The sequence below is a fragment of the Lygodium microphyllum genome, chromosome 29, assembly GCF_053477565.2.
Source record: "Lygodium microphyllum isolate KBCC chromosome 29, Lygodium_microphyllum_v1.1.10, whole genome shotgun sequence".
Classification (NCBI taxonomy): domain Eukaryota; kingdom Viridiplantae; phylum Streptophyta; class Polypodiopsida; order Schizaeales; family Lygodiaceae; genus Lygodium; species Lygodium microphyllum.
In genome coordinates this window covers 1,884,515-1,956,603 of record NC_141163.1, presented here as the reverse complement: position 1 = coordinate 1,956,603, position 72,089 = coordinate 1,884,515, and the positions used below count along the sequence as shown (strand labels likewise).

At 42.4% G+C, this 72,089-nt stretch overlaps 1 protein-coding gene and 2 pseudogenes across 2 annotated transcripts; 2 read left to right on the top strand and 1 right to left on the bottom strand.

Annotated features, from left to right (window-relative positions):
• The first annotated feature begins 33,170 nt into the window (after nt 1–33,170).
• On the top strand, nt 33,171–33,785 carry LOC148010310 (large ribosomal subunit protein eL13z pseudogene; annotated as a pseudogene).
• On the bottom strand, nt 33,467–37,385 carry LOC148010309 (uncharacterized). Its single transcript, XM_087671835.1, has 7 exons — nt 37,085–37,385; nt 36,381–36,665; nt 35,498–36,057; nt 35,028–35,214; nt 34,802–34,866; nt 34,376–34,586; nt 33,467–34,232 (listed from the first exon to the last, which is right to left on the bottom strand). The coding sequence occupies exons 2-7, from the start codon at nt 36,504–36,506 to the stop codon at nt 33,921–33,923; spliced, it is 1,461 nt and encodes a 486-aa protein (XP_087527961.1). The 5' UTR covers nt 36,507–36,665; nt 37,085–37,385; the 3' UTR covers nt 33,467–33,920.
• A 16,177-nt stretch (nt 37,386–53,562) lies between these two features.
• Nucleotides 53,563–65,825, top strand: LOC148010308 (uncharacterized; annotated as a pseudogene). Its single transcript, XR_015689427.1, has 6 exons — nt 53,563–53,642; nt 57,809–58,224; nt 58,508–58,694; nt 58,856–58,920; nt 64,719–64,929; nt 65,073–65,825. The product of XR_015689427.1 is annotated as an uncharacterized LOC148010308 (transcript).
• Nucleotides 65,826–72,089: the final 6,264 nt, after the last annotated feature.

Genomic DNA, 72,089 nt, shown 5'->3' with positions numbered 1-72,089 from the left:
TAACATGTCTAGGAATGGCAGAAGCATTCATACCTACACTATAGAGATTAAGAACATAGAGAATCAGCTTGTCACCCATCGGACCTTCAATGTTTGAGGATGATATGATTGCAGTGACATTGAATGGACTTGGCAAAGAGTATAAAGCATTTGATAAGTCTATTTCTGTGAGAGCTAAATCCCTTGATTGGGATGAGCTAATTGCTTTGTTGCTGCATGAGGAAGTTAAGCTTGAGCTGAATACAGGTTCTAGTACGTCTCAAAGTAGAGACACTGTTCTTTACTCTAGTTAGCATGGCAGAGGCGGTAGAGGCCGTGGCTCTTTTTGAGGTCGAGGAGACACTCGAAATGTTTATAGGACAGCATTAGCAAAATACTTGGCATTGCACAAATACACAGGGACAGCATGGATCTAGCAACTTTAGAGGCAGGGGGAGATCACCTCATGGTAGAGGTGGTGGATCTGGTTCATGGCAGTCAAATGATCAGTCAAACATAGATAAGGATTGTCATTACTACGGCATATATGACATTACAAAGGATTGTTACAAGAAGCAGGTAGATATGAAGGCCAAGGGCAAACAACATGGGCACTATGCATCTTCTAGCGGTGCTCATGATGAGCAGGTTGACATGTTGTTTGCCATGCAACATGTGTCTAAGAATGCATCTAGGCAGAACAGAGATGAGAGGTGGTACATTGATTTAGGGGCTTCAAATCATATGACACCCCATGGAGAATGGTTTGATGAGATGGTTGCAGGTTCGCATGGACATGTTTGTACTGGGGATGACACCCAGCATACTATTCAACATAAATGAGTTGTACATTCGTTGATGAGACTGATGGCATGAAAAAGAGCTTGCATGATGTACTACATGTACCTACAATAACCAAGAATATTTTGTCAGTTGGACAAATAGCAGAACAGAATTTGCAGGTGAGATTTAATAGAGATGGATGCTTTGTTGAAGAATATGGTAATGGCTGCAAATTGATTGCTAGAGGCCAAAGAGATGGCATAATGTTTACTCTTGATGCGTCAATTCCAGAATTGAAAGTAGCCATGTTTGCACATGATGATGGTGCTATACGGGATGTTGAGATATGGCATAAGCGGATTGGCCATGTGAGTGTACAAAAGCTGAAGGAGATTGTGCTTGGACTACTTAAGTTCAAGTTTAATGACTTTGGACATGTATGTGATGTATGTCAATTTGGAAAGCAAACACGGTTTCCATTTATGAGACATGTATGGAATAGCTCATGACCCTTGCAGTGGGTACATTGAGATGTATAGGGTCCGTCTTGTTAGAAATGCGGGATCTAGAGCATGGCAAAGACGGAAGCTATGGAGGATGGAAGATAAAGATACTACTCATGTTGACATTGACAAAGAAGACAACTGTTACACAAGTGAATTAGGTTTCAAGATTGAGACTTGAACTCATAAACACAATCTTGTGTAGGACTGACAATGACACAGTGACTTGACAGAAAGAGACAAGTACTATTGCATTATCTTCATATGAAAGTGATAGTCAAGTACATCATTATATAGGATTGCTTGGTAGCACATTTCATCCACTGTGCATATGGGATTCTGTCTCTCTTCCTAGAATAAACTGCATCTTCCTAACCTAACTGTTCCATACAAAGGGGCATACACAAGGTGTGATTGACAGATTCTCAACACCCCTCCTCAATCACAACCTAAAAGTACAAAGTGTGTAGAGGCTTTAGTGAGAGCAGTACGTGCAAAGTGTGGGCATACCACAAACATGGCAAAACACCAGAGGCTGTCGCAGAAAAGGCTAAGTGTGGGTACCATAAACATGGTGAATATCCAGAGGCTGTAACAGGGGCCTCACAAAGTGTACAGAGGCTGTAGTACAAGGCTACATGAGGAGTTTACAAAGCTTATGAAAGGAACATTAAGGCAGGTACAATGGTTTTAAAACAGAAAATGAGAGACAAGGACCGATAAGCCCTTGTGGTCTTTTTCAGCATATGCTATTTCTTTGTCAGCATCATGGAAAATCTTCTTATCTTTCTTCTCTTCTTCATGATCTTCTTGGTCTGCTCCTTTATTGACTTTGCTTGTAGCATTTTTGAGTTTGCTCTTCCAGTTGTCCCCCTCAAGCAAAGTGGTAGACATGTCTTCAGAATCTTCAAATGGATTCATTGATTTCTCTTTGGTGTAGGTAGCTCCATTTCCTTCTGCAAGTAGAGTAAGAACATCTTCTATGTCATGTAAATAAGCAACACAAGTCATGTTACTCTTCATGAAGTGTATCCACATAGAAATTTTCCTGATTTCCATTGATATGACCAGGAATCAGCTTCAAATCTGATATAAATTAGTAAGAGTGTTGTATTCAAGTGTATCAAAGGATACAAGAAGAATAGTGTTAAATAACACTTGATAAGTATCAATAGATACTGTTCTTGATGAGCCTGATGTTGATGCTGGATCTTCTTGAACCTTCTTCTTGTTGATTTTGATGTTTTGATTTCTTGCTGAAGACTGAGTTTTGGAGTAGGCAAAGCCTTCAGTTGAGTGAAAAGTATGAGTTGGAAGAGAAGCTTGATGTGGCTGTTGCTTGAGCTGCTTGATTTCTTCAACTCTTTCAAATCTTCCAAGCACAAATCTCCCCTCCTTGATGTGATTTGATGAGTAATCCTTGTTAGAATCTTCAGTGTTTAGTCAGATCTGAGTGGCAAGAGCTTTGTTTGAGTCTTGAGGAGAGAGTAACTGATGAATTTCTGAGCTTGAAGCTCAAAGCTATGGCTGCCTGAGTTTAGGGTTCATAGATCCGACTGTTCTTTTCACTGTAGCAGCACGTAGGAGTAAAATTTTTAAGAACCCTCTTAGCTGGAGTTGGCCCACTATATGGCCTACTAAAGCCCCATAAAATCCCCTTCAATGGCTGCCCCTATGCTGAGCTACAGCAGGTCGTTTAGGCAGCTGCAAAAAACTGCGCCAGATTGGGGAGATCAGCAATGGCACGCCGTACTGCGCACAATGTTGACGTTTTTCATGCTGGGAAGTTGCACCTAGAACTGTAGAAGATATTCTCAGAAGAAAGCGTGAGGAGATAAGGTCTGTAGAGGGAGATCTCAGCCCTCTATCAGAGGTATGTTCAGGCTGGCTATGGCGGCCACAGGACAGAACCACAGAAGAATGACAATGCTAAAGCTATAGGAGCCCAATGTCAGTGATTGATGTGTCAAGAAGAAGCTCTGGAAGTAGGGGAACACTTTCCCAGAAGGAAGCAAGTGAAGATATGCCCTGTAAGTGGAGATCCAGCTCCTCCAACAGAGGTAGGTTGCAGGTTGGCTATGGCTGCCAAGGGATAGAGAGTGAAAATGGAGTTGGAGATGAAGTCAAACACTTGAGCTGAGGTGGATAGAGATTATGAGAAACTGAGGGAGCAGAGAGAGGACCTGAAACATGCTCAGCTGCGCTCTGATACCATGTTAGAAATGCGGGATCTAGAGCATGGCAAAGACGGAAGCTATGGAGGATGGAAGATAAAGATACTACTCATGTTGACATTGACAAAGAAGACAACTGTTACACAAGTGAATTAGGTTTCAAGATTGAGACTTGAACTCATAAACACAATCTTGTGTAGGACTGACAATGACACAGTGACTTGACAGAAAGAGACAAGTACTATTGCATTATCTTCATATGAAAGTGATAGTCAAGTACATCATTATATAGGATTGCTTGGTAGCACATTTCATCCACTGTGCATATGGGATTCTGTCTCTCTTCCTAGAATAAACTGCATCTTCCTAACCTAGCTGTTCCATACAAAGGGGCATACACAAGGTGTGATTGACAGATTCTCAACACGTCTCATAATGCTTCGTTTGGTAGTGCTCGTTACTATGTATCCTTCATTGATGATTTTAGTAGGTACACCTCGCTTTACATACTGAAACATAAGGATGATGTGTTTGATGCATTCAAGGATTTCAAGAAGCATGCTGAAAATGAGTTGAGCGGTAAAATTTCATGTCTTAGATCAGATGGAGGTGGAGAATATGTCTCTAATTACTTTGACAGGTACCTTGCTAAATATGGGATCAGAAGACAGTTAACTTGAAGCTATACACCGCAGCAAAATGGTGTAACAGAAAGGAAAAATAGAGTACTGATGGAATCGGCAAGAGCTATACTAAATGAGAAGAGTTTGCCAAATGGTTATTGGGCTGAAGCAGTAGTGACTGCTATTTATGTGCTGAATAGAACCCCTACAACAGGGATTCATGATGTAACTCCATATGAGAGGTTGTATGGTCATAAGCCTAACATTTCACACTTGAAGGTATTTGGCAGCATTGCATATGTGCATGTTCCTAATGAAAAGATAGAGAAATTGAATCCTAAAGTTGTCAAGAGTGTGTTCCTTGGTTATGCACAAGATCGGAAAGCTTACAAGTGTTATGTATCATCTACACATGAGACATTGATTAGTAGAGATGTTTTTGATGAGCTGGCATCGTAGTATGGTAATTTTGGTTGCAGTGGCTACTGATGGATTGGTTAGCACTAGTAATGCTAAAAATACACCTACAATGAGCACATCTATGAGTGGTTCTACATGTGATGGGTCACCTACAGTAAGTCCTTGGTCAAGACGCTTGTGGAGTCGTACTCCTACGTCCATTGACACGGATATGTCTATGAGGCGGAGATTGGATAAGGGAAAAGAATAGATGCTTGAGGACGTGACATGTCTACTTACAATAGGTTATGAGTCATCTAACACCGACAGCTTGGATAGTGAGTTGGGAATTCAGTCTATTATGATTCTTGGAGCAAGGCAGAGTCGTTATGTACCGCCTCATGAGAGGCAAGCTCAAAGTGAGGCACAATTTATGGAAATCTGAGAGAGTTAGAAAACCAGTTGATAGGTTTACATACTGAGGGCTGAAATGATGAACGGGTTGCCTCTTACCCATCCAACCTCCAATCCTCACTAAGAGAACTAAAGAGGGGCACCACCTAGCCAAAGGGAGGATGGGCTAGGACATCCCTTTTCTCAAAGAGAATCAAGAGAACCAAGACACAAATTTACAAGAGAGAATATATGTACTAGACACCATATTGGAATAGAAGAGAGAGAGATGAGAGGAGAGGGAGACAAGAGGAGAAGAGGTAAAGAAAGCTTGCCATTATGCTATATGGAATGAGAAGATGAGAAGAGAGGGAGATAATAGGAGAAAAGGTAGAGGAAGCTTGCCATTATAAGCTCAAAGTGAGGCACAATTTATGGAGATCTGAGAGAGTTAGAAAACCAGTTGATAGGTTTACATACTGAGGGCTAAAATGATGAACGGGTTGCCTCTTACCCATCCAACCTCCAATCCTCACTAAGAGAACTAAAGAGGGGCACCACCTAGCCAAAGGGAGGATGGGCTAGGACATCCCTTTTCTCAAAGAGAATCAAGAGAACCAAGACACAAATTTACAAGAGAGAATATATGTACTAGACACCATAATGGAATAGAAGAGAGAGAGATGAGAGGAGAGGGAGACAAGAGGAGAAGAGGTAAAGGAAGCTTGCCATTATGCTACATGGAATGAGAAGATGAGAAGAGAGGGAGATAATAGGAGAAAAGGTAGAGGAAGCTTGCCATTATACTACATAATAAAAGAACTTACTCATAGCTTACCTCAAAGAGATGAGGATATTCTAGAGTGCTCTCATGGACTTGTCATTGTCCTTCCTCCCCCCTTCATTCTCCATGGGCTCTTTATATAGCCTCCATGAGAGATTAGATTAACCTAATATTCTTGACTAACATAATCCTAGATTATGTATGGCATCTTTGAAAATATGGAGAGTAGTGGATGGGACAAGTCCCCACCTTGGTCATCATGTAAGAAGCCAAGGGTGGTGGTAGACAAAATAGAGAAATGGAGCTAGATTACAAGAGGTGGGTGCCCAAAGCACATTATTATAGTATACTTACAAGAAGGATAGAGTGGAAAGTTGGTATGGTGAAAGAGAGAAGCAAATTGCATGTAGCCAGCAGTTTGCGCCTTCGTAACTTCAAATCCGTGAGGAATTTGAAAAAAGTTTTTCTGCAACTTTGTAGACCAGGTCGAAACCGATCGGCCATCGCGAGAATTTTCTTGAAATTCACTTTTTCTTGGGAGTTATTGAGATTATAAAAAATGGCTTCCAAAAGCTGCTTTGACTTTAGTCCCCCATATATATATAAATACATATAAGCATGTGACAAAAGGGGTCCATGCTTGTAAGCTTTTGTGCAAGATCCAAGTGACACCATGATGTGGATATTGACTTGTGTGCTAGGGTGAGGTGTCCTCTAATGATGGTGATAGATTCCAAATCTTAGTAAGCTAAAATGAAAAATATCACTAAAGCCACATAAGAACTTGAGGTGCTGAGGGAGGAAAGAGCACACATGTATGAAAGAGAGGTGGAAAAATTGACACAAGAGGCAACCTCGGCACAGGAAGAGCAACAAAAAATAATATGAGAAATGGAAGATCAAGAACAGAGGCTAACAGTGCTAGCTCAGAGGCAGGGGGAAAGCCTTGAGAACATGAAGAGGAGACTAGAAGAATGGGCCAATCAGAACGAAAGAAGAGTTAAAACCTTGGTGCATCGCCTAGCTCAGGTGGAGAAAGACAAAATATTGGCTGAAACCAGAGCAACGACTATCCACATGAGTTTTGAGGCCCAACAACACGCCTTCCTCAATATGCTACTTGATTTCACTCAAATAGAGGAAAGGGAGGCCATTGGGCCCATGTGTAGTTGGAGGCTAGTCCTTTGAAAAATCTATGCATTCACTCAACTCCTAGGTGTAATCCATTTTCATCTTCACTAAGATAACCATCCCTTTTACCCTTTACATTGACATGCCTCCTAAGAACTTGTTCCCCCCATTTGCTAGAGTTATCATAATTGAGAAGCAATGTAGCATACCTAGTGCTTGAAGAGTAAACCCAAAGTGATATGGTAAGCTCTTAATAGGGGCTTTGGCCAAATTTTGTGGTAGTAATCCGGGTTGTAAAAAACTCGGATCAATACATTGGTTATTCAGCCCACCATTATGCATATATGGCTAGTGTGATAGGTTACAAAGAACCTACAAAGTTTGATGATGCAGTTATAGATGATAACTGGTGTGCTGCCATGGATGAGGAGTATGTAGCCCTGACTAAAAATGAGACATTGGAATTGGTTGAGTTGCCTAAAGGCAAAGTCCCCATTGGCTGAAAATGGGTATATAAGGTTAAGTGCAAGTCAGATGGTTCATTAGAACACTATAAGGCCAGGCTAGTTGCAAAAGGGTATGTGCAGTATAGCCTTGACTATGAGAAGACTTTCAGTTCGGTGGCGAAAATGGAAACAATTAGAATTGTCATTGCTTTGGTGCAACGGTTGGAAATTATGAAAAATGGACGTCAATAATGCTTTCTTGAATGGTGATTTGGTTGAGGAAGTATATATGGAGCAGCTTGAAGGCTATGATCATCCGGACTTTCCTACACATGTATATAAGCTGAAAAAGGCTTTATATGGGCTAAAATAGGCACCTAGAGCATGAAATACTCAGATCAACAGTTATTTACAGCAACATGGATTTAGATTGGGTGATGCAGATTACATGCTATTCATGAAGAAGAAGACAGATCATGGATATGTGTTTCTAGTGGTTTATGTAGATGATCTTATCAACACTGGAGATGATGAAGACGGCATTGCTAAAATTAAATCATGTTTACAAGCTGAATTCGAAGTCAAAGAACTTGGTGAACTAAAGTATTTTCTTGAGATTGAGATAGTCTCTACGCCTCAAGGTATATGGCTGCTACAGAAGCAGTATGATCATGACATGTTACAGAAGTATGGTATGACTGAATGCAAGCCTATGGTGACACCTCTTGATCAGAATGTCAAGCTGCAGATTGATGTTGGGAATGACATAGAGAATGTGACCATGTATCGACATATAGTGGGCAGCTTGATATACTTGACTATTACCCGGTCCTGACTTATGTTATGCAGTGGGGCTGATTAGTTAGTTCATTCAGAAGCCACGCAAACCACATTTAGATGTAGTCATGGGGATCATGAGATATGTAAAGGGTACTATAGATTATGGGTTGTTTTATGCATATGGAAAATCTATTGACTTGACAGGGTTTACTGATGCTGATTTGGCTGGCTGTGCCTATGACAAGAGGTCAACTAGTGGTTATGCATTTGGATTGGGCAGCAGTATGATCAGTTGGCAGAGTAAGAAATATCCTACTGTTGCATTGTATAGTACAGAAGCTTATTGCTTCAAGCGTTTCAACCCAAGAGTTATGGCTACCTCATATATAGTCATGTTCACTTTTCCACACACTAATGTAGTGATCTTATCTTCAAATCCGATCGAGTACCTCCTCCCACGAATTCACTGATGGCTCTGCGATTCAAGATGCACATTCAAGAAAGCTCCATCTCCAAGGTCCACGAGCTTGACCTCCATAGCTGTGCATGTTGAAAATGGGAAAGAGAAGAAGAAAAATATGAAGAGAGGAGAAGAGGAGCTTCTCCACAGTCCCTCACTCACACACACTCTCTCTCTCCCTCTCTCATACACCAGAAGGAAGTAAGTGCAAGAATCAGAAGAGAGCAAGTTTGGCCACATACAAGAATGAGCTTCTTTATTCATTTCTTGACTTTTATACATGCCCTTATCCCCTCCTTGGGTGGCCCTCCCCTATTTGATCCTACCTCTTTGTCCATTCCTCTATTCTCATTTTTTTCTCATTCCTATTGGCATAGGCCTCAATCTATGCCTCTCATTCTTTACAATTTGCACAGGAGAGAGCTTAACACTTTTATACAAAATGAATTGCAATGTGCCCAGTGCTTCTCTTGCTAGGATATCACAACACACTTATTATTATGTACTTCCTTTTACATTCGAGACTTTTTTCTACACTTCATGTCTTTAGATTTTTTTATGAGTGTGCATTTCTCCTCTATTTTCCTCTTGCCTTGGGAGTGTCTTCAATTTCCAATTTTTCGGCTTTTCCATCTTGGTCTTCTGAGGGTGTAACACAATCTTTACAGAAGCTCTAGGAAAAGAGCTATTTTTCAAACATAGAGCAAGACTGGCATGATGGAGCTTTCATTAAGGGAAGGAGCTTGAGGAGTAAGGGAAGGCTCATCATGGAAGGCTTCAAAGTTTTTCAACCAATAACACTTTATATTTCTTTTTATAGCATATTTAGAGATGCCATCGAAATTGAGGGAGGGTGTTAAAGTATGCAAGTTCACACCATCTCTTCACTAAGGTATTAACAATGCTTTTGGAAAATGTTAAGCATAATGTAAAATATGGTAATATGATGTGGGGATATGTATCTAAGGTTATTCATTTGACCTATGAATTCACTTTTGATATTACACAACATGTGAGTTTAGATGGTGGAAAGGTTTGCTTCAATCAAGGACCAAATTTCTAGTTGCCACCTTTGTTGTAACTAGTTTTGCAAAGTTGATATCTCTCAATCCAAATGTTAAATATTTTCGAGTAAAAAAATGAAATGCTTATCTTTTTGTATACTAAAACTTGACTATTGGGATCTTCTAGATCATTCTATACGGCCACGAAATTGGCTGGTTACCTACAAACATGAATTTGGATTGCACGCACCTACCTACCTACCTACCTACCTACCTACCTGCCTGCCTGCCTGCCTGCCTTCCTATCTACCTACATGCCTACCTACCTGCCTGCTTGCGTGCGTGCGTGCGTGCCTAGGAAACTGGATATCTAGAGCTACATATGTTATCTCAAGTTGAAGTGTGAAGAGGAGTTGTTACTTATATCATGGATCATTCACCTTCCAAAGGGATCCTTAGCATACATAGATATATCAATTGTTCTATAGTAGTACTACAATAGTTATGGGCTGTGGGTGTAACAATAGATAGTGAGATACCAATAATTGACAATGGGACACCATAGAGGTGTATAATTTAGAGTATAGAGTGGTGCTTATATAGCCCACACTCTCAACATTGTATATATTAACATGTCAAAGTTATTTGAGCTCCATACTATTAGAGTAAGAATTGGGGATTAGCCCATCACTTGTATAGGTAGCCATTATTTCCCTTTTTTTTTAAATAAACAATTTAGTATTATTATTTTCTCTATACGGTACTATTAGTACTATTACACTGTCAAGAGTATTTGTCAATAGTACCATTAGTACTATTCTTATTGTATAACTGATTATAATTGTTTCTCCTTTTCTCTTCCTCACCCAATTTTCTCATGTTATAATGGATCACATCTTTCTATCTTAATTGGGATCAAGGGTTTTCCTATTTTTAAATATTTTTACCAATGATTATATAATACGCTTTAGTATTGTTTGTTGCAAATAGTTTTGTGAGTGGAGTGTCATATGTTTTATCTTTATGATTGGAAGGTTGATGGGCATCCCATGTGACATGTTTGAGTTGTTATTTAATATTGTCTATTTATTATAACGCTTAAAAGCTCCAACACATCATGCTATAATACTCAAAGCTCCAACACAAGTAAGTAGCTTAAGAAATGCCATGTGTCCTTAAAATCAATTATAACCTTTGATTATGTATTCATTTATGATAATCTAGAAGTTTAAAGGTTTATGTGCATATGAATTCCATATGGAAATTTATTATGAGAGGTGCATGTGTGCTTCTACACTATGTATTTGTGTGGATATATGTTGTGAAAGTGAGGATGTCAGCACTTTCATAGCAAAAGAAGTATGTGATTTTGGTATTATATATGTCATTGGAAGGGTGAATTTTCTTAAACATGCATAAACCTATGTCTATATCTAGATCTTATTGCCCTTACACAAACAAATGCATGTACACACTTATGCATTGCCCTTAAGATATGCCCACATCTTCATTTGGGTCATATGAAAATTTCAAGGTCATTGTTAATCTTAGATCTCTCACAAGCATGATGTATGACTCAAAGCTAATGTGGGTATTATCGAGGTTGAGGGTTTGCGATAAGGTGATGACATTTGAGATGCACTTACACAGTATGTTGGTGCTCTTTGACCCATATTAAGGATGGCTTTGAAACCATAAAACTATAGTTTAGCATCAAGGATTGACAACTTCCCTTGGTTGTACCACTACTTACTAATAATGTGAGAGTTACACACACACACACACACACACACACACACACTGAAGGGGAGCTACAATCTCTACCCCGAGACCTACGGACCACTTATTGCTCAAGTGTTTCGAACCGAGCGGCCATGGCTACCTCTCACATAGCCGACGCACAATGCCTACCTTACGGGTGTAGTGAGCTTACCTTGATGCTCGATCGAGTACCCTCCCCTTTCTTACACACTGGTAGCTCCACGATCCTTGAGGCAAGCTCAAGCAATCTCAATCCCTCTCCCATGAGCTTCATCCTCCATAGCCACACGCGAGACAAGAGAAGAGAAGAGAGGAGGGGAAGATGAAGAGAGAAGATGGAGAGCTTCTTCTCCAAGATCCCTCACTCTCACACAATCACTCCCTCACACTCTCTCAATCCCTCTCTCAAGCACAAGCAAGAAGGCAAGAAACAAGAGAAAAAGAAGAAGAAGCTTTGGCCACACACAAGAATGAGCTTCTCATTCACTTTTCAACTTTATATACAAAACCCTAAATCCCTTTTGGGCGGTCATCCCCTTTTCCCCTTTTTTACATGGCCGGCCATAGCCTAGGCCCTTTTTCCCATTGTCCTTCTATCTTCCTAGCTTCCTTTCCACCACCCGTCTACATTTACAAATTGCACGGGTGAGAGCCCGGGCACTCTTTTACAAGATTTTAGGGTGTGCCTTTTTATTTTAAAATGTGTCTTTCCCCTTTTGCATTTGCCTTGGACTTTTAAGGTTGCCCTTGCACTTTTGGCCTTTTCTCCTATTCTTTCTTCAGTCGGGCTACCTTTTTTCCGCCTTTGTCCTGCGTCTTTTTTATTTCCTTTTGCTGTCTTCGTGTTGGGGTTAACATTACCCCCCTCCTAGACAAGTGCAAGTCCCATGGCACTCACCGTCGTAGGTAGCAGGCTGTAGCATGCACCGAAGACGTGGGTGACAAGGACGTAGTGGCTAGTTAGGTCGGCTGCTAGGTGGAATAGGTAGGTGGGTGACACTGCTTCCAATGTGGTTGGGTGAATGATAGGTGATGGGGTTTAAGGACGATGGCCAGGAAAGATTCCGGCGTGCTTTAGGCTTCATGAAGATACTCGGCATCTTTCACATTGTTGTGGTGCCCCTTATGTAGCCGGTTGTCTTTTGAGTATCAGAAACACTTGAACCAATAAGAAATCCCTTAGGAGGGTGGTATTGGAGGGATTTATTCTGGAGAAACCACCCGAACGTTGTTTGCCTTGAAAATCCGTTGCTTTGATTGAAGATCCTTGTCTTTGAGTTGAAAGTCTTCAGTTTTGAGTTGAAGGTCTTCAGGCTTGTAGAATCAATAAGCGATCCGTAGATCTTGAGGCATTGGGCATGGATCATTGGAGGATGAGGTTCCAAGATCTATGCCAATGGTAGTTCTACCTTGACTTGGTTCAATCATGGTAGCCATTAACAAGGCAGATGGCTAGCAACATGAAATCTGTTGAGCCATTTAAACCTTAGCAGCGAAGCTCCTGAACTTGCAGTAATGGAGTCATGTCCGACTCATGGAAAAATTCCTTGTCATTGGAGGATGTAGTGGATGATCTTCTTCAGCCAAGCAGCCAGTTCTTGAAACACGAACATAATCTACAAGAAAAGTTGTGCACTTCCTAGGGGGTATGTCTGTCTCACTGTGTAGTGCATGGTGCCCGTGCCAGTGGAACTGGGAGATGGGTCTAACCTTGGGCAAGCCCTTGGTAATGTCCCACACTTGAGGACCCAGTTCGTGCGTCGTTGGAGGTGCGATGCAAAACTTAGGGTGACAGGTCTGAAAGTCCTACCCTTGATGTGCCCTAAGTGTGAAGTGGGGAAGGGGCTAGGTAGAACCCTAGATGCAGTGAGTATGGTGCACAATAACAATGAAGGGAGACTGCAAGCACATGTGAAGTGGTCTCCTTGTTAACTTGCTTAGTAGTAGATTCATCTTTTAGCTTTGTTATTTTTTTCTCTTGTATTCTCTCCAGTCATCTTGTCTTTGTTTCCTTGTGGCTTTTTCTCTCTTTGCTTTCTTTTCTTTCCTTTTTTTTTTTTGAGAATGAGAAAGGGAGTACAATTGTCAAGGCATATCACACCCATTTAATCACGGGGCGGTTGCAGGCATTGAGATAAGAATGCACGACTTTGTAGGTATTCTTTAATATCGGCCTTAGCTCTCAGAGGAGTGGTTGACAAGAAAGGGTGATTACACCTTGTGAAGCGGGTGTCACTCATATTTTCTAAGAGCTCTAGACAGAAGGAAGGAAGGAGAGTAGCCCGCATCATTAACCTAGTCATAGCTCTACTATCTATTCCTAGGTTGATATCAAAGAAGAGTGGGGGAAGATGGGCTTCCTCTACTGTGGGTTTTTGGAGTAGCAGGAATTTGATAAGTCGGAGGTAATTACAAGTGGTCAAAAACACTGGATCTGGGCAGGAAGAGAAGTCTGCAAAAAGGAAACGATTTATAGAAGGAAGTATATCTTCTAACCTAAACACTAAGCATTCCTCAGGGCTCCTAGCATTTACATTATATATTTTTGGGAAGTCGTAATCCCCACACAAGTCTCTATCATAGTCCACTCCATGCCTACGGGGGTAGGGCATATAGATAGTATCATTGCATTCTTCAGGGAGTGAACTGCAAAAGGTGGTCCATGCATCAAAATTGGTGTCCCAAATCCTCCTCCGCCATTTCGGCTATGCCTCGTAGCCTTGGACGGTTTTGGGAACCATATTGACCTTATCTTCCCAGTAATCATGTGGTTCTTGTCGCCACTTAGACATTATCAGGCTCCTCTCTTCAATCCACCTATTTGCAAGTTCATTAGCCAGATCCTTGATCTTGGCTAAGACTCCTAGAGGCAGGGCCCGATCCAGAGAGCATGGGAAAGCAAATGAGAGCTCAAACAACCTTTTCTGGAACTCTCGCTGATGCCAGATGACTAACTCTTGGGGCCAGTTTACAGGATGTGCATCACCTCTCAGTGGCATGGGATCTTCAGGAAGTTGTCTTGGAATTGTGCATGCTCGGCGTTGGGCCTCCTCAGCTAATTCTTGTCTTCTTCTCCTTGCTGCAACTATATGCTCAGGCAGATGGGCATCTGCAGGTTCTTTCTGTGGGAGATCGGGTTGAGGCGGACTCGGCATTCTTTGTTGCTCTTCTTCATCACCTTGCTCGAAATCCGGACCCTCTTCGACATGTCGCTCAACCACAGATGGGATGACTGGCGGTGGTGGTGGTGGCTGTTCATGCTCCTCAAAACCTAGCTCCTTGAGCTCAGCAGTGGAAAGGCTCGTACAGCATAATTAGTGGAATTGTTGCTCCTTAGTGATCCCTATACTCGTTGGGAGCTCCCGCTCTTGAAGACCATATCTTAGAGCTCGGGTGGTCAGCTCCAACTTTCTTTTCACCTTTTCCATTGGATCATCGCCCTCAGCTTGTGTGACATGGAGTACCGTGTTGAGGAAGGCATGCCGCTGTGTTTTAGTAGTTATTTCGGCAGCTTCAACCTTGGCTTCTGCAAGCACCCTTTTGCATTCTACCAGTGCCAAGCATTCAGTCAAGTCTCTCACCCTGTCAAAATTATTCCTTTCCCAATCCATAGCTCTTTCTTCCATCCTTTTTCTCTCTTCCTCCAGTTGGCTTGCCAGGGTGGTCACTAGCTGTTGCTGCTCATTTGTTAAAAGCCACAACTGGTTCCTTTCTCCTAACTTCTGAGCCAGTTGCTCTTCAGCAATCCCTTTGGCTTGATCTACAATGCTGAGCCTTTGGTGCACCTCGGCCAGTATTTCTGATTTTTCCTGCACCAGCTGCTCTTGGCTTTGGATCTCAACAAGGAATAGCCTTTTTTGATTGAAAGCCATGGCCATGAGGGCCTCTACATCTTCCTGGGAGGTCTCCAACGCATCTTGTAATCTTTGCACTTCATCTTGTAGCCATTTTGCTTCTGCTGCTGAGACTCCTGGCCCTTCACTCTTCAAAAACTCGATTTCACTTATTAATCTGTTTTGTTCTTCTAGCTCCTACCACAACCGGAGCTCCATGGTGTGTTCTTGTGGTATACTAGCTTCGCCTTCCTGAACCTCTTGTTTTAGCATTTTCACTTGAGTGACCTTTTGCTGTAGATCATTGTATTGCTGCACTAGTAGCTTTAGACTCCTTTGCTCTGCCACCAGGTTTTGCTCTTCGTCTTTTAGCCTTTGTCTAAGGCGGCTTTCGTTGTCCTGGGCTTCCTTTGTTTTTGCTACTAGCTGGTCCTACAAGGCCTTCATTTCTCTTCGTCGGTCGGCTCCCTGCCTTGAGACTTCTACCTAAGAGCCGCTGACATTTTTTTTTCTTTTTCTAGCTCCATCAAGGCCACTTTCTTCTCTTCCTTTGCCTTGTCTAGTTGTGCCAGTAGCTCAGCCACATATGCGTCATAGTTAGTGTCGGCAGGCATGGGAGTATGGGGTGTGGTGGTTGATGCCTCCAGCCTTTGTCTTTTAGGGTCTTGCCGTGACTCTGCATCTATGACAGCGAGCCTTTTCAATTTGGTTTCTGGCACGATCTCTGCCACTTTGCTCACTAGCATTTGCACCATGTTCATTAGCTGTGCCATGTCGAGGGGAGGTGTGGGTTGTGTGGTGGTTGCAGTCATTGCAGGCACAAAAGAGGAAGGAAGTGGATGTAGTAGGGACTTGCCCTTGCCTACAGCCACACTGGAGCTACTTCCACACTTGAACTAGCTTCGGCTTTATGATGGGGGTTCATAGGTTTGAGCTCTCCACCCCCGTGGGTCTCTTCCATAGATCTTCGCGTAGCCTTTGCAACTCGGCCAACTCCTTCAGTCTCTGCCCTTCAGCTTCTTCTTCCACCCTTCTTTTCCTGTCCTCTTCTGCCTTCATCGATTCTTCTCTTATCTTTGCAATCTCTTCCTCATCTTTCCTCCTTCTTTCTTCCTCAGCCCTCCTAGACTCTCTTTGAGCCCTCTTGATTTCCGCTCGTTCTTCTTTGCTTAATTTCTCTTTCTTTTCTTTCTATCTCTTGTCCCCTTTCTTTTGTCCTTCTGGTTTGCTTGCTTGTGTAGGCGGCACCTCCTGTTCTCCCTTGTCACTTATCGTTCTTTCACTTGATTCTTCTCCTTCGTGGTGAGGTGGGCTTTGATGCGGTGGGCTTTGATGTGCAGCTTGCTCTTCCATGACTCCAGCATCCTTCGTTGCTTCATCTATGATGGCAGTCAAAACACCACCATATCTAATTGTGGCCCCCTTTGAGGCAGGTTTCTTCCTTGTGGAGCGTGCTGTTGAGGCAGGGGATTTTCCTCCTGCTGGTGCTTCCACTGGAGTGAGAAGGGCAGCTGAGCTTTGAATGGTTTTCTGCACGAACCCATTCCAGTCTACCTCCTCAGGGACTCCTGCTGTGATGCTTTCTAACAACGGGACCCTGATCCTGTTCATCAATGCGTTGTACCTATGGCCTGAGAAGAGTGTGTGGATCATCTTCACTTGCACCTTCACTACTGGATCCGGGATATCAGCCAAGCTGATCCCATCCACTGTGTGCACCTCTTCTTTCTTTACCCCTAGCATGGTGTAAACATCCCTTCTCGGCCGCCTCTCTTTCTTGGGTACGAGCCCCAAGGCCTTCTCTACGATTGCTGCATTGAGGGGCATTTCAACTCTTCTTTCCTGCTCCCCTGTCCTCATTGTGACAGTGCCACAATTCCTACCCCAAGGCCTTCTCTACGATTGCCGTATTGAGGGGCACTTCAACTCTTCTTTCCTGCTCCCCTGTCCTCACTGTGACAGTGCCACAGTTCTTACCCCAAGGCCTTCTCTACGATTGCCGCATTGAGGGGCACTTCAACTCTTCTTTCCTGCTCCCTTGTCCTCACTGTGACAGTGCCACAGCTCCTGCCCTTGTCAAAGTTCCTCAGAAATTTAGCACACATGCCGTAATCCACGGCCTGCCCCATCTTTTCCACATACTTGTGGAGGTGGCATCTGTCCACCAATTCTTTGACTGCAGGTTCCTCTAAGATGGCCTCATCCAGGTTCAGCGTGTGCTTGAAGGTGAATTGACTGAATCCTCGTGTCTCGATGCTGATGCTGAACTTGGTCATCTCTTCTTTTGAAAATGGGAGCTTTCCCCCTTTGTCTTGTCCTGCCCATGGTGGTTACCTGTCAACACACCATGCCAACATTAATGCTTAAAAATTGGCTTATTTCTAACGAAACTAAATTCCGAGAGAAAAATGTATGTGTCAAAAATTGGTATACTTGCTTAGAGGCTTGAATTTTAGAGACAGGCTCACAGCAGCAATTGCTATTGTTTTCCCTTTGCAGTATCTTCCATTGAAACTCAATTAATCATAACATTCTGCTAGATAGCATGACTCTCATTTTGCTGACTCTCATTTTGCTCTGCTCTTGCTCACATTGCTCCCCCCCGTCTTGGATCTTTCAAGGAATCCTTCCTAGGATTAGCACAGGAAGTATGAGGCAAATGCTGTTTTTCGTGGATTGACTTAGCCAATAACCAATCATAGAAGCTTGGATTGTATTCGAATTGGGCATGACAATCAAGAGCAGATGGTTGGATGGAGACTTGGGAGATGTAGGTCAAGACATCGTGAAAGAGATCTCCATTATTAAGGCGGCTTGCAACATGTAATTTCTCTTCCGTAAGGAATTGGTCAATGTAAGGGTGAGCGAGCATATGGTCGTCTAAATACTGGTTGCGGGTGATGGCCAAAACCCTAAACGAGATAGGTGCCACATAAGTAGGGTCATATTTGATGGTTTTAATCACCCTGTGTTGCTCAGCATTGGTCATTATCCGCAACCTTTTTTCTCCCATTGGATTCTCAGAGCAAACCACTGCTGCAAGAACGTGGAAGGCAAGCTTGCCATCTGCGTGAGCTCTTGCAACTCGTGCTCAAGAATAGAACGAGGAGGCTTACAATATGAAGTGATTAGTCTTCTAAGGGCAGCTTGCTCCTTTGAGATTTCGTCGTTTGCTATCAGTTTAGGAGCAATTTTGGGGAATTTACAGGTCATAAGTTCGTATTCTTCCCAAGTGCATGGTAATGCACGAACATTCGAAGCAAGTGTTTTGTCAAGAATACCTAGGTCTAGCCTCTCATAACTTCTAGTGAATGTAGTGAAAGTTTTGTCCAACATCTTGATGCAGGTTACTAAGTCATCCCCAGAAGTCATGGCGAGGTCTTTAGCCAAGGAAAGGAAAGGTCGTACTGCGTAGAAAGGTTTAAGACCTGCTAGTGGGAATGGTGCAAAAGGACTGGATAGTAGTGACTCCATCATTGGTGTCACAGGTGTGGTTTTGCACTCCGAAGCACTTTGAGGTGCTGTAGGAAGCTTTGGGGACATTGGAGTTGTGCTGGGTTCTGAGTGAGCAGTCATGGGGGTATTTAAGTTCTCTGGATTAGGTAATCTAAGGCTCGTGGCTTTTGCTTTGGCCGATAGATGAGCTGGGGCTTACTAGCCACAGCGGGCAATGGGTTGCTGACTATGCCCTGGGCACCATGTGTGCAAGCCTCCCTCACTGGGGTGAGATTGCTTGTAGATGAGCTTTTAAACTTGCCATTTTTAGGCACCCAAATCCAGGGGTTGCCCTCATAGTATCCTTGTGCTCGCAAGAGATCTTTGGGGATCCATCGCGGCGTGGTTGTGTGTCTACGTCGATAGCGTCTAGACTGCCTCTTAGGCCGTGATGGCTGATTATTTTGACATTTAGAATCACGTTTGGGTGGTCTGCCCGGATGTGGTCTTTGCCGTTTTGGCACCCATATAAGCTTGGACTCCTTGGCTTTGTGAGCACTCTTGGTGGGTTTGGGCCTAGGGTCGAGAGCCTGGCATGAGGCCTTAGTTTTCTTTTATTTAGACTTGGGTTGAAGCATGGTCGTAGGGGTTTCTATCGGTGGCTTCGTAATGGTGGAGGAGTCAGGACAGCCCTTGCTGAAAGTCATCACTATACGCACATTGCCTATAGCAAGATGAATGCGGTTTAGGTTGTAATCCACATTACAGTTCGTTTGCTTCTTGAAAGTACGACCTAATAGTGACGTATTACCGGATCCTTTGGTGTCAGGCAACACATGGAAGAAAGCTGGTAAACTTTCAGACTCGATAGAAACGACTACCTTGCACTTTCCTGGGAGTGAATAAGCATTACCCCCAAACGGGGTGAGTTTGGCATTAGTGGGCTGTAGTTTCAGTTGACCAATGCGTGTCCAATGGTCATGCGTCAAGATGTTGTAGTCGGCACCTTCATCAATCAAGGCATCGAAAGAATACGTCGCTCCTGCTGTGACTGTGATTCGTAGATATGCCGGTGCCACTGCTTCTTCGTCCTGATCTGTAAGGTCTGTTATAGTAGCCATGCAGACGTTCATTGGGGGTTCTAGCATGGGTGGCTCATGTAATGGATGGGAAGAAGGATAGTACTTCTTTATGCGGCTACCATTAAAAAAGCCTATTCCTTCGCCTTCAAGTATCTCTAACTTAACATTCCCTATTCTACCAATCATGCGTACTTTGAAAGGCCCTAGCCCCCGAAACTTCATCTTCTGTTTATGTCCTTTTACAGAGTATAGCAAAACAAGGTCCCCTTGTTCAAAATATCACTGTTTGACATGCTTGTCAAACTACATCTTTTGTCGAGCCTTCTCACAAATCAGAGAGTGAGTGGCGAGGAGTCGGGTCTCCGTTAGGTGCTCTAACTCCACTAAGCGATTGGTCCAAGCCTCTCTTCCCTCCCAACGCTCCTGGACTGCTATCCTTAAGCTAGGGATGAAGAATTCTAAAGGTAAAATGGCTTCAGTTCTGTACGTCAGCCTAAAAGGCGTCTGTCCTACAGCCGTTTTATAAGCTGTGTGATAGGCCCACAAGGCCGCCATTAGCTTGTTGTCCCAGTCACTTCTTGAAGTAGACACTATCTTTGTAAGCACGTTGACTAAGATTTTATTCGTGAATTCGGCTTGGCCATTAGTCTGAGGGTAATAGGGAGAGGACTTCCGATGAATTATTAGGAAGGTAGAGAGCAGGTGGGAAATCACCTCATTAATGAAGTGCGTGCCTTGGTCGCTTACAAGTTCAATTGGATAGCCAAACCGTGAAATGACCTACTCCCACAAGAACTTTGCAGTGGTTCTAGCATCATTCTTCCTCGTGGCTCGTGCCTCTGCCCACTTCGTCGCTTACAAGTTCGATTGGATAGCCAAACCGTGAAATGACCTGCTCCCACAAGAACTTTGCAGTGGTTCTAGCATCATTCTTAGCCTGGCCTTCTCAATGGGTCTCTCAGATAGTCTGCTCTCTAACACTTCCACTATGTCATCGGCCCAGTACAGCATCAGATCAGCTTTAAACAATTCTCTCGCTAGACAGGTTAAAGAGATGAGCATCCGGTAAATCATCAGGTATGCCTTGTCCAGCGGCTTCTCCTGTGGGTATGCGGGACATGTGGTTAGCCATGTAATGCTGCTTTCCTTTGTGTACAACCACAGAGTAGTCAAACTCCAGTAGAAGGAGTAACCATCTAGCTATGCATCCCGTAGCGTAAGGCTTGTTCACAAGATATAGCAAGGCTTGATGGTCAACAAAGAAGACAAAGGGAGTGGCCAACAGGTAATGCCTAAATTTCTTTACCGCAAATACCATGGCCAACCCCTCCCTTTCTGTCGTGGAATAGTTCATCTCGGTCTCTATGAGCTGCCTACTACTGGCAAAACTCACCAGATAATCTAAGTTATGTTCACCAGGCTGGCATAGCATGGCTCCAATAGCGAACTTAGAGGCATCTATGTGTACATAAAACGTTATGTTCTAGTCTAGGGCTCGTAAGATTGGTGCAGTAGTAAGAGCCTTTTTCAACTCCTCATATGTGCGCTGGCATTCCTCAGTCCACTCGAACACTATCAACAGCTTGTACAATGGTCTATCAATTAGTGCATAATTTAGTACAAAGCGTCGATAATATCCAGTGTGTCCTAAGAAGCACTGAACTCCCTTGTAGTTATCGGGTGGCGGTAAGTCAACAATGACTCTAACTTTAGAAAAGTCAGTGGCAATGCCGTTCCTTGACACTACGTGCCCTAAGATGCATTCGTATTTCACCCAGAACTGGCACTTTAAGGGATTCAACGAGAGGTGGTATGACCTACACCTTTCAAAGACAACTCTCAATTTCTCTAAGTGTTCGGCCCAACTAGAGTGTATGCATAAGTCGTCTACAAACACTTCCAGTTCGCGCCTAAGCATGTCCTTAAAGATAGTGCACATTAGGCGTTGAAAAGTCGCAGGTGCATTCATCGGCCCAAAAGGCATGACAATGTAGGCGAATACACACCAGTCCGTGGCAAAGGCAGTCTTGTGCCTGTCATCGGGGTGCACTTGCACTTGATTATAGCCCGAGAAACCATCTAGAAAACTGTAGGCTTCTTTACCTGCTACCCTCTCAAGCATGTGCTCGGTGTATGGTAAAGGATAGTTATCCCTCTTTGTAGCGGCATTCACTTTCTTGTAGTTCATGCACACTCGGATTTTTCCATTTTTCTTCATGACAATCACGATAGGTGATACCCAGTCCATGTGCTTGATCTCATATATGAATCCTTCCCTCATGAGTTTATCAATCTCCTCTTTTACTGCATGGGCGTGTTTGGGATTCATGGGGTAAGGTCGTTGTTTCATTGGCACTGCATCAGGGACCATTGTGATATTATGAGTGACAACCCTAGGGTCGACTCCCTTAAGTTCATCCAATGTCATCCAATGTCCAAGCAAATACGTCAATGTACTCTTACAAGAGTGCAACAAGTTTGGTCTCCTCATCCTTCGTCAAGTCATCTGCAATGAATACAGGCCTTGGCTTTTTACCTTCCCCAGCCAAGTTAACTTTCTTGACTTTGGCGGGCCCCTCGATCGGTTCACTAGTTTGGCCTTGTCTTTTCGCACCTAGCAGAATCACCACTCTATCACCTTTTTAAATTTTGTAAACCGTTTGGGTAGATCCTGCAGTTTCTTTTGCCTTTCTGCTTCTGAGTCCTTTGCTTGCTTCCTGGCCTCCTCTTTTAGCCTCTTGCACCTTAGGTGGACTGGCAAGTCTCCCTTGGTGCATTTGACTTTAGAAGGTTGTGGTATCTCGGGATCACTCTCAGTGCTAACTTCCGACTCTGAGTTAAACTCACATCTCTCACTTGAGGAAGGTGTTTCCCTAGGGGGTCATACATTCGTCTTGAGCACTGGGATTACCCATGGTCGTGCCACTCCGGCTTGCTCGTAATCCACGGCTCCTATGTGTTCTAGCCAGGATCTGTCACACTCCATTCGCATGACTCCTTTCTCGTTCTGACTAGTCCTTCCTCTCCTAGGCCTCGAGTCTGCCTTGATTTGTTCTATCGCTTTTCCTTCCATGTCATACTCTATTGTATTTATCTCTTCTTCACTCTCCTCTCTTGTAGAGCGACAGTCCTCATACTCCTCGTCTCATCAGAGTCCTGTCCTTCTGACTGCTCATCATCACCTAAGCTTTCCTCTCCACTCTCCTTGTCATCAGTAACTAAAGCCCAGTTATATAACAAATTCAGGTCGTGGACCTTGGTCCATTTCCATTCTGGCTTAGCTAATAGATCACGTAGAGGTTTTAAGTTAGCAGCCAATTTGCCTTCAAGTTTATTGGTCAGATACTCTATGATTTCCTAAAGCTCTAGTTTGTTGTTGGGGATATGGAACGAGGCTGGTTTGCCTGGGTTGAGTGAGCTTCCTGCCATCATGCAGAGTGGCACAATTGGCTCCTCAATTGGCATGGTTGCGGCTTTAGCAGCCTGCCGATATAGTTCTTCCTCATCCGAGAATGGTAGGTCAATGGTTGCCAAAACGTGCATTCAATCCCTCTCATCCTTAGGGCAAGGAATATATTTAGTGAGTGATCCATAGGGTTTGGTCGTTTGAGTATCGCCTTTCAGCATAGCTGAGATGGCATCTAGGTCAACAGGGGTCGTCTTCCAAATGTCCATCTCTACCCTTACTGCACTAGTTCTGTTCCGTAGGAAAATCAAACCATTGCCCCAGTCCTCAATGACACGTGCATTCCTCATCCAAGGCCGGCCTAATAGTATATCGTAATCCACTCCCTTCATGACAATGAATTTTATGGAAAACTACACACTGGCAATCTTTACTGGCCAATTCTTTAAGACCCCGAATGGTCTTACCTTCATTCCATTTGCTAGCGTGACGTTAAACCTGGCAGTCTCTACAGGAGGGTTTCCCCATGCCTCTAAGACTGCATGTCTTAGTACACTAACACCTGCGCATGTGTCTAAATTCCTTTTCACATCATATCTCCTAAGGCTAGGACGGGTAAAACTGCATGCATTTCAGTGCCTTCCCAAAAAGCATTGATGTGCAAAGACTTGGGAGTTGAGTGTAGAGTTAGACTTGGGATCTGTGTAATCGATATGGGTTCAGCATCCTTGAGGTGCTTTTGGGCGTCCTTGACCCACTCCTTGACCTTAGCTATAGCCTCGAGTTGCCGTTTGGGATGGGGATATTCCCCTACCTTGGCACTCCCTAGCTCGGCTGTCTTAGGAACTGAGGTCTCCACCTCTGCATCTGTGACCCTCTTTCCTGTTACACTACTAATGTAGTCGCTTCCTCGGTTTTAAGAGTTATCTTTGCATCGGTTCTCTTTTTCTGTCTCCCCCGGCTTTTCTTTCCCATTGAGGTTGCATCAAGGTTACTTGGCCCTGGCAAAGAGATGCCTACCTGTTTTGTTTTAGCTCGTGTCATAACATGTAGTGGGATGGGTGTATCCTCACTGTCAAAGGTTTCCACTCCAAAAAGCCCCAAAGGTACCGATGGCATGTTGGCAAAGCTAGTTGATGGCTTCTGCCTAGGACAGTCAGGAAACAGATGTGTGATTCCACACTCTATGCATCAAAGATCTGCTTTGTCCTTTTGTTAGCTTGTTCTCGTTCTGGGCAGCGTGATGAAATGTGGCTTGGGTGGCCACAAGTCCAGCATGGATCTTGGCTTGGCCCTCCAAAGCCTTTGCCTCTTCCTCTTCCTAAAGCCATCATCAGCATCGGCCGATAGTCCATCAGGACTGGGTTGCCCTCCTTGTCATAGGATATGTACGGGTTGACATATGTTTCTTTCTCATTAGGCTCCTCCACAAAGTGAACAAGAGCATCGCTAGATGGGTGGGTTACAAAAGGCCCTAGTGGTCTGGGTATACCAGTTGGGTTCATCTCCAGCCTAGGTACGGCAGGTCTTGAGTCAGTCAGTGATGGGAGAGCTAACTAGGCTCCCCTCCCAAAGAAATTGAGTGGCCTATTACCTAAGTATGGAGGGTTGTACTGCTGCGCGTATGGGAATCTCCTCGGCATTCTGCAATGCACTGCATCATGCCCGAATCTACCGCAATTTGAGCACGGCCGAGATCTAGGATCTTGGCACTCAACTAGGAGGTGATTGCCGCCGCAGTATATACATTGTACATGCGATCTCACAGGCTTCCTTACCAGCTCTTACAACCGTGCAATCTCCGTTCTCATTTTTGCCATCCCCTGGTCGTGGTCTACACTCTTTCCCTTATCCTGCACACTAGCAGTTGCCTTTTCCCTCGAAGTAGTTGATCTCTCAGGGTCCCTCTGGCTTGCACTCTCTCGGTTGGTAGTCCTCATGCTGTGTTCCCTGAGTTGATAATCTACGCGTATTGCCTCCTCAAAAACTCTAGCTAGCACATCTCGTTGCAAGGTGGAGTTACTAGCCAAAGCCTTGTAGAGCTACTCACTCCGAATCCCATTCATGAACATTGTAGACACTGCCCTCTCGGTAGGTCGCTCATTGGCAAGGATTCTCTTGTAGAGGCTACGCACCTGAGTGATGTAATCCCTAACGTCTTCCTTCTCCCTTTGACTGATATTCATCAACCTAACGATGAGGTTATCCGAATACCCTGCCTCTGAAAGCCTCTTGATGAAGAGGCCCTTAAGGCGAACAAAGTTTGTACGTTCTGCATCATCTAGACACTAGAATACCAGGTCCTCCCCTTATCGCCTAAGCACAGGCCAAAAGCTTGAGCTCGCTGCGCAGGGTTAGTAAGATTGTTTGCCTCACATACTTGCTCAAACTGCTCCATGAAGCTGTACGGGTCACTGCTAGGTTCGTATCTAGCTAGTTGTTTTGCTACGATGGGGGTTCTAGCCTACCCTTTAGCACCTTGTCTAAGTCTTGGGGTCTTCTCCTACTAGTGGGTTTCTTAATGTTATTAGATATCCTGATGTGTTCCTTGTTATTTAAAAGCAGCTGCAATCCTTATTCACACATTATGCTTAGTGCTTTTGTGGTGCTTGGTGCGAAAACAGGCTTTTCTCTTTTCTTGTAGTGCAAACTTAGTTGAACACAAGAGTGAAGTGCTGATGCAGAAAGTGTTTAATGCGAACTCCACTCTGTTTCTCTCCACATTCTTAGCCTGATTTGAGTTCTAAGCTCGGTTCCCGGCTATTTTATGGTCTTTCTGAAGGTCTGTGCTACGTTTTCTATTCTGCTCTAAGTTTGATTGGTCTTTGAGGTTCTAATGGTCAAACTGGGTCTTGGGGGTGTTCAGGGTTGTGTCCTGGGGGTCAGGTCTGTGGCAGGGTCAACTAAAGATCCTTATTTTTCCTTCTGGCAGGGTGGTCCGATTCCCAGAATCGGACAGGGCTGGTCCGACTTTAGTAGTCAGACGGTCCGATTCTCGCAGTTGGACAGAGTGATCCGACTCTAGCAATCGGACAGGGCTGGTCCGACTCTTGCAGTCGGACAGGGTGGTCCGACTCCCTCAGTTGGACAGGGTGGTCCGAGTCCAGCAGTCGGACAGCGTGGTCCGAGTCCCTCAGTCGGAAGGTCCGACTATGATGGGCGGTGCGAGTGCCACATGGCACGTCCGATCGGACTGTCCGATTCTGAGAATCGGACAGGGCTGGTCCGACTCTAGTAGTTGGACGGTCTGATTCTTGGAATCAGACGGTCCGACTCCAGGACTTGGGTGGTCCGATTTTGGGAATCGGACCACTGAGACTTGGTCCGACTGCGTCTGGCTGCAGGCGCGATTCCGACGCGTTTCGATCCCACTTGACGCCTGCTACACACAATCACAAGAGACTTTCTAGATCTGATTAGGGCACTACTAAGCACCAGACTCACCTGGAGAAACACAAATCGATGGCACCCAGAATCGTGATAGCGCTCCCTCTTCTTGGTGCTCTCTCTCTCTCTCTCTCTCTCTCTCTCTCTCTCTCTCTCTCTCTCTCTCTCTCACAAAGCTAACCAGTGAAATGAGGTTTGTCCTGGCCTCCCAAGCCTCTTAAGGTCCTTTCCTAGCACTGCAAAACCTTAAAGCCAGTCCCCTTTTCCCTGTTTTACCTAGAAATTTGAATCTGGTCTCCTGTTTCCCTGTTTCTAGCAGCAGCCAAAACCTTTGTTTTCTCTTTTCTTAACCTAATCTAACCTTAATCTAGTACAGCCAAAATGCAAAACAGAGATGCAGAATGGTAGTCCTACACTAATGCTTCCAACAAACCAAAACACTTACTTGTTTCTCGGATTAAAACCTCCTAAATCTCCTAGCTATCTCAAGCACCGGTTCGGGCTGCAAATCCTACTTCTATGCTCGATTTGATGCGCGCACTGCTCAAGTATTTTGAACCGAGCAGCCATGGCTACCTCTCACATAGTCGAGGCGCAATGCCTACCTTACGGGTATAGTGAGCTTACCTTGATGCTCGATCGAGTACCCTCCTCTTTCTTGCACACCGGTAGCTCCACGATCCTTGAGGCAAGCTCAAGCAACCTCAATCCCTCTCCCATGAGCTTCATCCTCCATAGCCACGTGCGAGACAAGAGAAGAGAAGAGAGAAGAGGAAGATGAAGAGAGAAGATTGAGAGCTTCTTCTCCAAGATCCCTCACTCTCACTCCCTCACTCCCTCACACTCTCTCAATCCCTCTCTCAAGCATAAGCAAGAAGGCAAGAAACAAGAGAAGAAGAAGAAGAAGCTTTGGCCACACACAAGAATGAGCTTCTCATTCACTTTTCAACTTTATATACAAAACCCTAAATCCCTTTTGGGCGGTCATCCCCTTTTTTACATGGCTGGCCATAGCCTAGGCCCTATTTCCCATTGTCCTTCTATCTTCCTAGCTTCCTTTCCACCGCCCGTCTACATTTACAAATTGCACAGGTAAGAGCCCGGTGCTCTTTTACAAGATTTCAGGGCGCGCCTTTTTATTTTAAAATGCACCTTTCCCCTTTTGCATTTGCCTTGGACTTTTAAGGTTGCCCTTACGCTTTTGCCCTTTTCTCCTATTCTTTCTTCAGTCGGGCTACCTTTTTTCCGCCTTTGTCCTGCGTCTTTTTTATTTCCTTTTGCTTTCTTCGTGTTGGGGTTAACACACACACAGTGGCATATTTATATGGCCATATTTAAAAAAAATATCCCCATAGAATTCGTATTATACTCTAATTACTGCATGATCACTAATCTTTCATACATTTATATGGTCATATTTAAAAAATAATATCCCCATAGAATTCGTATTATACTATAATTATTGCATGATCACTAATCTTTGATATGAAATATTATTTTGTACAAGAGATTATTTCATACAAAATCTCAATAAGAATTAATGATTTAAAGTTATTAATTTTAATTAATAATAGCTACTTAATTTAGGTATTTAATAGTATGTATTTTTAATATTTAATTTTTACTTACATATGATTTTTAAAATTATTTTAAAAATATTAATAAATAATAAATAATAAATATTATATTAGTACTTATTAATGGTTAATTATTAGTTATAAATTTTAAATTAATACTAAAAATTATTTAAAATAAAAATTAAATGAGAAATTGGTTAATTTATTAATAATTAATAATTAATAATAATTAATTATTAATATTTAATTATCATTAATACAAGTATTTAATTTATTTATTAATTTGTGACTTGGAGTTTTAACTCAGTGGCTCAAATCTGTTTAGCTTTTACCAATGAGACATGCCACATTTTAATTTGTGTTGAGGCTTTTATGGTGAGGGGTGCTATTTTATACTTCATATACATTGTATTGTGAGAGGAACAAGGAAAAAAAATCAACAAGAAAACATTTTGGCTTCCATCTCTCTTCTTATGTTCTTGATTGAGCTTCTTCTTGCATGTATTGTGTGTATCCGATGTAATAGCTCAAGGGAATCTCCCTAGCATATGCGATCCTAACATGGTATTGAAATGGCGTCACTAAAATATGTTATATTTGAATGTTTAAGTGAAGGAGAAGGGGCAAGGATTCTAACAAGCAAGTAACTAGTAAGGAGCTCTTCCATTCTTTCACTCTTTTCCTTGGATAGTGCTTGTGGAGGTGCTAGAACCATAGCAAAGCAAAATCCTAGTTTTTTGTGAGATTTGGTGTGTAAGAAGAATTGTGTGCATTTTGCAAAAAGGCCATTTATGGCTTTGTCACTGTGTATTTGGTCATTTGAGGTTGTTTTGGACCTTGTTTTAGCTCTTCACAATTGTAGATAGTAGTTTCAAAGCATACTATAATTTTGGGTGTGTTGGTCATTCTCAGGTGCACAAGCTATACATTTTAAATTTGTAAGTTCTAAGGTGTTTGTCAAGAAGAAAACATAAGGTTTATTTACAAATAGGTTACATAATGTATGTATTATTAAGCAATCAGTGAAAAAGATTTTCTGGTTTATTGATGTATACATCTTGTGGAATTTTGCAAAAGACTTGTTTACTGTTTGATGCTCAATTGTGTCATAATGGCTAAGAATAGTGAAAATCCAATTATTGAGAAGCTAGACGAGAATAAATACCCATAATGGAAGTGCCATGTGATAGATTTCCTTATTGGTAAAGGCCTCTACAAGTCAATTTTAAGTGAAGAAAATAAATTGGATCTAAGTGATCATACGACTATAGAAGAATTATAGGCGTGGAAAGAATGGAATGCAAAAGACAAAAAGGTAATGTATTGGTTGTTTGCAATCATTGATAACACTATGTTGGGGCATATAAGAAATGCAAAACATTTACATATAGCTTAGACAACCTTTGAGAATATGTTTTCAGTAAATACAAAGGCACGAAAGATTCAACTCAAGCGAGAGTTGAATATTTTGAAGAAAGGGAAGAAGCTTGTAAATGCATACATTTTGAAGCTGATGAGCATTGTAGATACATTAGCAACAACTATTGATGCAATGCTTGATGATGATGATGATTTCATTTCGTTTACTTTGGATGGCCTTCATAATGAAAAGGCTGGGAAATATTTTGTTACTTTTATGTATGTACGAAAGCCATATCTAGATTTTGATGAATTAGTCTCTCTCATGATTATTGAAGAGATCAATATATATGGCGAGCCATCAGAAAAAAGTGGTGAATAGGTCCAAGCATTTTTCTCAAGTTCAAGAAGGGGACATGGAAAATCCTCTTTAAGAGGCTGTGGTATGGGTTGTGCTAGTGGTAACCAAAAAAATAGGTTAATAAACAGTTTGGTACATGTTGATTTTGGGAGGCTGTGATAATTCTAGAGACAATTTACATGCAAGTATATCCCACAACAAAATGGGGTTATAGAAACAACAATAGACATATTGCAAAAGTTGCATGCACATTGATGGTTGAAAAGAATATATCCAAGATTTTTTTATCTGAGGCTATTTATATTGTTGTCTGCATTATAAACATATCTCCTAGAGTTGTGGTTTATGGTATTACCCCCTTGAAGAATGTTTTACAAGCAAGAAACCTAATATACCGCACTTGAAAGTGTTTGATTATATTACATATGTTCATGTACATTATGAGTTGAGGAAGGAATTAGACCCAAAGGTTGAAAAATATATTTTCATTGGATACTCTAGTGATGAGCAAAAAGAATATCGTTGCTATAAGCTTGTTAGGTGTGAGTTTTGAGTAAGAAGCGATGTATTTTAGATGGGATGAGTAGTTGGTTTGGGATTGCAGAAACAATAACCCTTAGTGGACTAGACACATCATTTGGTGGTAGACCTATAGTCTATCCTTGGTCTGGGAGATTAAGGAGTAGCCCCACATCTTCAACTATATCAATGTTGCAGGTAATGACAAAGGGAAGAAGAAAGTGTCAAATGGTAATGATGCATCTACTAGTCATTTAGTTCTTGATGGAGATTCTAATGGCTCAAAGATTTTGGATGATGGGCTTCGTATTTCTTCAGTAAGAATACCATGTGTACAAAGAGCATATGGTAATATAAAGGCTCCATTGAGTGATCTAGTGGTATACATCTAGTAGGCTAAGATACCATGTTAGAAGATTTGGTTTTCAGGGTTATGTAGCTCATCATTATACTCATATGGTAAAGGTATTCATTAGGAAAAATTTGGACTAAAGAATAGTTCTTGTAGGGGGTTTGACTCACTCTCTCTCCTAAAAAATGGGGACACTATGAAAATTTTGCAACCAAACTTCAAATTTGTCAACCTTGAACATTTAGGATGTACTCTTTAAGCTCTTTCACTTGATTTATAGCATATCATGGGATTCTTCATATTTTAAAAGTTTGCAAATTGATGTGACCCCTTGATGTGATATCCACCCTCTATGGATCTCATGATGTATAGATCAACAGAAAGAGCTCGAAGAGTACATCCCAAATATCCAAGGTTTGAGAAATTTGGAATTCGTTTGCAAAACTTTCACAGTGGCTCCATTTTTTAGGAGAGAGAATGAGTTAAACCCCCTAAATACCCATTTTTAAGTCCAAAATTTTCTTAATGTGAGGATGTTGAGCCCATTTCTTTTGAGGAGAGTGTTGGTCATGCTCATTGGGATGCAACAATGGATGAGGAGATGGTTTATTAAAGGCCAATAGGACTTTGGATCTAGTACCATTGCCCAAGGGTAAGAAAGCTATTGGTTGTAAGTGGATTTGTCAAATAAAATATAATGCAAATGGTTCTATTAATAGGTATAAGGCCGCACTGGTTGTGAAAGACTATACACATACATATGGCATGGACTATGAAGGGACATTTAGTCTAGTTGCTAAGAGGGAAACTATTGGATTTGTGATTGCTTTGGTAGTAGCCAAAGGTTGGAGTTTACAAGAGATAGATGTGAAAAATGCCTTCTTGCATAGTGATTTGCAAGAAGAGGCATATATGGAGCAGTTAGCAAATTATGAGGATTTACAGCATCCCACATATGTGTGTAGGTGAAAGAAGGTGCTCTATGGCTTGCTTTACCTAGAGCATGGTCTACAAGATTGAAGAGTATCCTGTCAACACTGGCTTTTATGCTTCACTCACTTTATGTGAGAAAGGGCGATACAAGTTTGGTTGTCATAGTAATCTATATGGATGACTTGATTATTACAGATGATAGTGACAGTGGGATTGCTAATGGTAAGGGCCTTTTGAAGCACATATATGAGATGCAGGATTTTGGTGAGCTGAGATATTTCCTTGGTATTAAGTGATCGGATATGCTGATAGTATACATCTATCCCAAAGGCAATATGGCTTGGATATGTTATCCAAGAATGTATGACATCAAAATGTAAAGTTGAGTACTGAGGTTGGGAATGCAATAGAATATCCTACTATATTTAGAAGGATAGTAGGGAGTTTGATCTATATGACCATCACAAGGCTAGACTTGAGCTATATAGTTGGACTTATTAGTCAGTTTATGTAGGTACCTAGGAAGTCTCATTTGAATGCAATTAGACGCATATGAGGTATGTGAAGTCCACTGTGCATTATGGAATTTTTTAATAAGATAGGTAAGGATGTACATGTGTTTGGGTATAAAGATGTAGATTGGGCTAGTAACATATCTGATAGAAAATCTACCAGCATCATGCAGATTCATGTTCTCTCTTAGTAGTGTAGCAATTACTTGGAGCAACAAAAAGCAACCAACAATTACTTTATCGAGTACAGAGGTTAAGTAGAGAGGTAATGCTATGGCAGCATGTGAGGTGGTATTGTTGCAAAAGTTATTGGCCGATTTAGATGTGCAGGGAGATGGTCCAATTGTCATTTACTATGACAACATGAGCGATATACGGCTAGCTAGGAACCCAATGTTCCATACTAGGACAAAGCACATTGAGGTGCCTTACCATATTGTTGTTGAGAAATCAAATGATGTATGCCATAGAGGCTAGATGTATGCCCTGAAGAGGCTAGATGATAGATAAATGATGTATGCTCTAGGAAGAGATGTTCAGAATCCGATATGCAGAGTGAGGAGAGTGGTGCTATCCAGAAAGCTATAAAGGCATGTACTTGACACTCATTTCAAGATAGAGTACAATCATTCTGTGTCATTCAAGATTGTGTTTATGAGTCCAAGTTAATCTATCTTGGAACCTAATTCACTTGAGTTACAATTCTTTATCTCAATCATGTTTTATGTTTATAATCTCTGTCCGCCATAGCTAGCATAGCTCTAGATCCATGTTTCTCAACATGGTATTAGAGCCATGGTGAGCTATGACTAGCTTCATTAGAGTAGAGTCCACCGTCTTTAGCCCTATTTTATTATAAATGGATAGTAGGAGTTGAACGTACCTTAAGTCCCTCTGCCATATTCATATCTTAGGCCCATTTTCTTGGCTGCTCATCATAGAATATATCGGAGGCTTTGATACTCCTCTAATAGTGGTTCACACATGAGCACGACTGCACTATGCTGCTTCTCGATCCTTCTCTCTTAAGTAGTGCCTCTCAGATACTTACTCATGGGTTCTATGTTCGACAAGATCAGTGACGAAGAGCTGCCCACATACACAATGCTTACTAGAGAAGAAAGGCTTCGTCAACAAGGAGATGCACTTCGTGGCCATGAAGCTCCACATGCGGTACCAGTCCACAGAAGGAGGATGAAGCATAACAATGTCGTCCCGAATGGACACTTCAAGAAGGATTGGCAGTCCTAATTGAAGACCTGGTTTGACCAGGCAACTCGTAAGAAGCGTAGACGCCTTGCTCATCAAAAGAAAGATGTTCAAATATTTCCACTCCCTACTAGTGGTCCATTCAGGCCTGTGGTTCACTCTCAGACAATCAAGTACAATGTGAAGTTCAAGGAAGGTCATAGATTTACTCTAGAAGAGCTCAAAAGTGTTGGGATTTCCAAACGGCTTGCACCCACTATAGGTATTGCTGTAGACCATCGTAGAAAGAATCAATGCCTCGAGAGTTTGCAGTCTAATGTGCAAAGGTTGAATACCTACAAAGCCAAGCTGATAACCTTTCCTCTTTGATCTCAAAAGACCAAAGCTGGTGATGCTACTTTAGAAGTACTAGCAAATGCCACACAAATACAGGGTCTAGTTCTTCCCATCAAGAGAGAGAAGTCAATGCTTGAACTTGTACATGTAATAGATGATATGAAAGACAACACTTGTACAAGTGCGGGGTTGTACCTAATTATGCAAGTGGGACTTATTAAGTCCTTGAGTCCTAACCACTACCGATTGAGTAGTGATAAGTGACATTTCCTGTTGTAAGTCGGCGGTTCCAGTCACACGGTTATATTTAGGTGACTCGAATCTGCATGGCTTTTCCTTAACATTCCCTGAGGATTTGTTGCAGCTGACCTGATTGGATTGGATGATTGACACCTCTCACTATCCCTTACTTGTGATATTCATGCGCCTTCGCCATGTTTCCTGTACAAGCTTCTCATCTCTTGGAGGCAGGGAGCATGGAGGCAGATCACCTGGTCCTTTTACCCTTGATGTCTCAAACAGTGCTCTCTCTCTGTCTGGTGCTTGGCACAAGAATGCTTCCGAGCATAACTCAGACATGCTTTCAGTATCGGGTTCGAACCGCAGTAACTTGGCGTACTCACGAAGAGCATGTAGCATGTAGTCATATACATATCTCATGCTCACATCCTTGATAATATATTGGTTGCCAAACCTTCCCATTTGTTCTGCCTGCATATAAATATAGTTAAGAATAGTGAAAGATGAAGAGAGAGGACCTACAAGTGACACCGTAGCTGGCACCACACAATCAAAATAAACTAGGAAGATAGTTGCAGGTTATGGATGTCAAATAAGCTACTGGCTAATCTTGCCTGGACTGTATGGTTGTTGCCCCATTCCACAGCAACCTTGATTGAGTTGCAGAGAGTGTCAGGTTTGATAGGCCAAAAATGTTCCATTGGCATAAGCCCTCTCGAGAAAAAATCATAAAACTTTGGATTGACCACAAGAACAGGTGAATCACAAGCCAGAACGTACTTCAAGCTGACAGACCACCCCCAACCTTCAACATATATTTTGTATCTGCCATTATTAGCCAACACCAACCTTAGCACCCTATTCAATTTACAGATTTGCAAATTTCACCACAATTTTTGGATGATCGCTACATGCATCACTGGAAATCAAGCACTACTCCTCAACTGATAGAGTTACTGTTTGCCTTAACAACTTCACAATTAACCTTCATTAAACAGCAGGCAGGAACTTGATTCATATTCAGCTATCATGATCTGCACCTATGCTTGCACTGCTGGGCTAGCTTTGAATTCTTGTAGTTAGTCTTTGACTCTGCCGACCAGTCCTGTACACATCACAAAACTTCTATTACCAATGTTGCTGTTAAATGCAAGCAATCCTATAATTTGGATCTGACAAGTGACACTCATGGCTTGGAGTAAGATCAAAACAAGATGTTGAAATGCTATCATGAGCAGCAATCTTGTGTTGGTCTGATGGTTTCACCTGATGAATGATTTCAGCTCCATTATGTGCACCATTGCAGTGCTGAAGTCCTTTCCGAAGACTACCCCCAGTGTTGGTGTTTCCTTTCCAGAAAGCAACTGGATGCCTTTTCTCCCAGAGGGTATCCTTCTGTCCTCTCAAAATATCACTAACCTCTTCATCCCAAGTCTTGATATCGATTTCTGGCCTATGAAACAAAGTGATGAAATTCTGAGCTGAATATTGACTTAGTGCAAGAGAAGACCAGCATTCAGTCTAAACACAATTGTAAGTTATGGTGAAATTGGGGATTCAGACTGTAAACTTAGTGAAAGCTACATTAAGTATTCTGCAGCCCATGTGCCCCAACAGAGATGCAAGCAATCTAGTGTTCTCTGTAGATATTCAACAGCACCAAAGGTGTGACTGGACTCAAACAGTTTGGACTATGGTAGCTGGAATGAAAGGCAGCTTGGTGATTGCATGCTCACCACCCCCAAAATGGCCAGTCTGGAAAAGGGATGTCAAAGTGATTCATGGTGCTGCAGTAGCTGAACATTGGCGGTGGCGATCCTGTGGCATACTTCTGTTTCGACACCACCGGTGTGTCTCCACATCGAAATAGCAATTCCACATCAGGGACAAGCCCTGGGTAATGTTCCAGTAGCTGAAGAATCCCCCACAAGGTGAAGACAGCTCTTGTTTGAAAGCAAGGTTGGTATGGATCAACATACAATCTGTTGTTCTTTATGACCACACGAAAGCTGGCAACATGTTTCCCCTTCTCAAGCATTTCCTTGGATACCCCTGACTTAGCCCATGGTGCCAAATCCTCATGAATGTATCTGAAGTAGAAAGGGCAAACTCCTCCCTCAGCAAGGAGCTGGGAGGGTACCTGCTCTTCCTTGTTTTTGTGAATTGGGCAGCTGGAAAATGAGCATGTGTTTGGAGCCCGATGGACATTTGAGAGTTTTTGCCAGAACTGGGGATTAGGCCATACAGTTCCATTCGTATGATGCAGGCGGCCTTTATACCATACAACGAGATCTGTCTGCATAAAAAACAGAGGTCTAGATTAGCACAAGATGTTTTAGACAAAACTCCCTCAATAATTCTCACATTGTGATAGGACAACGAGATGAGCTTCCCTAGCTAAGTGAGGTTGCGGGCAGGGGGCTGCCAGCCTCAGGCCCCCTGCCCCCAACCGTACCTAGCTAGATATGTGGTACATCCCGAGCAGAAGCTCACGATGTTGAATACTATATTAGGCAAAACAAAGGTCTAGATAAGGAGCTTTCTCATCGGGCAAGCATCAGCACAGCCTGTCAGGAAAAGAATTGAGTTCGCTGCAATCCAGTAGACATTAGCACCCACCTTACGCCAAGTTGCCACAAAGCATGTGGTAATCAGTAAGGCAGCCACAATGCCCCAAAGGGGTCTATCTATTTTGCTGATCAAAGTCCTGGGTGACAGCCGCCCTCCATGGCAAGAGCAAGTCATCTTCAAGGATGGATGATTCAGCACAGGGTCTGTTCAGTGATTATTCCACATACAAGGATAATAATGCCGATGCTGAATGCTAGTACATCAAAAAGGAGCTGGAAGAGGATTGTGGGGATGCTTTAATTTGCCGCAGGAGCATGAATTGCTGTCCCATGGCTGCGAGTACCATAACCCTGACATTAGTAGAATTCACAAGAATGGCAGGCATTCAAAAAGAGATGCACTGAGAAACCGTTGGGTGAGGACGGCTATAAGGATGCACAGCATATAACAAACATAAACTGATTGTACAAGCTTTCATGTATTGCAAAGAATCCTGTGCGCAAGCTGACTACTCCATGTTAGCTAATTATAATTCATGGCCGATCTCTAATTCAACGTCTTAAACCAGCTGATTGCAATTCATAGACCTCAATTCAAGGTCTCAAAAAGCAAACACAATATCAGTGTATGTATAGCTCAACGAGTTCACCAAAGCAGCCTGGAAAAGTTCAGCGATTAGGCAAAGCAGACAGTTCATGTTTAAAGATTTCAGCTAATGGCTTTCAAAGGTTTAGGGGCGTTCTGTAACTAACCAAGATTGAGTAATCTTTGTATCATCCCCTTAATCATACATGCAGAGAGTGGAGAGGTCTATTTACTAATAGCAAGGGCTCTGATCCTCGCTCTATCATAGAATTCAGCATCAAACCAACCGGATATGGCGGAAACTCGTCGAGCATTCCAGAGACAAACAGGAAAGAGCTATAAAGTATAGAGAGAGAGAGAGAGAGAGAGAGAGAGAGAACAACAAAATTCGAGAGATCATATGCTCTCTGCAAATGAGGCAGCCACAAAACAAAATAGAGGTGTTACAAGCAAACGGGATGCCTATTCTCTTTTGACCATATTCCCCCTTGGAAAGTGTAGAGCTTCTTGTTACTAGTGAAAACCTTCTCTTCTTGTTACTTCTAGAAAAAAAGAATACAACAAGTTGCATTAAAAAAAGGAGAGAGAAGATTACAGAGTCATATACACACTGTTGGACACCATTACCTATAGAATTTCTTTACAATGTTGAGAGAGAAGATTACAAAGGCATGGCTTTTTTATAGGTAACCCATCCTAGCGCTTAGAGTCATATCATAGTGTTGGACACCATTATCTATAGTATTTCTTTACAATGTTGAGAAATTATTTGGGATTGGCATGAAGGGCATGTTGTTTGAGGTTATCTAGCATGCCTTGCCTTGGTTGTCGAAAGTGTTGATTGAACATAGCCTCTCTCTTCTCCATTATGATTCTCCTTTTTCCATGGACGATGAACTTTCTAATTTCTAGATCTTGAATTTCTTCTTTATCTACCTTTTCCGTTGTCTTGTTCTTCTACCTTTTCCCTTGTCTTGTTCTTCAGAAATTTGGAATGGTCCAACTCTAACAAGAATTCAGTTTTAGTACTATGAAAGGAATCAATATACATTGCTTTATTCTTGCTATTCCACGTCTACCAAAGGTAAATACTCCTCATCCAAATCTTGATCACTAGGGGGATCCCATAGATCTCTTCAAAAATTACTTCTTTCCAAATTATTGTGGTTGGATAGTAAGGGGTAATCATAACTTGCCAAAAAAAGTGTATTAGCATTGGTTTCACAAGTGAAGAACAAGTGAGGAATTGTTTCAGGGTTCTTCTTGCATCTTGGGCATATACCATCGTCAATGCCTATCTTATGGGCTATGTTGTTGTTCCAGATCACTTTTACTAGTATTAGCCACATTAAGCAGGAGGCTTTAGGTTGTATGCTATTGGATCAGATCATCTAGAATTTGTATGACCATTGGAAGTTGTTCCAATTTAGATCCCATATTTGTTTAGTTTATGAAAGACTTTCTGGGATCTTTGAATGTTATTTTGTATGGGTAGTAGTGATTTGTCATTATTTAGATCCCATCTTTGTTTATGAAAGAGTTTATGGGATCTTTGAATGTTATTTTGTATGGGTAGTAGTGATTTGTCATTATCCTCTATGGTTGAATTCAAGGTGAAGTTGAATGGCTTTGCTTAGATGGGGATTGCAACACGCTCTTTTTTGAAGTAACATTTGGTTTTGAAATTTAGTTCTTAGGGATCCTTGGTCTAGCCAATCTCCTTGTGTGTAGTCCCAAATATCTTCCTAGGATATGTGGCCCTTTTAAAATAGTTTATAGGCTTTGGAGAATAGTTCTGGGTTTATCACCCATTGGAAGATGCTTAACCAGATGGAGTCTTGAGAGCACCAGGGTAGGGTGAAGTTAGGCATTGGTGAGAGGACTATTCTTTGTTTTAGGGGTAAGTAGGCATTCCAAATAATTTTCATCAAGTTCGAGCATCCTTTAGCCACAAAATTAGCTTTGCTCAAAGCTAGTATGATTGTTTGTGTCTTTTCCATCTTCAATACCCTTCTATAGGAAAGTTAGAATAACTAATTAGGATAGGGGTGGCCGAATGTTCATGTTTATATTGGAAAGCTCGTACTACCCATTTAGCAACCATATTTTTTGCTAGCTCGAATAGGTTGGGTATGCCTAGTCCTCCCTCTTCTTTGCTTAGGGTACAATCCTCTCATGCTACCTTGGGGAGTTTGACACTATCACTATGTCCTAACAAGAGAAAATTCCTGACTATGTAATGAAGGGGAAATAGACATTTAATTTTAGTGAGAGAAGAATATTCTAGCTTTAGTGGCACAAAACGTAAGAAGATTACTTTTTAAAGCATTCATGTAGTAATACAAATCCTCTTCATCTCCAAACTTCTTGCTCAACATCTATGGCTTCCTCTTATTTCTCTCTCTTCTTCTTGTGTTTCCCTCTCTATTTCCAATATTTCTATCTCCTCATCTAGAATTTCTCTCTTTTACATACTTTCTCTCTCCTCTTTGTATCCTTCTTTACAAGTGATATCAAAGCTTAGGCTCTTGGTCCATTTAATTTCCTCGTTTTCCATATCGATTTTTCCTATTCTACTCCATAAAATCCAATGTAGTAGGTACAAGAGATACATGACATGTACTTGCAAGCCATCTACATGAAGTAGAGACTATTTTGGGAGATTTGACAAGAGTCTTGGATGAATTTAGCAACACAAAGGCTAAAATGGTAGGCCTTTATCAATTCTAGGCCATTTTGAAGCTAACTTTGTAAAAGAAGTGGTAACTAGACGTAGTTGAAGCTTTAACCACCGTTAGTTTTTGGAAATTAGTTTTTATTTTTCTTTTTTCAAGATTGCCTAAAGCTTCCATTGTGAAAACCCTCTCATAACTCACAAAGCTTCATGTCTAGGCCTCAATGATGGCTACCACTTGCTTCTTTCATTACCATCATGTTAAGCACTTGCTCGATAATTTTTGATGCATCATGTGGTGAGAAGAAGCCCCCAAGAAGTCAAAATCTTCATGGCTATGATACTTTGGACCTTCTTAGCTATGCTTATGGAAGCATCCTTAGCAAGCATTGGAGCCTTCTTTTGCTTCAAATTTGGACTTCCTCTTCTCTTCCAAGCCCTAGAAATGTAGGCCGTGGATAGCCATTAAACCTTCATCAAATCTTTACAAATTTGGAGGGCTTTTGCTTCTTTTCATCCCTGGAGCTTACCTATATCAAGACTTCTTTAATATTTTTGAAGGATTTGAAGCATTGAAGCATTTTGATTCCATCAAGATATCTTGGGAAAACAATTTTGGGGATTCTTCATCGATCACTTGGATTCTTTATTCTTGCGCATTAAAGAAAGCTGAAGGTGTTCAAGCATTCAAGTTTCTTCAAGTAAGCATTGCTTGCCATTGACTGATATTGAAGCCTATGAAGCTATGGAAGACAGTATGGAGTATTATTTTGGGACTTATTGCAATCATGGAGTAGTATAAAGTCCCAAACTTATTGCAATCATGGAGTAGTATAAAGTCCCAAAACAATACTCCATAATGTCTTATCAAGTTTCTGCAATCATTGATTGCAGGAGAGCTATTCGAGCTTCTTATTGAGGAGTTTACATAAGCCTCTGCATCCAATTGCATTGGTTCTCGAAGGCATACAACATCAAGCTTACTATGAGGTATTTTCTTGGTTCTTAGTCTCTCTTCTTCAATCCTATTGTTGAGCTTGCATCCATTTAATGGAGAGACTCAAGCATTAAGTTCCATTATAAATTTGAAGCCATTCTATTGCTTGAATAATCTCTTGTTTCAAATTAGTAAGGTTACTTGTCTTCAATCTCTGCAATTAGCATGAGCATTGATCATATAGGCTCATGAAAGTGGAAATTATCATTCTAACTCTTAATCTTGATCAATGGGTGTTTTGATAATTAAGAAATATAAAATCCATTGTAAATAGTAAGTGGTAGCAGTGAGTGAGTGCCTATCCACAGTAAATCCCTAAAGAGAAATGTTGAAAATAGAGGGAGAAAGATAGGAAGAAGAGAGAGAAAGAAGAGGGAGAAAGATAGGAAGAAGAGAGAGAAAGAAGAGGAAGCCATAGATGTTGAGCAAGAACGTTGGAGCTTATACTAATGGCAATGTGGCTAGAGTATTATTCTCTCACTAAAATTAAATGTCTATTTCCCCTTCATTACAAGCTAGCTGGTTTAGTTTTTTAAATCCTACCTTAGAGGGTTTTCAACAGCATGATGAGAAGCCAATAGAAGATGGAATGAGGATGTGTTTGAGAACTAGTACTCTACTTGGCAAAGAGCAATGTAGTCCTTTGAGAATTCTAGTTTCCTTTTCATTTTGTCCAATATCCATTCCCATCTTTGTTTGAGAGTGACCCCAAACCCATGGGGATTCTAAGATCCATTCTCGTCTTTGTTTGAGAGTGACCCCAAACCCCATGGGGTTTTCAAGAACCTTGAAAGCCTTCCTCTCCTCAATTATCTTACATCCTACATTCTCGTCTTTGTTTGAGAGTGACCCCAAACCCCATGGGGTTTCCAAGAACCTTGAAAGCCTTCCTCTCCTCAATTATCTTACATCCTACATCTATTAGCCATTTTGGGGGGGGCTATCAGTGACTTGATTCTAGCTTTGAGAGGGTTGACTATAGATCTTGATGGAAGGTAGAAGGTCTAGATACAATTCTAGAAGGACCTCATGGAAGAGGGGTTGTTATTAGCAGTCCCATTTGTGTCATTTGTAAATAGATTTAGAACCATGTCCTTGTTTCCCAATAAGTTCATGCCTTGTAAAATTCGTGCCTTAATTTGATCTTCTACTAGCCATTCCAAGGCATCCACAAAAATGGTCAAAAGGAGGGGGGACTAGTGGGAAAGCTTGCCTTATAGATCTATAGAGAGGGAATGATGTAGAAAGTTCTCCATTTACAACAACTTTAGTACTAGCATTTCCAAATAAGATACTCACAAACTTGATAAATCTATTACCCACCCCCTATCCTCTAGAGATTGAAGAATGAAGCACGACTCTAGTCTATCATATGCTTTATCAAATTCTATTTTAAAGAAGAGAAAGTTTTGGTATTTTTTTTGGGAAAATTCAAACCCCTCCCATAGACTAATTATGCTATCCAAAATTAACTTACCTTTAATAAAGCCCTTTTCTTTCTTTCTTAGCTATCTGGGGATTGAGCCTTCTGGCTAGAGTCTTGGCATATATTTTGTATGTGTAAGAGAGTGGGAATAGATGGGTAGGACACGGGTTAGCATGGGAATACCCAGTTATTCTGACAGGGTATATAAGATGTTGAGAGATCCAATTAGGGCGTCAGTTTTTATCAATATTCAAGTCTCTTTTACCCTTCCTTCCAACTTTCATGACTTCCCTTCTCTTTCTCTCACTTTTCTTGTCTTTCTCTCTCTTCTGCTAGTCTTTCTCTCTCTTTTTCTCTCATCTTCCTCCCTTTCTCTCTCCTCTCTGTAGTCTCTCCCTTCTCTCCTTCGCTGTTCTAGGTCTCCTTTATTACAATTGGTATCAGAGCTTAGGTATTTGGTCCCTTCTTCTTTCTCTTTTCTCACACCTAGTTCTACTTTTCAAAAAAAAAAAAACTAGTCAAACATGTACAGCATGGATAGCATGAGTTGTAAGGAGCAGTGATGGAGTACCACAGGGGGATGGCAGCTTTCTTGAAGAGAAGGTATAAAGGGTTTCATCTTCAGACCTTTGAGGTAGGTACATTGCCTCTTCTTGCTTTATTTTTATGTTCTCTTGTTTTCTTTTTTTGTTTTTCTTTGCAAAGAGATACATGGAAAGAGAGGGAGGGAGGGAGAAGAATGAAGGGAGAGGAAGAGACAAAGAGGGAGAGAAAGGAAACAAAGAGAAAGAGGGAGAGAGAAATGAGAGATGAAGGGAGAGAGAGAGGAGGATGAGTGAGAGAAACAACGAGAGAGAGAGGGGGGAGAAACAAAGAAAGGGAAATTGTGGGAGCTTTCGCTCAACCGCCAAGACCCACGGACCACTTATTGTTTCAAGCATTCCAAGCCGAGCACTAATGGCTACCTCTCACATAGCCGACGCGCCATCCATATCTACGGGTGTAGTGAGCTTACCTCCATGGCAATCGAGTTACTTCCTCTCCTGCGCACTCCGGTAGCTCCATGATTCAAGTGCAAGCTTCAAGCAAGCTCCATCCTCAAGCTCCACACTCCAAGCTTCATCACGGCGAGCAAGAGAAGAGAAGAGAAGAGAAGAGAAGAGAAGAGAAGAGAAGAGAAGAAAAGAGAAGATGGAGAGCTTCTCCTCCCTAGTCCCTCACCCTCACGCACTCACTCCCTCACACTCTCACACTCCCTCTCTTAAGCACAAGCTCAAGTAAGCAAGAAGAAGAATAAGAAGAAGAAGAGGAGAGCCAATTTTGGCCACACACAAGAATGAGCTTCCCATTCACTTTTCAACTTTATATGCAAAACCCTAAATCCCTTTTGGGCGGTCATCCCCTTATCCCCTTTTTTACATGGCCGGCCGTGGCCTAGGCCCTTTTTTCCATTGTCCTTCTATCTTCCTAGCTTCCTTTTCACCACCCGTCTAGATTTATAAATTTCACGGGTGAGAGCCCGGCGCTCCTTAAATTAAATCACGATGCGCTTGCGCTCTTTTACAAAAGTATTGACTTGTACTTTTCCTTGTGTGCCTTTTCCCTAATTTAGGACTTTTCTGCACTTCTTGTGTTTCCAGATTTTCCTTGTGTGCCTTTGTCTTCCGTTTCACTTTGCCTTGGCATTTCCTTCTGCTTTAGCTTTTCCAGATTTTCCACCTTATTCGTCTACCAGTTAACATTACCCCCTCCTAGACGAGTGCCAGTCCCATGGCACTCACCGTCGTAGGTAGCAGGCTTTAGCATGCACCAAAGACATGGGTGGCAGGGACGCTTGTGGTTGCCATGGAGGAGTGTTGGTGGTGGTGTGGAGGAAGGTCCTTGGGGGCATGTTTGTGGCCTAGATGGCTGGTGGAAAGGTTGTTGGAGTTGGTGGTAGGGCTGTTCTTGGTTGGGGATTGCACTGATGGCCAGCGCGAGTGTTGGTTTGTTGGGGATTCTGCATATGACGATTCTTTGTGGGCTTGCAGGATGATAAAGGATAAGGATTCAGAGCTGGGTGTCGATGAAGAGCGAACAACACTTTCATTGGAGTCTTCAATACTTGCAATTGAAAACCTCTCATAGGTGGTCTCTCCCTAGGGGTAGTCCTAGTCTTCTCTATCGTGCACAAGACATAGTTCGATTAGTTGGGGAGACAGGTTGAACTCTAAGCAAGCTGAGAGTATTGTCCTGCAGTTGAGGACCCAAACTGTGTATATATTTGGGTGCAGATATTATGTGAGTGCTCATGCATACTTAGATATTACGTAGTCAGAAGACCGCGGGCTGGTTTCTCATAACGATGTGTGGATGAAGCAAAGTTTTCCATGTTGAGAAGAAGTACACGTGAAGGTGTATGCGACATCCTTTGTGTTGTGACTACACGATGTAACATAATTGAACATAGGGACACTGCAATGTCGGTAGCTGGTAGCTATCGGACCTGCGTGATGAGGACAGTGTACTTTTCATGGCCATTCGTGCGGTGCTTACCACAATTGATTGCAATGGTATTAAGGCAGAGTGCAAGAGGGAATCATGCAAATGGGTCAGGGTGACAGGTCTAACCATAGGCGAGACAAGCTCCCTAGGTATGTCCTGCCCTTGACATGCCCTGAATGATTGTGGGTGATGCTAAAGGGCTAGGGGGCTAGGGACGGAGCCAGCCGACCAAGGTTACTAGACGTACCTAATTTGGGGACCCCTAGGTGCTGTGCTGTGATCGTGGGCGCTTCTTATCTTTTTGTTCTTTTCTTTTCTTTTTTCCTTTTCTGTTTTTTTTTTTGTTTCTTTTTCTTGTGTTTTTTTTTGTCTTTATTTCTTTCTCTTCTCTTTTCTCTCCTTTTTTTTTTGGACTTGCCTGAGTACAACCATTGCAATATGTTGAGGCTATCAGCCTTTCAATGGGTTGGGAAATGTCAAGCTTTGAAGGCTCAGGAAATGGATATTACAATGATGATTGTGCCCTAGCCTTGTTGTTAGAGAAGCAGTTGTTGAGATGGGGAGATACACTTGAGATATTGCAACCCTCTTTGCGATACGCGATGTTGGTACAATTGAGGTAACAACTGCCGTGAGCCAACTGTAGAGCTTGACCCAGAAAGAGAGCGTAGCCCATGACTATGCTTTGGGCCATGCGATGTGGGCACTCGCACATGTGATTTTTTTTTTTGCTTTCGATAGCGTGGCTTTGTCGTGGCTCTTTGTGGGGTTTGTGGTCTTGCGGTGACTTGGGCATTGAACACTTTCGCACAAAGACCTGTATCATCCTGCATCCACTTGTCACTTCATGAGAGTACATGCATGGCATATGCCGCAACTAGAATAAACTAGCGCAATGCAAGGAGGCATCACTTATCTGAATTCCATGGTGTTGGCTTAGAGACTTATCACCTGCGCTTGATTAGCTTTTTCTTTTGCTTAAAGATGTGAAATATATTAAACACAGATATGAAAAGTTTGTACAATTGGGGAACATGTCAGCACTTAACCATTTAAAGACAAAAAGTCATGGCCAGGTAGCATTTGATAAGCCTTTTATACAAGATGGGGCTACTCTATTTGTACGAGGCGGGGTGAGTCTGGGTGGTCGGGCGACTGAGGCTGTGCTGGTGAGGGGCACCTGTGAGGTTGGGCGGGGAAAATGTCGGTTGGGACCCGGATGGTATAGTCCCTGGCCGCAACTGTTTCCAAAATGCTTTTAAACAATGCGTCAAATGTTGAGATATCGAGCTCCACTCGTGATATGCCAGGGTGACCGTTGTGCATTTATGTCACCGACTTGTTAGCTGCAGATGCGGTTGGTACACCGCCCATGAATAATAGCTAGATGACAGCTATCCTTATCTACTCTAGTTCATGGCTCAGTTAGTATGCCACCTTAGTTAGTTGAGTTTGGTTTGAGACCCATATATAGGGTTCTTCTATTTCTCTGTACTAGAGTTCTTTTGGCTTACACAACTAAGAAGAGGAAAACTGTTTTCAGCCTCCACCTTTGTGTGTATTCCCCCATTGTGCAAGTGAGAAAGCTACAAGTGAGACTCCTTCCTTCTCTCCCACAATCTTGACATGGTATCAGAGCCTGGTTCGTAGTAAGGAGCTCAAGAAAGCAAACCAAGTTCACGGCGTTCTGGTAAGAGGACCAGTGTTGCTTTCATTTTTCGAGTTTGGGAGCAAGTCTCTGCAAGTAGCACAGCCGAAAAGTGCAAGAGTGCATTGTCTCAGATTGAGATGCCCTTCGTGGTGTAGCAAGAGGGCAGTATATGCTGCGGGAGAGGGCTTTAGCCCATGGTTGCCCTGTTTTTTTGATTCGAGGCCATTTCGGGGCCTGTTTTGGAGGCGGAAGTTTTTCGCAAGCACTTAGGAAAAGGCCCTATTTGTTGCTATGCGACCACTGTTCTACAGGTCGATGAAAAGTTACTGTAGAAATTGCATCGTATGCTTGTGCTCAGAGACATTGGGAGTTACAGAATCATCCTTACTGCCTGTTGATGCAAAATCGTCACTAAGAAGTGACTGTGTGGTCAAATACCACTTTCGTCAGTTTTGCAGATTTGCCCTTGTGAGGCTGAAGCTGTGTTTTTTGCAGTGACATAATTTTTTGCAGTGTTCTGTAATGGCGTCTGATTTTCTTTCACAGATTGTCACTGAAAAGCTTGACAAGAACAACTTCCAAGCATGGAAGTTTAGAATGATGAATTTCCTTATGGGAAAAGGATATTGGGAATTCGTTGCAGGAAAGGAAGAAGAACCAGTTCTTCCTGATGTTCCCAATCAACAACAAATGCAGGCATTTAAAGGATGGCATGAGAGAGCCAGAAAAATTATGTACTGGCTGTCTATCAATATTTCAGACTCTATGATTGTGCATATTCAGGATGCAAGTACGACAAAGGAGGCATGGGATACTTTGTCAAAAATGTATAGCACAAATATGCAAGCCAGGAAAATACAGCTCAAGCAAGAGTTGCACAATGTGCAAGGAGAAAGTATGAGCATCAATGACTACCACATGAAGGTGAAGAAGATTGCAGATGCACTTGCTTCCATTGGGTCACCAGTGAAAGATGATGATTTAGTTTCTGTGACCTTGAATGGTCTAGGAAAGGATTATGCACAGTTTTGAACATCGATTTCCGTCCGTGAAAGATTTCCTGATTTTGAGGAGTTGATTGCTCTTCTAATTTCTGAGGAGCAAAGAAATGGTGGTGCATCTTCTTCAGGAGGAACTTCAAAAGAAGCTGTCTTCTACTCAAATGCTGGAAGAGGTAGAGGCAGAGGTAGAGGAGGCCGATCTGGAGACCGTGGTAGAAATCAGAATATGTAGCAAACTCAAGAAAACCAGTCCTATGGAGGAGGACGTGGTAACTCTAGAGGCATGGGAAGCCAAAGAGGTCGTGGTGGATGGCAAAGAGGGCAAAATGCAAACAGCAATGTTGAATGCTACTACTGTGGTAAAATGGGTCATATGGCTAAAGACTGCTATAAAAAGCAGAATGACATCACGAATGGAAAATTGCAACAAGGGAATTATGCATCTTCTAGTAGACAAGGTGATGACAGAAATGAGCATTTGTTTATGGTGCAACACATGACCAATTCTGTGACAAGTGCAGAAGAAAGCAACGATGTGTGGTATGTTGACTCAGGTGCATCAAACCACAAGACAAGTCATGCAGAATGGATGCAGGATGCAAGAAAAATGGAAAAACCAGGATTTGTGGAGACTGGTGATGATACTGCACATCCTATTGTGCAGATTGGAAAAATTCCTTTGTCTATGCAGCATGGGAAAAAGAAATACCTGTCGGATGTATTTCATGTCCCGAATATCACCAAGAACCTGGTTTCTATTGGTCAAATGGTTGAGCAGGGCTTGCAGGTCAGATTTAATTCTCATGGATGCTTTGTTGAGGATATGAAAAATAAAGGTCGCTTGATAGCAAAAGGAAAGAAGAAAGGCAGAATGTTTACGTTGGATGCAGACATGCCTGAATTGAGTGCAGCAATGTTTGCACATGGGACCGGTGTAGTTGCAGATATTGATATCTGGCATAAACGCATTGGTCATGTTAATGTACAGCGACTTAAATCAATGCAAGCCCAAAATATTGTTGCAGGATTGCCTAAATTCAAGGTTGCAGAAATGCATAAGGTATGTGAAGCCTGTCAATTTGGAAAACAGGCAAGGAAACCATTTCCTAGACATGTTCAAGAGAGTAAGAAGCCATTGGAATTAATCCACTCTGATGTGTGGACTACTAAAGCTGCATCTATTGGAGGCTGTCATTATTTTGTCACTTTTATTGATGACTATAGCAGAAAAGTTTGGGTGTATTTTATGAAAAAGAAAAGTGAAGTATTTGGGCATTTCAAAACTCTTAAAGCTATGGTTGAAAAAGAAACAGGCCTGCAAATAAAATGCCTAAGGTCAGATGGAGGGGGAGAGTATCTCTCAAATGAGTTTGCAAGGTTCCTGCAGGAGCATGGCATAAAGCAGCAATATTCATGCAGTCATACCCCACAACAAAATGGAATTGTAAAAAGGAAAAACAGGCATATTGGAGAGGTATCTCGTGCCATGCTCAACGAAAAAGACTTGCCAGATTTTTACTGGGCTGAAGCAGTTGCTACAGCAGTCTACATAATGAACAAGACTCCCACTGCAGCAATACATGGGATGACTATAGAGGAGAGGTATACTGGTAGGACACCAGATATTTCTCATTTGAAGATTTTTGGTTGCATTGCCTATGTTCATGTGCCAGATGAGTTGAGATCCAAGTTGGATCTAAAAGCTGAGAAGTGCATATTTATTGGTTACTCTCTACAGCAGAAAGGGTATAGATGCTATAACCCTTCTACTCGTAAGTTTACAGTGAGCAGAGATGTTGTTTTTTATGAGATGAGTAGCTGGTATAAACTAGTAAATGTGATTGATGATGTAGATGCACAAAATGGTAATGCTGCACGGAATTCACAGCAGCAGTCACAAAATATTAGTGGACCTGGAGTGTCCTCTAGTAGTGGTTCACATTCTTCGCCATGGACAAGCAGATTGAGATTAGAAAAATCTCCTCAAAACAATGCAGATAGTGGTATGCAGGTTTCACAAAAAGAAAAAGAGAAGGTAGATCAGCCCATGTTTGATGTGAACGCAGGTCACTCTTATGTGGATGGTGAATCCAGTGGCTCAGAACAGAGCATTGATGATGAGTTGGGTATTCCTTCTATTGTTACACCTAGAGTAAGGAAGACCAGGGATGTTTTGAGAGCACCTGGGAGTGAACCTACTTTACGCAGGTCTATCAGAGCTAGGTATCCTGTGGATAGGCTGAAATATGATGGATTTACAGCCATTCCCTATACCTATATGGTCAAAGTGATACAGGACCAGAACCCACTTCTTTTGAGCAAGCCATGGGAAAGGAAAAATGGGAGAAAGCCATGGATTCCTTGGAAGCAAATGCTACATGGAAATTTGTACCTTTGCCTAAAGATAATAATGCAATTGGTTGTAAGTGGGTTTATAAGGTGAAGCACAATGCAGATGGTTCTGCTCTACGTTCGGTCCGAACTTGGCTGCCCCAGCTAGGTCTAGTACTCATCTAGCTTCGTACATATCCACGTCTTGCTGCAGCCTTCTAGCCCTTTGCTCATGGTTGTAGACAATTATGCCTTCCAACGCTCTCTTGATAGCTCTTCTCTCTTCTTCCAGGTTAGCCACCACTTCCTCTACAGGTCTACCTTGGATCTCAGTCCTGGTGAGTCGTAGAGTGGACCAGTTCCTAGACCGAAGTTGGAAATTCTCCTAAGTCTAATTGGTCTTCCCCTTTGTCGCCTCTTGATCCCGACATTGTTTCTGCTTCCAGCTCCACGAGATTGTCGATGAATCCAATCAGCTCCGGCAGCTTCCACTCCTCTATCTTTTTGCTTCCCGTGTCTTTGTGTTTTCTCCAGGTACTACTAGTAGGGCGCTCAGGCACCTGTCTAAGTCTTGGGGTCTTTTCCTACTAGTGGGTTCCTTAATGTTATTAGGTATCTAGATGTGGTCCTTGTTATTTGAAAGCAGCGGCGATCCTTACTCACATGTTATGCTTAGTGCTTTTGTGGTGCTTGGTGCCAAAACAGGCTTTTCTCTTTTGTTGCTATGCAGGTTTAGTGGAGCACAAAAGTGAAATGCTGATGCAGAAAGCGTTTAATGCAAACTCCACCTTGTTTCTACCCACGTTCTTAGCCTAATTTGAGTTTTCAACTCGGTTCCCGGCTATCCTACGGTCTTTCTGCACCCCAAATTCGATTAATCTCTGTGGTCCTAATGGTCAAACTGGGTCTTGGGGTGTTCATGGTTGCATCCTGGGGTCAAGTCTGTGGCAAGGTCAGCAAAAGATCCTTATCTTTTTGTTCTGGCAAAATGGTCCGATTCTGGGAATCGGATAGGGCTGGTCCGACTCTGGGAGTCGGATGGTCCAATTCTGGCAATCGGACTAGTCTGGTCCGACTCTAACAGTCGGACGGGGTTGTTCTGCGGGGTTGGTCCGATTCTGGGAATCGTTCGACCCTGGTGGTCCGATTCTGGGAATCGAACTAGGAGGGTGGTCCTACTTTTGAAGTGGTCCGACTATGGACTGGTCCGAGCCCAGCCCCAACGGTCCGACTACGATGGTCCGATTCTAAGGGCAGTCCAAGTGCCACGTGGCACGTCCGATCGGGTTGGTCCGATTCTGGTAATCGGACCAGTCTGGTCCGACTCTCTCTCAGTCGGACGGTCCAATCCTGGGAGTCAGACGGTCCGACTCCAGAACTCGGGTGGTCTGATTTTGGGGATCGGACCACTGCGGGTTGGTCCGACTGCGTCGGTGGCAGGTGCGATTCCGGCGCGTTTGAATCCTTCCTAATGCCTGATGCACTCAATCACCACAAACTTCCCATAACCGATTAGAGCGCCAATGGAACACACCGGACTCACCTGAAGCAGCACGAATCGAATGCGTCTAGAATCAGGGTCGCGTTTCTTCGTCCTGTGAACCAGAAACTCTCTCTCTCTCTCTCTCTCTCTCTCTCAGGGCCAACTAAAGAAATGAGGTCTATCCTGGCTTCCCAAACCTCTTAAGGTCCTTTCCCAGCACTGCAAAACCTTACAGCCAGTTCCCTGTCCCTGTTTCACCCAAAAACTTGAATCTGGGCCCCTATTTTCCTGTTTCCAGCAGCAACTAGAACCCATGTTTTCTCTTTTCTTACCCTGATCTAACCTTAATCTAGTGCAAGCAATATGAAAAACAGAAATGCAGAACAGTAGTCCTAATCTAATGCTTGCAAAAAATCCAAATACTTACCTGTTCCATGGATTAAAACCTCCTAAATCTCCTAGTTATCTCAAGCACAGGTTCAAGCTGCAAACCCTACTTCCATGCTCGATCTGATGCGCGCGGCGCTCAAGGCTCGATTCCGTCTGTCTCGACAACGGAACCAAAACGTAGGGGAGCTTCAAGCTCTACCCCGAGACCTATGGACCACTTATTGCTCAAGTGTTTCGAACCGAGCAGTCGTGGCTACCTCTCACATAGCCGACGCGCAATGCCTACCTTACGGGTGTAGTGAGCTTGCCTTGATGCTCGATCGAGTACCCTCCTCTTTCTTGCACACCGGGAGCTCCACAATCCTTGAGGCAAGCTCAAGCAACCTCAATCCCTCTCCCATGAGCTTCATCCTCCATAGCCACGCGTGAGACAAGAGAAGAGAAGAGAGGAGGAGAAGATGAAGAGAGAAGATGGAGAGCTTCTTCTTCAAGATCCCTCACTCTCACACAATCACTCCCTCACTCCCTCACACTCCCTCAATCCCTCTCTCAAGCACAAGCAAGAAGGCAAGAAACAAGAGAAGAAGAAGAAGAAGCTTTTGCCACACACAAGAATGAGCTTCTCATTCACTTTTCAACTTTATATACATCCCCTAATTTCCATGGGCGGTCATCCCCCTTTTTTACATGGCCGGCCATTAGCCTAGGCCCCTTTTCTCATTGTCCTTCTATCTTCCTAGCTTCCTTTCCACTGCCTGTCTACATTTACAAATTGCACGGGTGAGAGCCCGGCGCTCTTTTACAAGATTTCAGGGTGCGCCTTTTTATTTTAAAATGCGCCTTTTCCCTTTTGCATTTGCCTTGGACTTTTAAGGTTGCCCTTGCGCTTTTGGTCTTTTTTCCTCTTCTTTCTTCAGTCGGGCTACCTTTTTTCCGCCTTTGCCCTGCGTCTTTTCCACTTTCTTTTGCTTTCTTCGTGTTGGGGTTAACATGCAAGGATCTAGGTATGGGATCTAGGTATGGGGTGCAGCGTCAGACTCGATATTTGAGTTTTCTGCATCATGCTTAGGAAAGTCTGTGGTAATTGACTCATTTGGTTCTTCAACCCACTATTTTAGCTCTAGCCATAACGTTGGATGCCACCTAAGTAGGTTGCCTAAGCTTAGAGTTACAGGGGTGGTCACCAGTGTATTGAGGAGGTTGCTAATCACTTGCCTCTCTCCTAATTCTGTGGTTCTTAGCCAATGGCCTTGACTGGTTTGCTAGCTCGGAGCATTTAGACTTTGTCTAGACAACCCAGCTTGTGGTGCCATTGCCTCCCTCGATCTTGGTCGTGGGAGAGAGATTGGCGTGTTTATGCTTGAGAGATCATCAATCTCGTCTTCTAGTATAGGCTTAGCATCCTTTAGGTGCTTCTGGGCCTCCTTCACCCACTCTTTCACCTTCTTGATGGCTTCAATTTGGCACTTCAGGTTGGGGTACTCTGACCTTAGTACTTTCCTTTTCAGCTGTCCATGGGGCTGACGTTTCTTCCTCTACGTCAATGACTTTCCTTCCAACAGGCAGTGCTGTGGCACTTTCGATTTTGAGGGTGACATTGGTGTCTTGTCTTTACTTCCTTTTCCTCTGGCTTTTCTTTCCAACTGAGGCTGCGTCAAGGTTGCTAGGCCCTGGCAATGATATGCCAGCCTGCTTCATCTGCACGTGGGTCATGATATGCAATGGGATAGGCGTAGCCTCCCCATCAAGTGTCTCAACATTGAACAATCCTAATGGAACCGATGGCTCATTTTCCAAACTAGAGGATGGCCTTCACTTAGGGCACTCAAAAAAGAGGTGAGTGATTCCACACTCAGTGCATCTCAGGTCAGCCTTATCTCTATTTGCTTGCTCCCTCTCGGGGCAGCGCAAAGAAATGTGTCCTACACATGATTCAAGGGGGTCTGTGTTTCTAGGCATCTGCCTCTCCCCCTACCTAATGCCATCACAGGCACTGGTCAGTAGTCCATAAGGATTGTGTTGCCTTCCTTGTCGTATGACACATATGGGTTTACATACGGCTCATCGCCACTACGCTCGTCCACATAGTAGGGTGCCACTCAGTGAGTAGGTTACGTAGGGTCCAAGAGGTCTAGGGATACCTATAGGTGGGTTACATAGGGTCCAAGTGGACTAGGGATACCCGTATGATTTATTTCCATACTAGGGATGGGCATCTTAACATCATTAGATGCGGGGAGAGCCAATGGGGCTCCCCTTCCAAAGAAGTTTGGTAGCCTATTCTCAAGGTAAGGTTGACCGTAAGGCTATGGGTATAGGAGTCTCCGAGGTAGTCTACAACGCATGGCGTCATGGCCGAACCTACCACATTTAGCGCAAGGTTGTGACCTAGGGTCCTAGCACTCGACTGACAAGTGGTTCCCACCACAATGCATGCATTGGATATGTGGGCACGTTGGTCGTCTCATCATCTCTTCTAGTTTGGTTATGTCCATCCTAATCTCTCTTAGCTCTTGTCCTGAATCAGTGCCCTTCCCTTTGTCCTGCACGCTTGGGCTTGCTATCTCACTCGGTGTTGAGGCCCTCTCGGAACTCCTAGTATTGGACTCTTCTCGATTCAAGCCTCTGGGCCTTCTTTCCTTGAGTTGGTCATCAACTCTAATAGCTTCCTCAAAGACCCATTGCCAGTGGGTCTCGCTGCAAGCTCGAGTTGCTAGCCAAGGCTTTGTAGAGCTCTTCACTTTGTATTCCACTGATGAATACCGTGGATACCGCTCTTTCGGTTGGTCTCTCGCCCATTGGGATTCTCTTGAAGAGGCTCCTCACATGGGTCATGTAATCTCAAATATTCTCTTTCTCTCTCTGCTTGACGTTCATGAGTCACACTAGCTGGTTATCGGAGTACCCAAGTTTAAAAAATCTCTTAATGAAGAGATTTTTCAAGCTACTGAAATTGGCATGCTCTGTAGCATCCAAACTCGTGTAACCAAGTCTATCCCTTGTCACCCAAGCACAATCCGAAAGCTTGGGAGTGTTGAGTAGGATCGGTAAGGCTTTTGGCCTTGTAGAGCTCCTCGAACTGTTCCACAAAGCTGTTTGGATCATCGTTTTCTTGGTATTTGTCCAACTACTTCATCATCGCAGGAATTTTTAATTGGCTCTTAGAGCCTTGGTTAACCCCTAACCCTGCTAGTAGTGATGTTGCTAATGCTGCAGCAGTTTGCTCTGTTGTCGTGTTATCTAGCAGTTGCTTCACGTCAGAAGCTCGCTCAGTGTGAGGTCTCCCTCTAACATTCTCTCGCTCTCCGATCGATTTCTACCTGCTAGGGTTAGCACTCTCTAGATCTCTCCACTTCCATGCTCTGGTGCAAACTCCTAGTTTTTTTATCCTAGTTGTATGCGGCTAGGCCTTGCAGAGCTTTGGTGCAAGCTTCCTCTCTTCCTCAAGATCTGTTATAATGTCCTCTATAGTTTTACCTCGATGTTCTAGCCATGTTTGAACATCATATTTGTGCACCGACTATTTGACGACCTCAAGAAAATCACCTAGGTCCAGCTCTTCATTGCTTCTACGGCCTGAGCTGCCCTCTTCCATGTCCAAAGCTTCCTGTTCTACCAAGTTGTCAATCAAGTTGATAAGGCCAGGTAGATCCACTTCCACGATAGTGCCTATCCTTGTTGCATCCGGCTTTTTGGTTGTGTTCTTCACTTGGGCCTACCTTTGGGGATTCGATCACCCTTCTATGTCTTTGGGTCTTCTCTTACTGGTGGGTTCCTTCAAGTTCTTAAGTCTAGGTAAGTTCCTTGTTAATTACAACCAGCCCTCAACTTACCCTCACTCTATGCATGTGCGTGTGTGTATTCTTTTCCGTGCAATGTGCGAAATCAGGCTTTTAGCTCTTTTCAAGTGTGCTTTGAGGGCTGGAAATCAGAGTGAGTGAAAAAACAAAGTGTTTGGATGGCTCTAGCACTCTCATCGTGGGTTTAGCGTGATAGTCTCATACTCTCAGTTTCTGGTCGTCCTCGCTAGTTCGTAGGGTTCTTCGATATGCCCTCCGCTCAGTCACGATTCGTTGTAGCGCTCTACAACTCTGCTTAATGTGGTTGACGGGCTGGATCGCTAGATGGTTGACTAGTGTTACCTCTATGCCTGCGTCCGCTGAATCCTTTGTTCCTTGTGCCAGAAAGGTATCTCAATAGTCCATATGGTCTTCAAATGTTTGTACAGCCAATGTCTAGGTGGTATGGTCCAAATTTTAAAAATTCTGGGAAAAATCAGACTCAACCCAACAAGTTCAAATTGTAGGGGCCGAGTGACTAATTCTGATGAGCTGAGTTACTTATGCAGACCATTGAGTCTAGTGTCGAATGTGTTCGGACGAGCCGAGCGGTGGGCATCCGAGTCGAATGGGCCATTCAGGCTCCATCCTCCATACCCACATATAAGACGAGAGAAGAGAAGAGAAGAAGAGAATAAGAAGCGATGGTGGAGGGCTTCACCTTCAAGATCTCTCACCCTCACGCACTCTCTCCCTCACTCACTCTCACTCCCTCCCTCAAACACTCACAAGCAAGCAAGAGAAGAAGAGAAGAAGAGAAGAAGAAGAAGAGTCAACTTTGCCACACACCAAAGAATGAGCTCTCCTTCACTTTTTGAACTTTATATACAAAAGACTCTTTCCCTTGGGTAGTCATCCCCTTTTTACATGGCTGGCCATGGCCTATGCCTTTTTTTTCCATTGTTCTCCTATCTTCCTAGCTTCCTTCCTACTATCTTTTTACCTTTACAATTTGCACCCGGTGCTCTTTTACAGAGGTTTTGGCTGCACCTTTATATTTAAAGGTGCACCTTCTTGCTTTTGGCTTCTTGTGGTTTCAATGGTTGTGTCTTGTACTCCTGATGGTTCTTCCCATGCTTTTAGATTTCTTCCGGGCCCACTCTCTTGGGGGACGCCTTTTCCTTTTTTCCGCATTGCGCTTTTCCTCTTGATGCCTCATTTTTCGCTTCCTTTGCTTTGCAGTAAACAAAATACTATAGATAATGGTGTCCAACACTATGTATATGACTCTAAGCGCTAAGATGGGTTACCTATAAAAAAGCCCTACCTTTGTAATCTTCTCTCTCAACATTGTAAAGAAATACTATAGATAATGGTGTCCAACACTATGTATATGACTCTAAGCGCCAGGATGGGTCACCTATAAAAAAGCCTTGCCTTTGTAATCTTCTCTCTCAACATTGTAAAGAAATTCTATAGATAACAGTGTCCAACACTATGTATATGACTCTGAGCGCTAGGATGGGTTACTTACAAAAAAGCCCTACTTTTGTAATCTTCTCTCTCCTTTTTTTAATGCAACTTTTTGTATTCTTTTTTTCTAGAAGTAACAACAAGAGAAGGTTTTCACTAATAACAAAAGGTGAGGAGGGAAGCTATAGACTTTCCAAGGGGGAATATGGTCAAAAGGGAATAGGCATCTCGTTTGTTTGTAACACCTCTAGTGAATCGCCACCTATTTTGTTTTGTGGCTACAAGCTATGACTACCTCATTTGTGGCTGCAAGTTATGGCATGTGTGCTTGGTCATTGTTGCAAGCATGGTTGATTGTGAGAGAGGTTTCTCCAAAATGAATCATATCAAGTCTGATGATCGCAATAGATTGTCACTCAAGAGCTTAAATCAACTCATGTTCCTTTAATACAATGGTGCTAAGGACCCTACAGATGTTGATTGGGATGCCATCTATGCAACATGGGATGGATTAAAAGTTGATATAAGAAAGTAGAAGTAATGGTGTGCTTTGATTGTATTGCTATTTCATTTGAGACTATGGATGATTGTAGAGCTATCCTGTTGCCTTTCTAGACTATCTTAATTGATTGAGCTTTAGACTCACCTTGGAATTGCAATTTTATTTTTTATGATAATAATATAATTTTTAATATTTAAATAATTACTCATATGTTGTACTAAGTTTTAAATAGTCTATCATCATATCATCTTAGATATTAAATTTTTGTAATCACTGAACACACCCTGTGCTGAATCATCCATCCTTGAAGATGACTTGCTCTTGCCATGGAGGGCGGCTGTCACCCAGGACAACAATTCATGCTCCTGCGGCAAATTAAAGAAATTCATGCTCGGGATGTACCACATATCTAGCTAGGTACGGTTGGGGGCAGGGGGCCTGAGGCTGGCAGCCCCCTGCCCGCAACCTCACTTAGCTAGGGAAGCTCATCTCGTTGTCCTATCACAATGTGAGAATTATTGAGGGAGTTTTGTGTAAAACATCTTGTGCTAATCTAGACCTCTGTTTTTTATGCAGACAGATCTCGTTGTATGGTATAAAGGACGCCTGCATCATAGAATGGAACTGTATGGCCTAATCCCCAGTTCTGGCAAAAACTCTCAAATGTGCATCGGGCTCCAAACACATGCCCATTTTCCAGCTGCCCAATTCACAAAAACAAGGAAGAGCAGGTACCCTCCCAGCGCCTTGCTGAGGGAGGAGGAGTTTGCCCTTTCTACTTCAGGTACATTCATGAGGATTTGGCACCATGGGCTAAGTCAGGGCTATCCAAGGAAATGCTTGAGAAGGGGAAACATGTTGCCAGCTTTGGTGTGGTCATAAAGAACAATAGATTGTATGTTGATCCATACCAACCTTGCTTTCAAACAAGAGCTGTCTTCACCTTGTGGGGGATTCTTCAGCTACTACTGATGTGGAATTGCTATTTCGATGTGGAGACACACCGGTGGTGTCAAAACAGAAGTATGCCACAGGATCGCCACCGCCAATGTTCAGCTACTGCAGCACCATGAATCACTTTGACATCCCTTTTCCAGACTGGTCATTTTGGGGGTGGTGAGCATGCAATCACCAAGATGCCTTTCATTCTAGCTACCATAGTCCAAACTGTTTGAGTCCAGTCACACCTTTGGTGCTGTTGAATATCTACAAAGAACACTAGATTGCTTGCATCTCTGTTGGGGCACATGGGTTGCAGAATACTTAATGTAGCTTTCACTAAGTTTACAGTCTGAATCCCCAATTTCACCATAACTTACAATTGTGTTTAGACTGAATGCTGGTCTTCTCTTGCACTAAGTCAATATTCAGCTCAGAATTTCATCACTTTGTTTCATAGGCCAGAAATCGATATCAAGACTTGGGATGAAGAGGTTAGTGATATTTTGAGAGGACAGAAGGATACCCTCTGGGAGAAAAGGCATCCAGTTGCTTTCTAGAAAGGAAACACCAACACTGGGGGTAGTCTTCGGAAAGGACTTCAGTGCTGCAATGGTGCACATAATGGAGCTGAAATTATTCATCAGGTGAAACCATCAGACCAACACAAGATTGCTGCTCATGATAGCATTTCAACATCTCGTTTTGATCTTACTCCAAGCCATGAGTGTCACTTGTCAGATCCAAATTATAGGATTGCTTGCATTTAACAGCAACATTGGTAATAGAAGTTTTGTGATGTGTACAGGACTGGTGGGCAGAGTCAAAGACTAACTACAAGAATTCAAAGCTAGCCCAGCAGTGCAAGCATAGGTGCAGATCATGATAGCTGAATATGAATCAAGTTCATGCCTTCTGTTTAATGAAGGTTAATTGTGAAGTGTCAAGATTGTGGGAGAGAAGGAAGGAGTCTCACTTGTAGCTTTCTTGCTTGCACAATGGGGGAATACACACAAAAGGTGGAGGCTGAAAACTGTTTTCCTCTTCTTAGTTGTGTAAGTAAAAAAGAAGTCAAGTACAAAGAAATAGAAAAACCCTATATATGGGTCTCAAACCAAAGACAACTAACTAAGGTGGCATACTAACTGAGCCACGAACTAGAGTAGATAAGGATAGCTGTCATCTAGCTATTATTCATGGGCGGTGTACCAACCACAACTACAACTGACAAGTCGGTGACATAAATGCACAACGGTCACCCTGGCATATCACGAGTGGAGCTTGATATCTCAACACTCCCCCTCGAGCTCAATCCCAATTCCTGCACACCAAGCAGGTCTCTGAACTTGCGCAGCTTCTCTGCGCCCAATGCCTTCGTAAATATGTCAGCTACCTGATCCTCTGTGCTGACATAAACTAGATCAATAAGACCTATTAAAACCCTCTCCCGCACATAGTGATAATGCATCTCAATGTGCTTTGTTCTAGCATGATAGACTGGGTTATTTGCCAAGTGTATACTACTCATGTTGTCACAATAAATGACAACTGGCCCATCTGTAGACTGATGCATATCATAAAGTAGCTTATGCAACCAAGCTACCTCACATGCAGCCATTGCTGCACCCCTGTACTCAGCCTCTGTGCTCGACAAGGCAACTGTAGGCTGTTTCTTGCTGCTCCAAGTGACTGCAGCACTCCCAAAAGAGAACACATATCCACTGGTAGATCGTCTATCAGAAATACTACCAGCCCAATCAGCATCAGTGTATCCATGCAGCTGTATCTGAACCCCAGTCTCATAAAATAGTCCATACTGCAATGTGGACTTCACATACCTGAGTATGCGTCTAGCCGCATCCAAATGCGGTTTCCTTGGAGCCTGCATAAACTGACTTACCAATCCAACAGCATAGCTCAAATCTGGCCTGGTAATAGTCATATAAATCAAACTTCCTACTATGCGTCTGTACATAGTAGGGTCTTCTAGAAGCTCACCTGCATCTGTGCTCAACTTCACATTCTGCTCCAAAGGAACTGAAATAGGCTTACAGCCTGTCATCCCATATTTGGACAGCATGTCCAATCCATACTGCCTCTGCAGGAGCTGTATCCCACTTGGTGATCTAATCACCTCAATGCCCAAGAAACAACGCAGCTCTCCCAAATCCTTCATCTCAAACTTCTGCTTCAATAGCATTTTCACATGAAGGATATCTTCATCACTGTCACCTGTCATAATCAAATCATCAACATAAATGACAAGTAGCATAATACCTTTCTCTGTTTTTCTCACATAAAGTGAGAAATCTGCCTTGGAAATCTGAAAGCCAATAGTGACAAGATACTGTCCTATCTTGTCAGACCATACTCTAGGTGCTTGCTTCAAGCCATACAAGGCTTTCTTCAACCTGCAAACAAACTCAGGATGAACAGCATGCACATAACCTGGTGGCTGCTCCATATAGACCTCTTCTTGCAAATCACCATGCAAGAAGGCATTCTTTACATCCATCTGATGTAAAGACCATTCCTTTGATGCAGCCATAGCAATGACTGCTCTTACGATTGCCATCCTTGCAATTGGACTGAATGTTTCTTCATAGTCAATGCCATATGTTTGTGCATACCCCTTGACTACTAATCTTGCCTTGTATCTGTTCACAGAACCATCTGCATTGTGCTTCACCTTATAAACCCACTTACAGCCAATTGCATTCTTACCTTTAGGCAAAGGTACCAACTCCCATGTAGCATTTGCTTCCAAGGCATCCATTTCTTCATCCATGGCTTTCTCCCATTTTTCTTTTCCCATGGCTTGCTCAAAAGAAGTGGGTTCTGGTTCCTGTATCACTTTGACCATATATGCATAGTGAATGGCTATAAATCCATCATATTTCAGCCTATCCACAGGATACCTAACTCTGGTTGACCTGCGCAAAGTAGGTTCACTCCCAGGTGCTCTCAAAACATCCCTGGTCTTCCTTACTCCAGGTGTAACAATAGAAGGAATACCCAACTCATCATCAATGCTCTGTTCTGAGCCACTGGATTCACCATCCACATAAGAGTGACCTGCATTCACATCAAACATGGGCTGATCAACCTTCTCTTTTCCTTTTCGTGATACCTGCATACCACTATCTGCATTACTTTGAGAAGATTCTCCTGATCTCAGTCTGCCCGTCCATGGCCAAGAATGTGAACCACTGCTAGAGGACGCTCCAGGTCCACTAATATTTTGTGACTGCTGCTGCGAATACTGTGCAGCATTACCATTTTGTGCATCTACATCATCAATCACATTTACTGGTTTATACCAGGTACTCATCTCATCAAAAACAACATCTCTACTCACTGTAAACTTACGAGTAGAAGGATTATAGCATCTATACCCTTTTTGCTGCAAAGAGTAACCAATAAAGATGCACTTCTCAGCTTTTGGATCCAACTTGGATCTCAACTCATCTGGCACATGTACATAGGCAATGCAACAAAAAATTTTCAAATGAGAAATATCTGGTTTCCTACCAGTATACCTCTCCTCTGGAGTCATTCCATGTATTGCTGCAGTAGGAGTCATGTTCATTATGTAGACTGCTGTAGCAACTGCTTCAACCCAATAAAAATCTGGCAGGTCTTTTTCATTGAGCATGGCATGAGATACCTCTCCAATATGTCTGTTTTTTCTTTCTGCAATTCCATTTTGCTGTGGGGTATGACTGCATGAATATTGCTGCTTTATGCCATGCTCCTGCAAGAACCTTGCAAACTCATTTGAGAGGTACTCTCCCCCTCCATCTGACCTTAGGCATTTTATTTGCAGACCTGTTTCTTTTTCAACCATAGCTTTAAGAGTTTTGAAATGCCCAAAAACTTCACTTTTCTTTTTCATAAAATACACCCAAACTTTTCTGCTATAGTCATCAATAAAAGTGGCAAAATAATGACAGCCTCCAAGAGATGCAGCTTTAGTAGTCCACACATCAGAGTGGATTAATTCCAATGGCTTCTTGCTCTCTTGAACATGTCTAGGAAATGGTTTCCTTGCCTGTTTTCCAAACTGACAGGCTTCACATATCTTATGCATTTCTGCAACCTTGAATCTAGGCAATCCTGCAATAATATTTTGGGCCTGCATTGATTTAAGTCACTGTACATTAACATGACCAATGCGTTTATGCCAGATATCAATATCTGCAACTACACCAGTCCCATGTGCAAACATTGCTGCACTCAATTCAGACATGTCTGCATCCAACGTAAACATTCTGCCCTTCTTCTTTCCTTTTGCTATCAAGCGACCTTTATTTTTCATATCCTCAACAAAGCATCCATGAGGATTAAATCTGACCTGCAAGCCCTGTTCAACCATTTGACCAACAGAAACCAGATTCTTGGTGATATTTGGGACATGAAATACATCGGACAGGTATTTCTTTTTCCCATCCTGCATAGACAAAGGAATTTTTCCAATCTGCACAATCGGATGTGCAGTATCATCACCAACCTCCACAAATCCTGGTTTTTCCATTTTCCTTGCATCCTCCATCCATTATGCATGACCTGTCATGTGGTTTGATGCACCTGAGTCAACATACCATACATCGTTGCTTTCTTCTGCACTTGTCACAGAATTGTTCATGTGCTGCACCATGAACAAATGCTCATTTCTGTCATCACCCTGTCTACTAGAAGATGCATAATTCCCTTGTTGCAGTTTTCCATTCATGATGTCATTCTACTTTTTATAACAGTCTTTAGCCATATGACCCATTTTACCACAGTAGTAGCATTCAACATTACTGTTTGCATTTTGACCTCTTTGCCATCCACCACGACCTCTTTGGCTCCCCCTGCCTCTAGAGTTACCACGTCCTCCTCCATAGGACTGGTTTTCTTGAGTTTACTGCATATTCTGATTTCTACCATGGCCTCCAAATCGGCCTCCTCTACCTCTGCCTCTACCTCTTCCAGCATTTGAGTAGAAGACAGCTTCTTTTGAAGTTCCTCCTGAAGAAGATGCACCACCATTTCTCTGCTCCTCAGAAATTAGAAGAGCAATCAACTCCTCAAAATCAGGAAATCTTTCACGGACGGAAATGGATGTTTGAAACTGTGCATAATTCTTTCCTAGACCATTCAAGGTCACAGAAACTAAATCATCATCTTCCACTGGCGACCCAATGGAAGCAAGTGCATCTGCAATCTTCTTCACCTTCATGTGGTAGTCATTGATGGTCATACTTTCTCTTTGCACATTATGCAACTCTTGCTTGAGCTACATTTTCCTGGCTTGCGTATTTGTGCTATACATTTTTGACAAAGTATCCCATGCCTCTTTTGGCGTACTTGCATCCTGAATATGCACAATCATAGAGTTTGAAATACTGATAGACAGCCAGTACATAACTTTCCTGGCTCTCTCATGCCATGCTTTGAATGCCTGCATTTGCTGTTGATTGGGAACATCAGGAAGAACTGGTTCTTCTTCATTTCCTGCAACAAATTCCCAATATCCTTTTCCCATAAGGAAATTCGTCATTCTAAACTTCCATGCCTGGAAGTTGTTTTTGTCAAGCTTTTCAGTTACAATCTGTGAAAGAGAATCAGACGCCATTACAGAACACTGCGAAAAATTCTTGTCACTGCAAAAACTCAGCTTCACCCTCACAAGGGCAAATCTGCAAAACTGGCGAAAGTGGTATTTGACCACGCAGTCACTTCCTAGTGACGATTTTGCATAAACAGGAACCAAGGATGATTCTGAAACTCCCAATGTCTCTGCGCACAAGCGTACGATGCAATTTCTACAGTAACTTTTCACCGACCTGTAGAACAGTGGTCGCACAGCATAAAACATGGCCTTTTCCTGAGTGCGTACAGAAAACTTCCGCCTCAAAAACAGGCCCCGAAATGGCCTCAAATAAAAAAAAAGGGTCGCCGAGGGCTAAAGTCCTCAGCCCGCAGCATATATTGTCCTCTTGCTTCACCGCGAAGGGTGTCTCAACCTGAGACAATGCACTCTTGCAATTTCCGGCTGTGCTACCTGCAGAGATCTGCTCCCAAAACAAAAAATGAAAGCAACACTGCTCCTCTTACCAGAACACCGCGAGCTTGGCTTGCTTTCTTGAGCTCCTTACCACGAATAAGGCTCTGATACCATGTCAAGATTGTGGGAGAGAAGGAAGGAGTCTCACTTGTAGCTTTCTTGCTTGCACAATGGGGGAATACACACAAAAGGTGGAGGCTGAAAACTGTTTTCCTCTTCTTAGTTGTGTAAGCCAAAAAGAAGTCAAGTACAAAGAAATAGAAGAACCCTATATATGGGTCTCAAACCAAAGACAACTAACTAAGGTGGCATACTAACTGAGCCACGAACTAGAGTAGATAAGGATAGCTGTCATCTAGCTATTATTCATGGGCGGTGTACCAACCACATCTACAACTGACAAGTCGGTGACATAAATGCACAATGGTCACCCTGGCATATCACGAGTGGAGCTCGATATCTCAACATGAAGTTGTTAAGGCAAACAGTAACTCTATCAGTTGAGGAGTAGTGCTTGATTTCCAGTGATGCATGTAGAGATCATCCAAAAATTGTGGTGAAATTTGCAAATCTGTTTATTGAATAGGGTGCTAAGGTTGGTGTTGGCTAATAATGGCAGATACAAAATGTATGTTGAAGGTTGGGGGTGGTCTGTCAGCTTGAAGTACATTCTGGCTTGTGATTCATCTCTTCTTGTGGTCAATCCAAAGTTTTATGATTTTTTCTCGAGAGGGCTTATGCCAATGGAACATTTTTTGCCTGTCAAACCTGACACTCTCTGCAACTCAATCAAGGTTGCTGTGGAATGGGGCAACAACCATACAGTCCAGGCAAGATTAGCCAGTAGCTTATTTGACATCCATAACCTGCAACTATCTTCCTAGTTTATTTTGATTGTGTGGTGCCAGCTATGGTGTCACTTGTAGGTCCTCTCTCTTCATCTTTCACTATTCTTAACTATATTTATATGCAGGCAGAACAAATGGGAAGGTCTGGCAACCAATATATTATCAAGGATGTGAGCATGAGATATGTATATGACTACATGCTACATGCTCTTCGTGAGTACGCCAAGTTACTACGGTTCAAACCCGATACTGAAAGCATGTCTGAGTTATGCTCGGAAGCATTCTTGTGCCAAGCACCAGACAGAGAGAGAGCACTGTTTGAGACATCAAGGGTAAAAGGACCAGGTGATCTGCCTCCATGCTCCCTGCCTCCAAGAGATGAGAAGCTTGTACAGGAAACATGGCGAAGGCGCATGAATATCACAAGTAAGGGATAGTGAGAGGTGTCAATCATCCAATCCAATCAGGTCAGCTGCAACAAATCCTCAGGGAATGTTAAGGAAAAGCCATGAAGGTTCTCAGTCACCTCAATATAACCGTGTGACTGGAACCGCCGACTTACAACAGGAAATGTCACTTATCACTACTGAATCGGCAATCTCTAGCATAGAATGCCAGCAATCAACCCTAATATTGTAAACACCTCGATCGGAGATCTTATGTAGCCGATGTCCTAACCTAGTGGTTAGAACTCAAAGACTTAATAAGTCCCACTTGCATAATTAGGTACAACCCCCCCCCTTTTACAAGATGAATTAAGAACAACAAGTAAGAGCATCATGTAATCCCCTTCCCGAACCTGAACGAGAGGAAGGCAGAACACACCCGATTTTGTACTATGTGTGCTAACACCCCCTAATAATGTTTTAGACATGAAACCTACGGATGTGTGTGAGTTTCTTCTTGCATGTCTTGTGTGTGTTTAACGTAATAGCTCAAGAAGAGAGTCACCCCACCAAGCAATGCCATTGATGATAGACTGCTTGGTTAGATGGGTTTGCATACCTACTCTTAGCGTATTGGTGGTCATTATGATCTTCACATGGCCACTAACTTATCACTTCTTATATTTTGTTAGTTACATCTACTTACAACTAGCATAGTTATAGCGTTAATTGATTAGTACAGTTATTTATGTATTGTTTCACTTAGTCAACAGCTTTCCTTTATGTCGTATCTTATTTATACTTTGTGTACATTATATTGTGAGAGGAAGAAGGAAGAAAAATCAACAAGAATATGTTTGGGCCTCCATCTCTCTTTTTGGGTTCTTGCACGTATTGAGCTCAACATCTCAACAGTCTCCTTCAAGCTCAACTACATCTCTATAACTCTCAGATCCTCAAAGCTTCTTTGCACCCAATGACTTTGTGAAAACATCAGCTACCTAATCCTATGTGCTAACATATACCAAGTCGATCTCTTCTATAAGTACCTCCTCTCTCACAATACGGTAATGATGCCAGGAGGCATATTCCACGGTGGATTCCGTAAGGTTTTACGGTGGATTCCGTAAACTTAGATGACCGGGGCTCATACACAAAGAGGATTCTTTGTGCGAGAAGTTGATGGGGACGCCTATCCTTTTCGGGCGTTTCATTAATTTAGTGTGTACATGGGTGATTCCATAGCGGGTGATTCCGCAAAATGCATATTAAATTAATAAACGTTTATGAGTTTAGAGTGCGCACTCGTAATAAATTAAGGTTAGGATTTATTTCTAACCAGTTGATTTATTTATGTAGCTGAAGACTGCTAGGTATTCACTTTTGTCGGTTTAATTGTGTTATTTTACTAACGATTGTGAATGCTTCAGTTGATGTGTAGAGATAGCAGCAGTGGCGGAGGAAAGCATTGGAGTCTAGCGGGTTTTCGACTCTTGGACTAGATTTTGATAGGCGCCACGCCTATATTTTGTTATGTCTATTGAGACATCGATTATTTATTATTATTTTGTATGCGCTTATGCGCCTGGATATGTTATTTCTATTTGGACATTGAGATTGGGCGTGCCAGACACTATGGGCACCATCCATTAGCTTTATTTTACTATTTTTGTAGAAAGCAAACTCAAAAGCTAAAAGCTTGTCATATTTTTGTAATTGGGCTATTATTGAGCATGAAGATTGGAAATATACATAAAATACATGCTTTGTGAAGCGCTCACACAAGGCATGGGGGAGATTGAACCCAATTTGTCTCTTGCCTCTTGTCGTGCTTGCTTTTACATGGGTTTTTGTGCTAAAAAGTAGAGTACTTTGTTCTTGGGGACCTTCCGGGATTCACCACGTGAGCTATCTGCGACCGATCTGCGCACCAGTGGTATCAGAGCGGAGCAGAGATCAAGAGCTTCCAATCGCTACCAATCTCGCGCGAAGGCGGAGCTCCAGGAACAAACGGGCTCTACAGTCAATCTCGTCGCGAACCGTCGATACAGGCAGACTTCTGGCGATCAAGAACCCCTGTTTCCACTGTCAGATCGCGAAGGACCAAGCTCTGCAGGCGGAGGACCACTCCTACATCCTCACATACAAGTCGTGAAGAAACAGTGAGAAAACAAAATTAATATCTTTCATCTCTCATAAGTTAAGCTTAAGTTAAGCTTAGAAGAAGCTTATGAAGCTTTTAAGCTTCCAAAATTTATCATCGTGCTATCAGAGGACGCCCCGAAAATCACGCGCGGCCAAAAAAATGCCCCCCCCCTCACGAAAAAAAAACGGCGGCCTGTACTCCACCATTAAGCTCTCTAAGCTTAATCCTTAAGTCAAAGCTTAAATCATTAAGCTTTCTCTGCAAGTTACACAGGTCTGACAAGTCGCAAACTCCGGGTCTCGCACTGTCAAAGTCAAGTTTCGCAAGTCGACGGTAATCAAGTTCTGCAAGTTTTGCAAGTCGGCCTAAGTCCAGCAAGTCAACAACTCTGCAAGTCTGTTAAGTCTGCAACTCTGCAAATCAGACTAAATCAGAACTGACTAGTGCTTAAAACTCATAGAAGACTTGTTCGTATGCAAAAACTCTGAACTGGAAAGTTGTTCGCAGCAAGCTGTTCTACCTATCTATAAGTTTGTTGAAGTACTTTCAGCAAATGGAGACAGAAATATTGCAGAATTTTTGAAAATTGAAGAAGAAATATCAAAAAAATACATAGCCTTGTAACCCCAAATTTGAGCTACGCTCATCCCGCTAACTGATTTCGAGTGAGAAAGGTTTGTTGAGTTTTACAGGATGACTACCCCACATATGGATGATCCTATGGCTGAAGACGATCTACCCGAGCCTACCATGGAACAAAAGCTGGATCTTATCATGCTGCAATTGGAAGAAGAGCGAAGAGCTAGGCAAGCCTTGCAAGCGCAATTGACAAAGCTACAAGGAGCGTCCACTGATAAAGAAGAACCTCAAGCTGAAGATTTGATTCGTCGTACCATCAACGCCACTCTTGAGGCACAAACCATTCGCAAGGAATCCAAGATAAGTAAACGAAGTTTCAAGTTTCGCACTTTCAATGGCATAAGAGAAGGAAAGACTGTTTTATCATTCATTAGCCAGTTTGATGACTATTTCCATGAGGAAACTTATCCCGAAAAAGATAAAATCAAGTGTGTTACTAATCATCTGATAGACAGAGCATCACTTTGGTGGACTGTAGTCCGCAAGAGCATAGAATGTCCTGCTACATGGGAAGATTTCAAGAAGAAGTTCATGCAAAATTTCCTACCACCGCAATTTCATGAGAAGGCTATCAAGCAATGGGATTTACTTCAATAGCGCGATCGTGAGCCTATTCCACAGTATACAGAGCGTTTTTGGAATGCACTCTTACAGTTACGCATGCTTGAAGATGTACCAGAGACGACACATAAGCGGAAGTATATGTCTGGACTTCTTGGACATTACTACGCTGAAGTGAACATGTTCAAGCCTGCTACCCTTGAAGACGCCATCTCCTTAGCCCACGACACTGAAGATAAGTTACGCGGAAGAGATCGACGACCACAGCCATTCCAAGCAAACGGTAATTATGGATCTAAACAATTCAATTCCAATTTCAGAAGGTTTAATCCAGGTCGTTTCTCATCACCATCTTTCCGCAAAAATTGGCCTAAACCACATGCATTACCATCCACTGTCAATCCAAATCCTAAGCCTATTCCACAAGCAAATCCAAATATACCCAGACTCCCAGCCATTGCAAATAATGTGACCAAAGCCAAGCCCATCGTATGCTACAAGTGTCACCAGCCAGGGCATCTCGCAGCAAATTGTCATTCAAAGAAGCCATCAGCACATATCAACTACCTTGGAGCTATGGACTAAGATGAGCATGAGGATATGCCAGATTTCACTGAAGATGAGGATGATCCTACTACTACTTCCGACACTTTACCAGGTATGCCTACTTCACATTCATTGTTGACTATGAAATGTATGGTGCATGGAAAAGAAAGAACTATATTGCATGATGACGGTAGTACCCATGACTTTATTTCAGCAAAATTGGTAAAGGAATTGAAATTGCATACTGTACCTACGCACTATCGCATAAAAGCTGCATTTTTAGGCACTAGTTACAATGGCACACAAGAAGTTCAAGATTTAGAAATTCAAATTGGTCCATATATTGAAAGAAGAAATTTCTTAGTTGTCCCATTACAGTCTAGCGACATTATTCTAGGAATGCCATGGAGACACCAACATAATCCCAATATAGATTATTCCACACACACAATGAATATTAATTTTCAAGGAAAATCTATTACATTATTTGGTATGCATGCATCTCATATTTTTCCACTACTTTCGCATACTCAAGCAAAACGTGCACTACGTAAGAATACTAAATCATATCTCATTTGGATGAATGAATTGCACGCAAAGGAAAATCATATGCACCCTAGGCATAAGGAATTTCTCGCATATTTTAAGGACTATTTTGCAGAAGACCTACCACCAGGTTTACCTCCATCCCGTCCAGAAGACCATAAGATTGACCTAATACCTGGCACACAACCACCTTGCAAAGCCCCATATAGGCACAATCAAATAGAGCAAAAAGAAATCCAGAGTCAAGTTGAAGAATTACTAAATAGAGGCTTAATTCGACCTAGCAGTTCTCCATTCGGTGCACCTGTGCTCTTAGTCAAGAAAAAGAATAATACTTATCGGATGTGTATTGACTACCGAGCATTAAACAAGATCACTGTAAAGAATAGGTATCCTATACCTAGAGTTGACGACCTTATGGACAAACTGCAAGGATCTTCTATATTTAGTAAAATTGACCTTAAGTCTGGATATCATCAGGTGAGGTTAGATAGATCCGACATATTTAAGACTGCATTCAGGACACAGTTTGGCCATTACGAATTCTTAGTCATGCCATTCGGATTAACTAATGCACCTGCCACTTTCAGTAGAATGATGAACCGTATTTTTCTAAAATATCAATATTGTGTGATTGTTTTCTTTGATGATATTTTAGTGTTCAGTCAAAGTGAAAAAGAGCATTATGAGCATTTATCATTAGTTTTTCAATTACTGAAAGAAAATCAATTGTTTGCAAATCCTGACAAGAGTGAATTCTTTAAGACAGAAATAGAATATCTAGGTCATATTGTATCAAAAGAAGGAATAAAAGTTGATCCTAAGAAAATTGATGCAATATTGCATTGGCCTGTTCCTAAAAATGTACATGAATTACGCTCATTCCTTGGTCTTGCTAGTTTCTATAGGAAGTTTGTACGTAATTTCTCATTACTTGCTTTACCATTGACCAAACTTCTTAAGAAAGGCATTGTTTATCAATGGACTGAAAACCAGCAGAAATCCTTTGACTTACTCAAACGTGCATTAACCAATGCCCCTGTTCTACAATTGCCTGACTTTAACAGACCATTCTTTTTAGTTGTGACCGATTCTAGCGGATCACGAATAGGAGCCGTGCTAATGCAAGACAACCATCCAATAGCATATTCTAGTTCTAAGCTGAAACCCTCTGAGCTTAAATATTCCACTTATGACAAGGAACTCTTAGCAGTTGTACAAGCATTAAAACAATGGAAGCATTATTTAATGGGTTCAGAATTCATGATAAAGACCGACCAGCAAAGCATTAGACATATACTTAGCCAACCCCAAATTTCTGACCGTCATATCAAATGGGCTTCATTCATTCAAAGTTTCCATCCTATCATTCAATACCAACCTGGAAAAGAAAATGTAGTTGCTGATGCATTGAGTAGTTGACCTGCAATTCATAACATTTCTATCATATCTTTTGATTCTTTGATTGCTATGAAAGACACATATCACCAGGATATTACTTTTCATTCTGATTGGCAAAAATTAGTTCAAAATAATTTCATTCCTGTTGATTCATTGTCATATAATGATGGATTCATGTTCTTTGAAAAGAGACTGTGTGTTACTATTCCATTCCGATCTTTTGTTTTGAATGAAATTCATTGTCCCCCATATCAAGGTCATAGAGGCATCATCTCTACATTACGCATGTTAACTGAATATTTTTATTGGCCGCATATGGATGCAGATGTATCTAATTTTGTTTCTGAATGTTTGATTTGTCAAAGAATAAAGAGACATCATGGTAAACAGTATGGATTATTAATGCCTTTGTCTATTCCATCTAAACCTTGGGAACATATATCTATGGATTTCATTACTGGTTTACCAAATACTAAATCTAACCATGACATGATTTGGACAATTGTAGATAGATTTAGTAAGCAAGCATATTTCATTGCATGTAAGAAAACTTTAACAGCATCACAAGCAGCACAGTTATTTTTGAAAACTGTTTTTACTAACCATGGATTGCCGAAAGTGATTATTTTAGATAGAGATTCTAGATTTTGTAATAATTTTTGGATTACACTGTTTGCAAATCTAGGCACAAAGATTGATTTCTCATCTGCATTTCATCCAGAAACGAATGGACAAACAGAAGCCACAAATAGCACCATTCTAGATCTTTTACGTGCATACACTATCTCTAAACCTCAGACATGGGATACTCATTTACATTTATTACAGTTTGCATATAACAATACACCGCACACATCTACAAAGAAAGCACCTTTTGAAGTTATTTATGGATATAGATTATCTACACCTGTTGCATC

What these genes read in the sequence shown, in the direction of transcription:
- LOC148010309 (XM_087671835.1), bottom strand. Translation starts at nt 36,506, where the DNA reads ATGACTTGCTCTTGCCATGGAGGGCGGCTGTCACCCAGGACTTTGATC. An exon ending in GCCCAGCAGTGCAAGCATAG is followed by an intron (nt 34,587 to 34,801) that starts GTGCAGATCATG and finishes TAATAATGGCAG; the next exon opens with ATACAAAATATATGTTGAAG. An exon ending in GCAACAACCATACAGTCCAG is followed by an intron (nt 34,233 to 34,375) that starts GCAAGATTAGCC and finishes ATTTATATGCAG; the next exon opens with GCAGAACAAATGGGAAGGTT.